At 39.9% G+C, this 72,089-nt stretch overlaps 1 long non-coding RNA gene across 3 annotated transcripts; it reads left to right on the top strand.

Annotated features, from left to right (window-relative positions):
• Positions 1–34,121: 34,121 nt before the first annotated feature.
• On the top strand, positions 34,122–51,682 carry LOC108266849 (uncharacterized). 3 transcript variants are annotated; one of them, XR_008396544.1, is made up of 3 exons: positions 34,122–34,734; positions 37,967–38,086; positions 50,795–51,682. It is a non-coding gene; the product is annotated as an uncharacterized LOC108266849 (long non-coding RNA). The 3 variants fall into 3 exon arrangements; XR_001812965.3 differs by lacking the exon at positions 50,795–51,682 and adding an exon at positions 38,687–39,329; XR_008396543.1 differs by lacking the exon at positions 37,967–38,086.
• Positions 51,683–72,089: the final 20,407 nt, after the last annotated feature.

Consider the following 72,089-nt stretch of genomic DNA (forward strand, 5'->3'; position numbering starts at 1 on the left):
TGCATGATAAGTACTTAATTAAGGGTAAGATTATCATATATATCATTCCAAGTTTGTTTACATGAAGCAGCCAGTTAAGTCAGTAGTATTGTTAGAATCAACTTAATTAGAAGTGATTTTGAGCACTTATGTTCCAACCTCTCACTACTGACATTTACATGCAGCTTAATAATCCATTAAAGTGCACCTATTATGGTTTTGAAATTCGCCTAATTTTGTTTTAGAGGTCTCATACAATGTAATTACATGCATCCAAGGTCAAAAAAACACTTTAATATTCTCATAATTTAAATTGCAGCATTACCTTTTTATCCAGTGTCAAAAATAACTCATTAAATGATCCTTTCTAAAGGATTCATTCTAAACTCCTCCTTTCCATACTCTGCTCTGATTGGTCAGATGTCCCAGTCTGTTGTGATTGGTCTACCAATGTCAGCGTGTGTCAAAACGGAAATACCCACTACCATAACGACTTTCAGCTCCGTCTGAAAAAATGAAGATGAGTGGGGTCTAACGAGGTGGGTAATCAGATAATGCATTAACTAGAAGAATAACAGCTTGATGTGATAAAGCTGCCTAGTAAAGAAACACAGTTCGGATTGTTCCGGATTACTTTAACCCCTGGTTATTTAAGCAATATCACACAAGCAAGAGTGTGAGTATACTGAATATCAGCATGTCTGTGATTCTACGTAGAGACAAAGCTATAGGCAGAGTGTTGTAGTTAATCACAGCCGTGCCGACATTCAGTATAACTGCACAATTGCGAGTGTGATATTGCTTTTATAAAGCCGTTCTATAAACAAGAAATCAAAATAGAGTAACTGACATTTCAGGCACAATATGTTCTGTTTATTTTTTGCTCTGCTCATAGAAATAGATCCCAGAGAAGCTACACTCACTTTATCACTTTATCACTCACTCGAGTGTTGTTCCGGCCCATGTGTTTGCCGGAACAAGCTAACCGGCTAATCTTAGTTATATGAGTAATACCATTAACATTGAGTGATAACCTTAACGTTGTAGATTACGTTGTTGGATGTTTATAAATCACTGGGACTGTTATTTATTTAGATAAAGTAGGCTATTTACATATTTTAAACAGTTTATGATCTCAGTATTATGCCAGTGCAGCCTACCAATAGCCCAAGCCTGTACTGCAGTGATTGGAGTTGGGGCTAATGCTAATTAGCAACAAGATGTCCCCCTTTTCCCAGGACAATTTCTCAAAACTTCCACCAAAAATTGCAGTGCTGGAAACCAAAATCCATCTGTTAGAAGTGAATGTGTAGGTGAATGGATTATGTGGGAACGACACTACTTTACCATGGACCCAAAATAGTGGATAAGAGCACGCTAATACACAGTTAATTAGCACTAACAAGACTACCAAGAACCAACAGACCTGTGTACCAAGTAATAAATCTAAAACTGTTAGTCCTCCCTGGAACTCTCTTGATGCTAAGCCTAAGAGAAAATTATTTCCCTGAGAAATGGGAGGCAGAACAGGCAGAGCCCAGCACCCTGAGATTTGTGATGTGACTGGCTGGCCTGCATTATCATCCAGGCAGAGTGCCTCTTTAACCCCTGTTCTTAGCAGGACACAGCCGTGGACAGCTGCAAAAGGGAGAGTTAGCAACAAACCTCCCCAACAACTGAGTGTGCAACTAGAGAACAGATTTGCACCACTGTTGCAGGACCCTGCATCTCCATCTGGATGACCTGGATAACATCCCATCCTCACAAAGCAGGGTAAGAACTGAGAATAAATCAGAAAGTAACAGGCTACAGGGAAACAGGAAGCAGACAAGTAAATTTCCAAATTAGCAAATGTAGCATCAATTCCTTGTCAGCAAGTCTGTTGCAAAAAAATGGGCCAGATAATCTTTTTAAGCTTTATTAATGTTAGGTCTTTAGCATGAAAAACATTTTTAATCTTTTTTTTTTAATCATGCAAAATCTTAATTTTATGTTTTCAACTGAAACTTGGTTAGACCAAGATATCAGTGCAGCTGTTCTTATTGAGTCTACCCCTCCAAACTTCAGTTTTATGAGTGAAGCTAGAGTGCATAAGAAAGGAGGTGGAGTTGCCATTTTGTTTTATGACTCCTTCCAATGCAAGAAGTTGTTTTATGGAAATGTTGCTTCTTTTGAATATGTGGCTCTTTAGTCGAATTCCTCTTCTCAAGTTATATTTCTAAATATCTACAGACCAGTTAAATACTGTGCAACCTTTTTTGATGACTTTACTGAGCTGCTGTCTATGGTGTGTATTGACTTTAACTATGCAGTTATTGTTGGTAATATTAGCATCGATATTGTCAACCCCAGGACAAAGGGACTAAAGAATTGTGTGGTGTTCTTGATAGCTATGGACTCACTCAGCATGTGACAGAGCCCACACACAATAAGGGGCACACTCTGGACTTAGTCATCTCCAAGGTTCTGAACATTTCCAAGGTTGTAATGACTGATATTGTTCTCTCTGATTATTCCTGTGTTTTCTTTGAGAGTTCTATCTCCGTGCACACAAATTTTGAAACAGAAATAATCGCAAAGCAGCATATCACTGACAACACCAGCGAAACATTTATTCAGGCTTTCTCTTCCATACCTACCCTCTCATGGGTCTCAGTTAATGAGCTTGTAGATAATTTCAATTATAAAATTACGAATGTTATTGATGCCATTGCACCCACTAAGGTAAAGGTGGTCTCTTGTAAGAAAAGATTTCAATGGAGAAATGCCATGCTGTTAAGAATATAAAAAAAGAGCGCGTCGAAAATCTGACTGGAAGTGGTGAAAAACAAATCTCCAGGTAAATTATGACCATCTATAAAGAGAGGCTTCACATTTTTAATTCAGAATTGATAAATGCAAGGTGGTCCTTCTTCTCTGACATCATCACCAAAAATAATAGGAATGTGGACGTACTTTGTTTGCTACTGTCGACAGGCTAACTAACCTGAGTCAGTAGTCTCTGAACTTCTATCCACTAGGGCCTGCATTGAATTTGCCTCCTTCTTCACTAACAAAATTATACAAATTAGACAAGCAATCAGTGCCTGCATATCAGGAACAGGATATGTGTTATCCCTGTATCCACTTAATATCAATTCAAATATTATGACACAATTTGATTCTCTCAGTCATAAAAACCTGGAGGACATTATACAACATCTGAAATCCACCTCCTGTTGCATTGATATTTTGCCTACAGGATTTTTCAAAAATGTTTCTAATTCCAACAAATTGCCAACATGTCTCTTCTCTCTGGTGTCTCCCCACAGGCCCTGAAAACTGCAGTCATCAAGCCACTCTTAAAAAAGAACAATCTAGCACGTCACTAATGAGTAATTATAGGCCCATATCTAACCCCCCGTTTTTAAGTGAAATCACTGAAAAAGCTGCTTTTCAACAGCTGAACAATTATTGTCACTTAATTATTTTGATGTCTTCCAGTCAGGATTTTGAACCTACCACTGCACTGAGACTGCTCTTGTTAAGGTCTTCAATGACATCCATTTAAACACAGACAATGGCAGAATTTCAGTCTTAATATTATTGGATATCAGTGCTGCAATCGACACGGTCGATCACAACATATTACTAGAACAACTGGAAAACTGGGTGGGACTTTCTGGCACAGTACTAAACTGGTTTGAATTCTACTTAAAGGACAGGGACTACTTTGTGTCTATAGGTAATTATACATCTGAGCTGACAAAAATGACCTGTGGAGTTCCCCAAGGTTCCCTTCTGGGGCCTCTTCTGTTAACATCTACATGCTTCCACTAGCTCAGATTATGAAAAACAACAAAATTTGTCACCATAATTATGCAGACAACAGACAGATTTATATAACCATATCACCAGTTAACTATAATCCCATAAATGCGCTGAGTAGCTGCATTGAACAAATCAATGATTAGCTGTGCCAGAATTTTCTTCAACTAAACAGAGATAAAACTGAAGTCATTGTTTTTGGAGCTAAAGAAGAAAGATTAAAAGTCAGCGCTCAGCTTCAATCGGTAATGTTAAAAACTATAAACCAAGCTTAAATTCTTGGTGTAGTCATGGACTCAAACCTGAATTTCCTCAGTCACATTAAGACGATTACAAAGTCAGCCTACTATCACCTGAAGAATATATCGAGGATTAAAGGACTTATGCCTCAGCAGGATCTGGACACTTGTTCATGCATTTATCTGCAGTTGGCTTGACTACTGTAATGGTATCTTTACAGGTGTTCCTAAAAAATCGATCAGACAGCTGCATCTGATTCAGAACGATGCTGCTTGAGACCTCAGTAAGATCAAAAAAGTGGATTACATCACTGCAGTTCTTAGGTCTTTACCCTGGCTACCTGTCTGTCAGAGAATTGATTTTAAAATACTGTTGATGGTTTATAAAGCACTGAAATGGTTTAGGGCCAAAATACATTTCTGATCTTTTGCTACGTTATGAACCATCTAGACCTCTCAGGTCATGTCACATATCGGGAAGCTCTGGACTCCACTTCCCTTCAGCCACTGCACTGCACTAGTTGTCACATGACCACCTGCACCTGATTCACGTTTTGGTTAATGAGCACTCATGTGTATATATAGTCCGTGTCTGCACTGTTTGCTTGTCTTTCGTTGTCTTAGACCGCTGCGTTCTATGTTTCGTGATCTTGTTAGTTTATGTTTCGTGTTGCCACAGTAGTATGCCAAGTAGTCCTAGATTCATGTTGTTTATGATTCAGTGTTTTGTTTCATGCCACAGTGTTTTTTCAAGTTGTCTTAGAGTCTTTGTTTCTTAGTACGTTGCTTCAATAAAAGTCATTATCTGCACCTGCTTCTGGCTTGACCACGACTTGTGACAGAACGAAAGACCAACAATCAGAAGCAGCAGATCGCCTCCACGATGGAAGCAGCAGGAGAACGGAGGAGACGCAGAACCCGGAAGTCGACGCCAACCGTCCCCGATATAGACTCCGTCGACTTCCCACAATGGACATTTATGGAGCTTCCGGACCCATTTGACGGATTTTTCGGTGCCCCAGAGTATTTCCTGGTAGACTGTCAATACTATTTCGCCAGCCTGTTAGACCCTAAGCCAGAGGAGAAGCAATGGCTCTGATTTATGTGGTCCCGGTTCTTTAGACCGGCCCGTCAATGGGTGCAGCTCAAACTGGAGAAGCACTGTAGGAACCTGGACGGTGTAGAACAGTTTGTGGGGGATTTCATGTTGCGATTCAGGAGTCCGGAGGCGAAGGAGGAGCTAGAACAACTTCTCAGGGGGGTAAGTCTGGAAGGCGAACCTGCCCTGCCGTTTACCCACTACTACAGGCAACGTCATACAGAGCTCAACCCTGAGATCCAAGCCAAGCCTCCAGTCAGGAAAGTCCAAGTTCCAGTCAAGTCTCATGTCCCTGAGGTCCAAGTCCAAGTCAAGTCTCAAGTCCCTAAGGTCCAAGTCAAGTCTCACGTCCCTGAGATCCAAGCCAAGCCTCCAGTCCCTGAGCTCCAGGTCAAGCCTCCAGTCCCTGAGCTCCAGGTCCAGCCTCCAGTCCCTGAGCTCCAGGTCCAGCCTCCAGTCCCTGAGCTCCAGGTCCAGCCTCCAGTCCCTGAGCTCCAGGTCCAGCCTCCAGTCCCTGAGCTCCAGGTCCAGCCTCCAGTCAGGAAGGTCCAAGCCAAGCCTCGCGTCCCTGAGGTCCAAATCAAGTCTCACGTCCCTGAGTTCACATTCAGGCCTACTGACCCAAATGACCAAATGCTGCTCACACCCAAGTCTACCGACCCGGTCGCCCAAGTTCAGTCCACGCCCAGGTCTACCGACCCGGTCGCCTAAGTTCAGTCCACGCCCAGGTCTACCAACCCGGTCGCCCAAGTTCCGCCCACGCCCAGCCAAGTTCCGCCCACGCCCAGCCAAGTTCCACCCACGCCCAGCCAAGTTCCGCCCACGCCCAGCCAAGCTCCGCTCACGCCACAGTCTGCCGACACGCACCGCCAAGCTCCGCTCATGCCACAGTCTGCCGACACGCACCGCCAAGCTCCGCTCACGCCACAGTCTGCCGACACACACCGCCAAGCTCCGCTCACGCCACAGTCTGCCGACACGCACCGCCAAGCTCCGCTCACGCCCCCGTCTGCCGAAACGCACCGCCAAGCTCCGCTCACGCCCCCGTCTGCCGACACGCCCAGCCAAGTTCTGCTCACGCCACAGTCTGCCGACATGCACCGCCAAGCTCTGCTCACGCCACAGTCTGCCGACACGCACAGCCAAGCTCTGCTCACGCCACAGTCCGCCGACACGGCCAACCAAGCTCCGCCCATGCCCAAGGTTCACCTGGTGACCTCAGAGCCTCAGCCTCCCTGCTCAGCTGTGGACGTCGCCCAGCCTCCCTGCTCAGCTGTGGACGTCGCCCAGCCTCCCTGCTCAGCTGTGGACGTCGCCCAGCCTCCCTGCTCAGCTGTGGACGTCGCCCAGCCTTCCTGCTCCATGGCAGATAGCGTTCCCCTCTTCTGCTTCGAGGAGACCCACGCTCCTCTCCCTGGCCGCACGGAGACCCATGCTCCTCCCCCTGGCCTTACAGGGGACTTCGCTCTGCCTTCGAGTTCAGCTGGGGACGTCACTCCGCTTTCATGTTCCGACGAGGACGTCGCCCTGTTTCCCTGCTCCGCCGAGTACAGTGCACTGTTTCCCTGCTCGGCCGAGGTTGTCGCTCTTCTTTCCTGCTCAGCTGAGGACACCGCCCTGCTTTCAGGCGCCGACGAGGACGTCGCCCTGCTTCCCTGCTCTGCCGAGTACAGCGCTCTGTTTCCCTGCTCCGCCGAGGACATCGCTCTGCCTTCATGCTCCGCCGAGGATGTCGCCCTGCCTTCAGGCGCCGACGAGGACGTCGCCCTGCTTCCCTGCTCCGCCGAGGACGTCGCTCTGCCTTCATGCTCCGCCGAGGACGTCGCTCTGCCTTCATGCTCCGCCGAGGACGTCGCTCCGCCTTCATGCTCCGCCGAGGACGTCGCTCTGTTTCCCTGCTTCGCCGAGGACGTCGCTCTGCCTTCATGCTCCGCCGAGGACGTCACTCTGCCTTCATGCTCCGCCGAGGACGTCGCTCTGACTTCATGCTCCGCCGAGGTCGTCGCTCTGCCTTCCTGATCTGCTGAGGTCGTCGCTCTGCCTTCCTGCTCCGCTGAGGATGTCGCTCTGCCTCCATGTTCCGCTAAAGACGTCGCTCCTTTTCTTCGCTTCTCTCAGTGTGTCGCTCCCCCTTCCTGCTCCACGGAGGACATCGTTCCTCCTTCCTGCTCCACGGAGGACATTGCTCCTCTCCCGGGCCTCGCGGAGAACCTCGCTCCTCTCCCGGGCCTCGCGGAGAACCTCGTTCCTCTCCCTGGCCTCGCGGAGAACCTCGCTCCCCTCTCCTGTCCCGTGGAGGACATCGCCCCGCTTTCACGTTCAGCTGAGGTCGTCGCTCAGACTCCCCGTTCAGCTGAGGTCGTCGCTCGGCCCGCCTGTTCAGCTGAGGTCGTCGCTCGGCCCGCCTGTTCAGCTGGGGACGTCGCTCGGCCTTCCAGTTCAGCTGGGGACGTCGCCCCGCTTTCATGCTCTGCCGAGGAAATATCTCAGCCTCCCTGTGCCATTGTAGAAGCCGCCCGGCCTCCTGGTTTTGCGGGGGACATTTTCTCCAGGGGGCCAGGACCACCAGATGGAGGACGTATAATTTTGGGCGCTCTGCGAGTAGCGCCCTTGGGGGAGGGTTCTGTCACATATCGGGAAGCTCTGGACTCCACTTCCCATCAGCCACTGCACCGCACTAGTTGTCACATGACCACCTGCACCTGATTCACGTTTTGGTTAATGAGCACTCATGTGTGTATATATAGTCCGTGTCTGCAATGTTTGCTTGTCTTTCGTTGTCTTAGACCGCTGCGTTCTATGTTTCGTGATCTTGTTAGTTTATGTTTAGTGCTGCCACAGTAGTATGCCAAGTAGTCCTAGAGTCATGTTGTTTATGACTCAGTGTTTTGTTTCATGCCACAGTGTTTTTTCAAGTTGTCTTAGAGTCTTTGTTTCTTAGTACGTTGCTTCAATAAAAGTCATTATCTGCACCTGCTTCTAGCTCGACCACGACTTGTGACACTGTCCCCAGAGTCAAAACAAAACATGGAGATCAAACATGTAACAGATATAGGAAATAAAATGTATTGTTTTTTATTAAATTTTTTATTTATTTATTTTTTTTTTTCATGGCATGTGTTGCACTGTAAGATGTATTAATTTCGCCAAAATCCTTCGCGGTTATTTAATAGTTTGCTGTTCTTGGTGTTGGGAGTACTTTATTTGTGTAATAGCGCTCTTTGTTGATATTAGCAGACGTATCGCGTCATTTCCGGTTTCTCGTCAGTCGGCGTTGAGTTTGACTGCGAGAGATATGTACTTAAGCCAGCGCGATTATAAAGTTAGAATTTTAAGCTTTAAAAGTCGTTTCAAGTGCACAACCCTGTTTAATTATATATAGTATTTATATATATATATATATATATATATATAGTATTATTAGGATAGACGGACTGTGTCGTTTTTGCTGTGTATATTACTTGTAAAATGAGTTTGTGAAAGGTGAGCACGTTTTTGTCGCGTGTGTGCTAGCTGTCGCCATTTTATCTTCTTATCGAGGTACACGCTTATGTTATTTTCTCATATTAGGTTTGTTGAGAAGATAAATCCTGTATGATGACGTTTTGCTCTCTTTGAACTCTGGGTATGTGCATGTGTTTTGTACTCCCATTACCATGTTCAGTAAGTGTATTGTTTTAGTCAAGTTCATTGTATTAGGCTATTGTGGTACAGTGTATTTGTAATTGTGGTGTTTGTGTATTCTTTTTTTTAATGGAATGTATATATAAATAATTGTTATTAATAATATAATTGTATGCCATAGAACACAATGTAATGATTTTTTTTTTTATTTGTATCTTTTTTTATGTTGTTAACATGTTTTGAGTTAATCTCACGTTGACAGTGAGTTGGCATTGAGTTTGACTGCGAGAGGTTTGTTGGGAAGATAAATCCTGTATGACGACATTTTGCTCTCTTTGAACTCTGAATAGATGTTGAGCTTGTCTGCAGGACGAATAAACCTGAGTTCAACAAGATACACCGATGTCCAGTGTCTATTGTGCACCAGAACACAACGCAGTTTAGCCGGGCTAGGCAGAACGGACCGGTTACATTGGTGCCATGGCCCGGATTTCTCCGTTTCAGATCATCACCAGTGTGATCGCCGGTGTTGCTGTAACAAGTACTAAAACACCTCAGAGATATTAACGTAACAAGTACAAAAACTGTATATACTGTAAATATTGAGTGCTGTTAATATTTTTATTGTTTGTTTTTTTTGTTTTGTTTTGTTTTGCGAGTGTAAAGTATCCATTTACCTACTTATTAGTTTTAGTTAAGAGGTAACAAAAGGAATGAAGATGACTGATGGTAAAGGTGTAAGGTTATCATTTGGCCTTGATGGGGGTGCAGTAAGTTTTGGATGGGGTAGGTTTTTGGGAGAGGTAGATTCAACTCCAGTTAAGGGGGCTAGTACAGTAGGCCAGCCTGTGTTCTCTTCCACTCACATGTACACTGAGGTACCTCCACCTAGACCAGAAGTGAGTTCCCCAAATATAGAGAACCTTATAACTCAGTTAACCCACCAGATTGCAAGCCAGATGCAGAAAACTGTAGGTAACCAAATGGACCAAACTACTCCTACACCTAGTTTGAACATTGGCCAGGGTAACTCTGCATTAAACATGACTGGGCTAAAGTTAGTGATGCAGACAGACATCAAAGAGCCACCACACTCCAGAGGTGATGGAACTGACAAACATACAGTACATGAATGGGAGGAAATCATGGATGGCTACCTGAAGAACAGGGGTATACCACCTCAAGAGCACTCTCAAGAAATTATGTCAAGGTTGATGGGAAAGGCTAGAGATGTCGTCAGAATCACCTTGCGTAGCATTCCATCTTTAAAGTCTGCTGAAGACCCCAAGCTTGTTTATGATATACTGAAACAATATTTCATTGAGCTAACATATTCCACGATGCCTCTGGCTGATTTTTACAAAACCCTCCCTCAGGTAGGAGAAAGCCCGATGGACTATTGGATCCTCTTGAATAAAGCTGTGGATATGGCAGATGAGTGTCTGAGGAGGCAGGAGGCAGGTGAGATCCCTCTCACGAGGTTACGATGATGATCGTGAAACATTGCCCTGACCCCGCACTTTCAAGTGTCCTGAAGTTTAAAACGGCAGAGATTGAGAGCAATTGATATTCAGGAACATCTCAGAGAGAGGCCAGGATAAAGCCACAAGGTAAAACGAGTCGACTACTACAGACAAAACAGGTTGGTGCATACGCCCAGACCTCAGCCATGGAGGAAGTAGCTGCTGATAATTCAAGGGAGCTTGCTTGTAATCAGAATGAAAAGGTGCTGTCATCCTTCTCAGGTAGAGAGTGCATGTTTTCAGTCCCTCATTAGCTTGCTGGACCGTGTGCTGGAGCAGAAAGTTCACTCAGCGACAGTTACTCCACCAGGCAGGGAGCGAATGAACTTTCCACAAAGGAGATGCAGGGTATGCCAGTCTGCAGATCATTCAATAACTATGCACTGCAGAGAGGAAAACCTTTGCATGAGCTGTTTCAAGCTTGGCCATTGGAGAAGAGAATGTCGACAACGTAACTCAAGAAATGACATAATGCCACCACCCGCCCAAATACAGCCCAGATATGAGCAAAGTGGAGCAGGTTTAAACTAGGCAGCTCACATTCAGAGAGGGGAAGTGTGGGCGTTAAGGGACCAACCCTCAAAGGAAATGAAGACTTAAAGGAGGTGTATGTGAAGGTTTGCAAAGCAATGCCAGCGGACTGCTCCGTAATTATTCAGAATATCCACAAAGTTGAGCCGTTTGGTGAATTATTTCATGCATCAGTGACCATCAATGGTTCTGTTCAGTTGCAAGGATTGCTTGATACAGGATCCATGGCCTGTACAATAAGTGAAGAGGCAGAGCAGAGACTTTTAATAGAGAACATTGTGACAGAACGGCAAGAGCAGACACAGCACATTATACTTGTAGGCTGTGGAGGACAACGGGTGAGCACCAAGTGCATGTATGACATGGAATTGGAATTGTATGGGGTAAGGTGCACGGTCCCAGTCCTGGTGGTCGCTGTTTAGAACGATGACATCATCATAGGAACCAACATGCTGAAATATGTGTTGAGTCAACTGAAGAATGATGTCAACTATTGGAAACTTCTCTCATGCAATGCACAGGAGTCTTCTGAATGCGGGTGGTTTGTGGAGATGATAGCTGGGCTCACAAGGTGGATGGGAGCAGATGTACTAGATAAAGTGGGTACAGTTAAGTTAACTCAAGCAGTGACTCTCCTCCCCAAGCAGGAACACCTGTTTTGGAGCAGGTTGCCATGTAATGTACCTCTGTCACCCGGGAGCATGATGGTGGTGGAGTGTACCTCCTCCAGGTGCAGTCCTCGCGGTATCATGGTCGGCAGAGTGGTCACGCCTTTGTGGGGGGATGGCTGGATTCCCATGAAAGTCACCAACTTCACAGAAAAGCCTTTGACCTTGAAACGGAATTGCAAACTGGCGGACGTCTCCCCTTGCATTGCGGTTGAAGACTTCACTCTGACCCAAGGCTCTTGTCAGAAAGTGAATGACACAGATAAAGTGACTCATGATGAGCACGTTGACAATACTGACCTGAATCAGAGTCTACAGATGCTGGTCTGGGGGATGTCAACATCGATCGCTGTGAAGTAAGCCCGTCTACCAAGATCCAACTGGTGAGAATGCTGGAACAATACCAGGACGTGTTCTCAAAACACCACCTAAATTGTGTAGAAGCCAAGGGTTTTGTGCATAGAATCCGGCTTACCAATGGCCGTCCTTTCCGGCTTCCGTATCACAGAGTGCCTCCAGCCCACTACCAAAAGCTACGCCAGGTCCTCACTGAGATGGAGGAGCAAGGAATCATTCTGAAGTCTGTGAATGAATTTGCCTCCCCACTCGTGATGGTGTGGAAAAAGAATGGTGACCTCAGGATATGCACAGACTTCAGGTGGCTATATGCAATGACCATCAAAGATGCTCATCCCCTGCCTCATCAGTCAGACTGTTTAGCAGCCCTTGGCGGAAACATTCTCTTCAGCACCCTGGACCTAACATCAGGTTTTTATAACCTCCCCATGCACGAGGAAGACGAGAGATTTACTGCCTTCACAACACCACTGGGCCTGCATGAATATAACAGAATGCCACAGGGCCTTTGTAACAGTCCGGCATCTTTCATGAGGATGATGCTAAGTGTCTTTGGTGACCTAAACTTCAGTAGTTTGCTATGCTATCTCGATGACCTCCTGGTGTTTGCCCCATCCGAGAAAGAGGCCCTCAGTAGACTGGAGGTCGTTTTTCAGAGGCTGAGAGAGCACAACCTGATGTTGAGCCAAAAAAAAATGCCATCTGTTGCTGTGTTCTGTGAAATTCCTCGGACACATTATTTATGGTGACGGGGTAGCGGTTGATCCAGAGAAAGTAGAAGTTATTGTGAAAATGTCAAAGAGGGATTTAATGGAGGATGACTGCTGCACACCTTCAGTTTGGAGGGTAAAATCATTTTTGGGGATGGTGTATGGTATCAGCACTACATACCCAACTGTTCCTCCATAGCAAAGCCTCTTTTTGCCCTACAGCTGATCAAAAACGGAGGGGGAAGGTGGGAAAGTTCAGTGAGAAACCCGGTGTCTTCAGAAAGCTCAAGCGCACAGACTGGACTGATGACTGTGACTCTGCTTTCCTCACCCTCAAGGAGAAGCTTCTGAACTGTGCAGTCCTGACTCACCCGGACTTCTCCAAACCCCTTATCCTATCTATCGACGCTGCTCTTTATGGCCTTGGAGCAGTTTTGTCCCAGATACCGGAAGGTGAATCCAAAGCACATCCGATTGCCTTTGCGAGTAAGACCCTCACTGGCTCACAAAAGAGGTCTCCAGCTCATTGTCTAGAATTCCTAGTGCTCAGGTGGAGTGTTTGTGAAAAATTTAGTCATTGGTTGAAGGGACACGCATTCACGGTGTGGAGCGACAATGACCCACCAACATATATAATAATAAAACCAAAACTGGACGCTTGTGAACAGTGGTGGGTGGCCAAGCTGTCCCCCTACACATTCAGTATCAGTATCAGAAGTCTTCCTTCATCATGCAACAAGTTTTAATATGCAAATGATCATTATGATTCAATGAATATTCAAATTAGTCAATGACATCATCTGTTGACTTCTAGCAACTTTTTTGAGCATGCATTAACTACTTTCCCCTGAAAAGACCTGACAGCATGGAATGAAAACTCATTTTAAAAATAAATAAATAAACTGGTGCTGTTTCTATAATGTAAGTCTTCTCCACCTCTTAAATCCCAATTGTGCTGTCTGATCCTTTAATAGCTTGAGGTTTAGATCAGATTCTGCCTTAGTTGTAAGTTGATTTTTAATGAAGGCACTAAATGAATAAATGTAAATAGATTTTTTTCCTGCCTCTCTCCTCCATGTTTTTGTAGAAGGTCCTTTTGTCCTTGGCATTTCTCTTTTCACATTGGCATTTCCTTTTAAAGCTGAAAGCATTTCTGGTCCTTCAATTCTCCTCACTTTTCCTCCAGTGCATCTGCTTCTTGACCACAGAGTTCAATTAACAGAGACAGTCTTTTTCACAATCACTCACCAGTGACTCATAATGACTCTGAGGGCAGAGTAGCAATCAATAAGTCATGTACACCTCACTCTGAGCAGCTTGGAATAGAAAGGATCAGAAAAGCGAATGACACTCTGTAAAGCTCAGTGAAGAACCTCTGTAGAGTATTACTGAGTCAAAAAAATAAATAAATAAAGTACTGGTAATGCTTCATTTGCGTCTGAATATAAGGACCAGTTATGTCACATTCTCGAAAATTCTCCATAGAGATTTCTGAAGGCTTAAATTTACCACTCAAAATGTAACACTTGCTTTGTTTACTGCCTGCTGCTCTCTACATAAGCATTCATAAAACTTTGAATATGACTTACTGTACAAGCAAGTGTTGTTTAAGCTTTACGTACTGTTTACATGATACTTGTTTCATCCCTGAATCATAACATTGACTTAACCATCTTTTTGTTTTAATGCCATAACAGCCTATGACATATGTATGCTTAATGTTTTATGACAGATATGATACGTGATTTTTGAAAACTGCCTTAATGTACAATATTTTAAAAAACAGCATTGCTGAATTCTCAAATGTGATTGGTCAGAAGGTGTGGAGTAATCTTCTATAAAAGCATCTCTAAATGTAATGGCAACATTAAGGCAAATCACATATTTACATTAATGCACTAAAAACATGTGTGAGGACATGTTTACTTCATATTTTTTTAAATAGTTTCCAGTGTTAGCACTTTGTAATAGTCACATGTAAAGCTGTTCCTTTCATGGGAAAATCTGCAGGACAGAGGGCTTTGTGGTTTCCCAGTAGCATGACAAGCTGCAAACTTTTGTTTCATTAACTTCAAGAGACCAATAGAGAAAAAAGGAAGCTTAAAAGATGTTAACTGTTTATAGCGGCGATAAAGTAATTGATAAAAGGAAAGCATATTGCAGGAATGATCCCTAACATGAAAAGTAACTAAACGGACAAAAAGTATGATGAGTCATTCTTTAATAAATAAAAAAAAATGTTGGTGTTGCCAAATTCCCGTGGTATAAGAATATAGCACCTCTGGGTTTGGGGGGTTCAAAACCCACCTCCAAATTGTGTGCGGGGAGTTTGCATGTTCTCCATGTGTTTCATGGGTTTCCTCCAGGTACTCCGATTTCCTCTCCCAGTCCAAAGACATGCGTTAGGTTGGCATTTCCAAATTGTCCATAGTGTGTGAATATGTCTGCGATTGTGCCCTGCAATGGGTTGGCACCCCATCAGTGTCCCCCGCCTTGTACCCTGAGTCCCCTGGTATAGGCTCCAGGCTCCCCCACAACCCTGTTTAGGATAAGCAGTATAGAAAATGGATTGATTTCTCACCTAAAATCCTACTGTCCTATTGGATAATATTGAAATTGTGCATTTCTGATCAATAGGAAGCAAAAACTTCTAATAAAACTATGAGTATGAGACTGGTTTGCCTGGGGAACACAATTAGCTGGGACATTGAATTGAGAACTGACTATTCATCAGTTGTGCACATCTGTTACTGTGAACGTTCCTAAAACCTTCACGTCTAGAGTCTAGAGGACTCGAAAGTCTTCCCATTTACCAACAGATAACAGATGTAAGGGTTCTCAGTGTGCTGTGTTTGGAGACAAATGAGATGTCGGTTTACGCACACACACACACACACACACACACACACACACACACACACACACACACACACACACACACACACACACTATTCTCAAACTCTTGCTATGCTGAGACTCATAAGGTCATATGTGTCAATCAAAGTCTGTTATCCCAACTGCTAGGGTATCAGTTTCATGTGCAAAGCATATGTTTAGAGTATTGTAGCAATTAGAGCTTCATGTAACAGCATGACTCTGGTGCTTATGGGACTGTAATTACATATATTTCTCTCTCCATATACAAGCTCTGAAATGCAATGTAAACATTTTAAATGTATTATTATTATTATTATTATTATTATTATTATTATTATTATTATTATTGTTTTGTTGTTGTATAAGATGTGACCTCATTCAAAGATTGCAAGATTTACAAGATGTACAGTATCAGGCTTTACAATTCTGTCCTACCACCACATATTGGTAACACCAGTGTTTATTTATGGACTTTATTATGAATATAATTTCATCCTCATACTGTGTTTATAAAATGTCCATAGCCTATATAAAAGGCCCATACAAATATTTAGGTAAACAAACACTTTAGGTGTAGACACCCAGAGATGGTGTTATTCCTGCGATTTTCACATAAGCTATCATAAATATAGTTGTATATATATGATTTATGAATATGCTATGAACAGTATGATAAAAAAAAGACTACTAACAATTGTTTTGTTTCATTGTTTAGGGAAACTAATACCATTGTGTCAAGTTATGTCTCTTAAAACAGACTCCTTTTTTCCTCATTAATGCAAGTTGCTATTTGAATGAAATCTTTGACATCACAACAATGGAGTAAATGGGGTCTGAACAGATATATTACAATTTCATTTGTGGACATTCAACTCAAAACACTAGAAAATTACTTTGTCACAAAGTTGAAATCAACTGAGAAATCTTTTATTAGCTTTTAATAATGGACGAAATAAAACCAGGTCTTGGTGACAAACTGCTTGGCTTATTGAAGCATGCTGAATGTATGAGGCCACACATTGTCTCTGATATTGGTTGACATGGCTGTCGTCTTCCCTCTTTAGCTGTGTTTTCTGACCTCCCCTTATTTCCCACAATGATATGATGGACAGGCGGTCAGCAGAGGCCTGCAGCAGCTTAAGATTAAAAATTGGATAAGCGCTTACTGATGCTTGAATGGAGATCAGTCAAAATCCATTTAGACTGGAAGACATGTCGAGTGACAGGATGTGAAAACTACACTATGTGCAGCCTGACATAGAAACATTTTAAGCACGCATGATTTTACTGCTGGTGATTCACATGTCATAATTTTCATGTTTTTTTTTTTTTGGCTTGCTAATAGTGATTCAACTGTAGTTAAAAAGAAAAAAGAAACAGAGAATATGGAGGTGTGAATCATTTATGTTGATCTTCTACCTCCCAGTACACACAATGTGTGACAGTCTGGGAATCAAATTTCCTACTATGTGTAGTCAAAGTGCGTTATAGTCTAGTTAATCCTAAAAATGAAAATGTTTGAACTGCTGATACTTCAGTCTCATATCAGTGACTTTGTGATTATTGTTTTATTATATTTTCAAATTGTTGCTGGAACTTTGGTTTGCCCCCAAACTGAAATAAAAATCAGCATCTCTTCTCTACTTCAGTGCCTTTTCAATCGTTTGGATGCCATATTGTGAAAGGAGTGTGATGATAATGCTGTGTGACACAAACATCTGGATTCATAGAAAATACAATCCACTAGAAATTTGTTCCTCCTGTGGTCATTTTATTGTTGTCCAGATGTGAGATTTTTATCACTGAGGAGACCCCAAAACACCCCAAATTTTTATATAGCTTAAGTCGCTCAGATCCTTATCCTTATCCTTAAACCTATTTTTCCTGCTTTCAACACATCAACTTCACAAACTGAATGTTTACTTGCTGCCTAATATGTCCCACCCCTTGATAGATGCCATTGTAACAAGATAGGCAATTTTATTCACGTCACCTGTTAGTGGTTTTAATGTTATGGCTGATCCTTTAATACTGTTTAAAAAGCATCTTAGGGTGATTCCTCAAGAAATTGGTTGAGAAAATGGCAAGATTTCTGGAAACTCTAGGCAAAAAGGGTGTCTACTTTGAAGATGCTAAAATACTAAATTATTTGGATTTTTTTATCACAACATAATTACCATAGTTCCATTTGTGTTATTCCAGAGTTTTGATGACCTTATTATTATTCTAAAATGTGGGGGGGGGGGGGGGGGGTAAAAGTAAAGAATGAGTGTGTCTAAACTTTTGATTGGTAGTGTATTTGGAGAACGTCTACAGAAGATTCATTAGAAATTTTAAGATAGTTTACATAATTCTTCTCCCAGTTTCAGCTCTATTGCACAACTTTTGATTATTGCTCCATTTTGACCTCTCAAAAGGTACTCTTCAAACAAAACTAGGTCTAAACAGGAGAAAGAAAGTCTAGAGATCTTAAGTTCAAAAGCTCAAAAGGTGCCCTCGCATCATTGCTGAGGCGGCTCAACCCTTGCTCTGTAATTAACTTCTTGAGGTCACCCTGCTTGCAGTGACTTGTATGAGCAGCTCCCCGAATCTCTGGATGAATCCGGCAATATGTGCAAAACATGTGTACCTTCCCCCAGGCTAAACAACAAGCTGTTAATAAATTCTGTGCTTGTGCATAGAATATGAATTTGGTGTTTTCCAGCCTCAGGCTTCAAGTCACCTTAGGAGAAACCCTGGTCTGATCAGGTGCTGGCCTGGATGGCTAAAAAAAGAGACCAGATGCTAGTGTGTCAGTGGTAGATTCTTGTTTTTAACCACATTTCTTATTCCCAGATATGTGAAGGAATATTAAGTGATTTCTCAATTCTTGTTTCCAGTTGTTATTTTCCTCACTGGATTCATGTTTAACCTTGTTGAAGCAATTTGTGTTTTTTTTCCTCATTTATGTGAAATAGCGATTCAAGGTAAGGTTCAAGGAAAATATAAAAGGTTAAAGAAGGCCAGGGTGGATGTCTTGTGAATGTAAGATTAGCAGCATATTCTGCAAGCTGCAGTATTAGATAAAAAGATGTGATAAAAAGCTCGAGCTCAGTTTGAGGTCATCTTCCATCTCAGAGGGTCTTTGTTTATTCAAATTGGTCTGTTTAATTTCTGTCTTATTCTTGACAGTATTTTGAGGATATAATATAATTTCAGACAAAATACTTTTGTTCAGTGATCTAGGCCCCTTGAAACCGTTCATTTTTGTTAGGAGTAGGAGCCCACATGCCTTCTACTCTATCCAATCAGCACCCAGCATCCTAGATTCACTGACCATGAACTTGTCACAATCACCTCATTAGCTGTTAATGATTCAATATGAAATCAGACATAACTATTTGTCATGACTTTGCAAGACCTTTTATTATTCTATCAGTTTACTCCATGTTTTGAACCTTGCCTCTTTATATCATTGCTGTTTTTCTGAATTTGCCTGTTAACCCATGTGCACACCCTGATCAGTATTTTGTTAAGCATTTCCAGCACATGCCAATAGCTGGCACAGAGGGCACAAGTTCACTGAAACTGGACAGTTGAAGATGAACATTGATGCAAATATTGACTGAAGCTCTTGACTTGTATCTGCATGATTTTATGCATTGCACTGTCAGATTTAGTCAGTTTGTCTTACATTGCACCACTGCCGTTGTAGATTTATGTCAACATTAAAAGCAACAGACTAAACCATTTGTCATTTTCATTATTTTTTTTATGGATGATCTTCACATGTAAGCCAAGTTTGGGAATAGCCAATGGTTTCCAGTTCTCTCCAGAGCCTGGTTAAGCATGAGAGGTTTTACTGTTGACTGTTTACATTTACTGTGCACTTTCCCTTTGAAAGATGGATATGGTAATGTAGATTCATCAAACACTTTAGGGCATCTCAAAAGCATAGGAATATGGGAATAGTGTAGCTGACTACCTAAGCACCCTTTAGCATGAAGAGGCTAAAGAAACATAAAAGGTAAGGCTTGTTTTGGTCTCCAATTTTAGGCTTTCACAAAATTAGATGGTTGGGAGGCCGGATCTTCCATCCATAAAGAATAGTGGAGGGCCTGTGAGGCCTCATATTCCCTTTCAAAGCCTCAAATGACTCAGTCAGACCTTTTAAATGGGAACATTACATGTCCACAAGTTTTCTGTCTCCCATATTAATGTTATTATTCCACCCTCATCATTGGTAATAACAATTATTAACAGAAAACTTTTGGGTGCCAAAAATCTGTTAAAACCTGTTATTCCAATTTATGTTTATATATCTATTCCCATCATTACAAAAAGTCCTAAAGCAGAATTCTCTTTTCTAGCATTTGTACTGCGGTGCGGGGTCCGCTGCTTGGCAAGTCATTCTCCACTTAATCCAGATCAGGTCATCCTCAGGGGCGGCATTGAATTGTTTCTTATCTTCTTTGATCCGATCCATCCACCTCTTCTTTGGGCATTCCACATGGTCGTCATCCATCGGGGCTTAAGTGCAGTGCTCTCCTCACAACTGATTCCTCACTGCTGCGGACTACATGGCCATACCAGTTATCTTCCTGGCTTTGTCTTCCCCAATACTTCAGTGGCGGCCTTTGGTCAATGATCTCACTCCAGCAGACCTCCACTAGTGTATTGGGGTCAATGCTAAGGGCACTTTCACCTCTTGACTCGCTCAAAGCCCATCTTCCATGTGTGTGGTTGTTTCTGTAGGTGGAGCCTTATGTCAAGGACAAGCGGCCGATGCTGGGGCTAATGCTGTCTGATGGAATGACCTTGGCATCTAGTGCCAGCTTCATGTCTCGGCGTCAGATCATCCAATGATCTATTTGGGTTGAACGTCCACCGCTGGTGTAGGTGGTCAGGTGTGTGGGCCTCTTCTTAAAGAAGGTGTAAGCTATGGCTAGATCGTGGGTATCGCCACAGTCCAGGATACGGCAGCCATCTTCATTGCTGTCACCAAGTCCTTGATCTCCATTACACTGTTCGTAACCATCTCTTGATGGTGTAAGTAACCCTACATGATTTTAAACATTTTTTAAATGCAATTCACATAAGGCATTAGTGTATATTTCTATTGATTTACAACCTGCTGCATTATTAGAAAGTCCAAGTATTCTCACAGGTTCGTGCATTTCAAGGATTTTATGGTGGCTTCGAACATGGCTGAGCAAATTTTTAGAACGGAAACTATTTTTTTTAGAATTTAGGTTTTGCAACCTACTCTCTGTCTCTAACAATTGCCACATTCAATAATTAAAAAATGTACTGAGAAAAGAACAGAACACTCATGTATTCCAAACTCACTTAAAACACAAAACTAAAAAAAAAAATGTAAAAAAAAAATGTTTAAAATGTTAAAATGCATGATTATATAACACATTTTTTTAAATAGGATTTTAACAAGCTCTTAAAATGAGACAGACACGAGAGAAAATCTTAACAAGGCTGTTTTTCTTTTTGTTTTGTTTTTTATGGAGCAACACTGGAACAATACAGTAAAAGTAATTCTGCTTACAGGGTTTTGTGGTATCCATATGGCAACAGGAGGAAACTGACTGCGGTGGAATTGCATAATTACAAACCATTGCCTCTAGCAAGACAGATTTAGAGCTTAATTTAGAAATACATGTGACTGAGGTATTCATGAAAACATTTTACAAAAATATGTTTCACATAAACATTTAATGACTGAGTTCAACAGCTGCCCTTAGACTTCCTTAACAAATTATTTGTGAGTAAATGTGTTTTCTGTTTTTTTTCCCTCAGTGCACAAAAACATAATGCGGTGGATAGAGATTAAGTTAAAAAAAAAAAAAAGAAGCACTGTCTTCAAAAAGAGTTTTTTTGAAAGGAACATATTTGAAAGAAACATATGGTGTACTGGGCCATCTTGAGGAAGACAGAGACTGCTCGGTTATTTTGCTAACATTAGCCTTCCATAATTTGCATCATTATACTTTTAACAAGGTAATGATAACATTTTATTGCACTATATAATAGTCTATTACCACAAAAGAACATCTGCCAGTGGTGTTATTACTCTCCAAATGGGATGTACTGTAATTCTATGGATGTCTGTTGGATGGGAAGAGTTGTCCTGTTAGTAAGAATAGGGATCTGTAGATTTTTAATGCATAGTAGTTTTTAAAGTTGAATCTGCTGATTTCACTGATCCAAAAAAGGTTGTGCTTGAGCCAGGATGTGTGACATTCTATGTGCTGTATATTCCAGAGCCAGGTGAAATATGGATAAAATGATTGAAGCTCTTTGAGCTTGCAGATAAAAATCCCAAAGTTGTCATCTGTGCATCTAAGAAACAGTATGGTCCAATAAATTACCCAGAAGTACTTTCTTTCTCCTCAGCAAATCCCAAAAGTCAATTTTTAATAATATTCTAAACAATAATTTCCATTAAGACGCCACTTCGAATTACCTCACACTCCCTAAATCCTTTGCAACTCTCTTTTGGGGAGTGAGCTTGAACGGTTCCAGCTGTGGTGCGAACACCCTCATGCCACCAAACATCTGGAGGACTGTATCCCTTTTCACAGAAACATCTGGCTGAATGTTCATTGGGCGAAAAAGTTTCAATAGAGACCTAAGTTGTGAGCAAAGTGTTGTCATCAAGGGATGTTATGTGTTCTTTAAACTGTTATAAAAGCTTTGTTGTCAATAAAAGTCTTATATGAATATAAATGAATATAAACTCTGCACATAACCCTTGAACAGGAGTGGAAAAAAATCACATTATGATCACCGTACAAGCCAATATTATGGTGTTCAACATATCAATTTACACTTTTTTTCCAGAGCTATTTTTTTCTTGCCTATTGTTCAGAATTCAGTAGGGCATCTTGTAGGCGTTCTACTTTTAACAAATATCAGATGTGTGAATTGCTTTGCAAGTGGTAAAATTGTTTGCACATGCAGTTTAATTGTAGGCAATGCCATTGGAAATGTGATAAACATCTTTAATGGGGTCACAGGTCACAATGAACCATTTGAAATGTGCTAAAATGCTTTGGTTGGTTGAACATTTGATATCTCGTCTCTAAATTGCCTGTATACTATGTTAAGGCATCCTTATAAATTGGCGCTTAATGTAGTTAGAGCTTAGAGAAATCCATGAGGCTCTATATCATGCTCCTGCACTATAACCTTGGATGGAGATGCAAAGGGAAGAATAAGCAATGCCATTTCCTATGCTGATTAAATATTTGTCATTGGGAGACTGTGAGAGCAAATACAGTATCTAGCTAATAACTGAAAATAGAGGTGAGAGTCAAGGGAAATGTTAAAAAAAAAAAAAAGTCACATACCTTTACCTTCCCTACTTTGTGTGAGTGCTCCATCTATCCAGCACATCAAGATGCATGGATGTGAATGTCACGCTCTGAGCACGGAAATGTCAAAGAGGACGAGGGTGAGGTATAAAGCGTGGTCTCCAGAAAGCAAATGGATGTAGAGGATCTTATTACTGAGAGTTATTATGTAAAGCAGAAATAGCTTTCTAATATCACCCTTGCAATGGCAGGAAAAAAAGAAAAGTCTCTGACTTGTATTTACATAGAACCTTTTATACATGGTGTGCAAATCATGAAATGTCTTACACAGTATTAAAATACTGTAAGATAACACTATTAATCATTTAAAAATCAAAATGTGAAAGATGGCTTTAGGTAAGTAATATCTGAGTGAGTTGGTATACTAGGCATTGCCTCAGAGATAATCTCTCTTATCTGCACATTTCTGGCAGCACACACAGATGGTTAGCATTGCAGCTGGCATTGCAAGCCCTCTGAGATACAAGAATAATGATTCTCATGAGCACAGTAGACAACGTGAGTCCTGATGTGTCCAGTTGGAGACACCAGCGCCTGATCCACAGACAAAAGGGGATATCTAATGCCACAGAGACAGCTTAAAGATAGCTTACTCTGGTTCAGTAGTCAATCATCATCTTTTCTCAACGGAAAGGGTTTTTATAAAATTTAAAAAATAATAGCCAAAAGAATATTTAAAAGCGCAATAGTCATTTTTTTTTATTCCTTGTTTGTACAAATAAACTGGAAGATATGTAGAACAAGACATTAACAAAAAAAAAAAAAACAATGGATTAAGCCATTAGACTAGTAAAAGTTTATTAAATCTGTGGATAAAATCTATTTGGAAAACTGACCTCTGGTACAGAATGCTTGTTTGTGTTTGGATGCACCTCCTATCAGTCAATTTATAGACACTATACTCTATGGGACAGCTAAGAACCTTGGGTTTAGGAATGGGGGAAGTGCACTCAAGGAGTAAAAAAAAAACCCAAACAAAAATAACATTCAAATTATGGTTACAGATGCACGTTGGGGAGCGAAGGTTAGCCCATCTGGTCTGATCCCCCAGAAGAGCTACTGTAGCACAAATTGCTGAAAAATTTAATGCTGCCTATGACAGTAAGGTGTCAGAACACACGGTGCATCACAGCTGTGCCGCAGACCAGTCAGAGTACCCATGCTGAACCCTGTCCACCACCGAAAGCACCTACAATGGACACGTGAGCATCAGAACTGGACTATGGAACAATGGAAGAAGGTGGCCTGGTCTGATGAATCACATTTTCTTTTACATCATGTGGGCGGCCGGGTGTGTGTGCGCGTCGCTTACCTGGGGAAGAGATGGCACCAGGATGCACTATGGGAAGAAGGCAAGCCAGTGGAGGAAGTTTGATGCTCTGGGTTAATGTTCTGCAGGGAAACTTTGGGTCCTGGCATACATGTGGATGTTACTTGACACGCAAGACCTACCTAAACATTGTTGCAGACCAAGAACACCCCTTCATGGCAACAGTATTCCCTAATGGCAGTGCCTTCAAATGAATACATAACAAATGAAATTATATAAAGTAACATTTCTTGCACTATTTAAGAGATGGTGAGAAAAAAAATATGTACTGTGAAGATTTTTTTTTTTCATTTTTATAGAAATACAAAATTGCAGTGTGCATTTTCCAGATCCTTGGGATAAAATGCAGACCTGTGTCAGTAGAGAAAAGTGATCATACCACTACAGCTGGAATAAAACTGAATTAATTTGCTCTGACTTTCTTTTCCTGGTAAGGACTCAGACTGCTGCATTCTGAAATAGATGGAGCATTCTTAATGAGACATCATGGTGCCCAGACAGCAACACATTACTATAGTCCAATCTAGAGGTTATTAGAGCATGCACTAGTTTCCCAGAATCATCCCATTCATTAAAATCTCATGCAGGAAACACACAGAGCCAATCTCTTATTTGGAGCAATATTGAATTACCAAGACAGAAAATGAAATATCATATCAGAAATGGCTACAAGTCAGTGCTTATGGCTTTTTGTTTCAAGCACCTGTCGATATCAACCATGTGCTGCTTTTGACATTTGTAAACAGACAGGAAACCTGCAAATTGATTTTTCAGCTCTTTATGTCCAACTGCCAACCTCTGGTGAAGGGTGCATCATCAGTGGTGTTCCACGAGTGCTTCTCAGGCCTCGATCAATCCCACTTGTGCTCTTTGACCGTTTCTATTAAGGGAGACCGAGGTGCAGAAACAGTGCTTCTGTGAAATAGGTGAAAGCCCAGAGCTGGGAAATTTCACTTCACAGCATGTGGATGTCCTGTTTGATCTCTGTGTCAACACATTCCCTCTTGAGTCTGCAAGGCCGTGTGTGAGAGTGAGCGTTAGTCCATGGCAAATGGTGCATTACCAGAAATGTCTGCACCCAGAGGAGATGGAGAGATGAACAATGAATGACATTCAAGCATGGTTATGCGTGAGAAAGGCGTCAACACGGCAAAATCTATAGACATAATTTAGCCTTACATTAAGACTCTGGGATGAATATCTGCAATTCATTCACCCAGCTTTTTATTATTTAGCAGTCTGTTAATTAAAATTACCTTTGACCCAAATCTCACATAAAAGTGATAACTGACTTTTATAGCTGATACCTGCTGTTATTGGCAACAACCCTAATATAACTCATTTTGTTAGTACACTTAAGTATTATTTACTTTTTGTATTTATACTGAACTTGTGTATTATTGAAATTAAATACTTGTACTCTTACTTACTTATATTTCAAAGAAACAAGAAATGTCATTTTAACTTCTTACATTTTTATACAGACCTTCAAAGTAGTTGTTACAAAAAAAATCTTGAATGTCTCTATTTCTGTCATCAAGCCATTCACTGTATGCTATATATCACTCACTTTAGCATCCAATCAAGTTCATCCATGGAGAGAAAAAAAATTCTGCTTTGACCTTCTCATGCTACACAATGTAGTTAGTGCTATAACTATACATGCGTGTTTGAAGATAGATAATCCACTGGACTGGAGTGTTGAAACTGAGGATGAGTTCCTTTAGACCTACCTCAATCAAATATTTCAGTATACTAGAGTAAGCAAAGACTTTTATAAAATGAGTTATATCCTTTGAATTTTAAAAAGCATGTTGAGGTATGTTTAACTAATTTGATAATATTAATAGGCTATACTGAATTTAACTATGTTAACCTGTTTTATTTGATAATGGTGGATTACTAGCTAACATAATTTGGCTATGCAGCAAGTCAAATTCTAGCTAACTGTAAATATTACAACTTACAGAGATGATCTATGTTTTCAGGCCAAATGTGTAGTTGCTTTTAAACAAGCATAGCTAGCATTCTGCAAAGATCATGCTAAGTAGTACATACTCATAATGCTCATAATGAATCAATAATAACTTTCAGGTCAGTTTCACTGTGAGCAAATGTTTAAACACGCCACATGAATGAAGAAAACATTGAATCCAGCTTTTGTATCTCAGAATCTATTTGAATTCCTATGTGGAAAATGGCTGACTTGAAACTCCTAGATCCTCTCTCTCTCTCTCTCTCTCTCTCTCTCTCTCTCTCTCTCTCTCTCTCTCTCTCTCTCTCTCTCTCTCCTCTGTCTCTCTAAAACATGATGTTTTTTTATTGCAACTCACTTGCTGTGTTTAGCTTGTTGGGTCAAGTAGTTGGGTCAATGTGATCCAAAATTAGTTTATAATGGGGAATTCAGCATGCTGGGTCAATAACGCAGACCTGCAAAGAAACTGTAACATTGTTTTAAAATTAATTTCTGGAATAACTAGACATTATGTAGGCAAAAACCTTTTTAGCATGTAATTTGGCTTGATAGCATGGCAAATTAGCTTGTTCACAAAAATTATGCCTGCTAACATAATTATGCTAGCTAATTTGATGGGAAAATATAGCCGTTTTGCTGGAAGGTTAGATTAAATTAGTACATCATTCGTATATTTACAATTAACGTTAAGTTATATAACTATTAATGTTAATTCTAGCTACAGAAAAAAATACCTTGTGTTTCCTCTGTAACATTGTAACTTAATCCTAGACAATATTACAGAGAAAATGTAAGGTCATTTTTAACTAGCTAGAAGTAATGTTAAGACTTACATACAATATTTAGCAAACTAAACACTTTCATTAGTATATAATTAAAAATTACTTCACATTTTCTCTGTAACATTATCTTAGATTATCAGCTAGCACCAGAGTCTTAATTCTAATCCTGTATTCAATATCCATCATTCATTATTTCAAATATTTACAAGGATATGATATCGAGTTATCATGTTTTAGTCAAGTAAGGCTGCTTTCACTCTAGGGTGTCTACAGTCCAGTAACAGTCATCTTCCCCTCAAGGTGGGTTGAAAAAAGAATCAACCCAGCAAGCTGAGACAACATCCTAAACCTTTCTGGGTTAAAGGGAACCTATTTCACTTTTACATTGTGTTTGAACATAAATGTGTGTCGGCAGTGTGTGTACACAACCTCCCTACATTGGTAAAAATCCACCCACTCCTTTTTTAATATTCCCCATAAATAATAAACAGTATCTCAAAATGAGTTGTTTTTGTTTTCTCTCCAACGTGACGTCACATTGGAACAGGCCCCACCCACGACTGGTGACAGAATCTGCCCTATTAGCATAACTCCTCCTCTGAGTGAGCTGCACACAGTCTGCCATTTTATGGGAGCAGCTATAGTGATAAGAAGAATGTCTCAGCTTTATAAGCTTTCTAAGTGTTGTGTTGCTGGCTGTAAAAATGAACATAAGAGTCATCATGTACTCCCGGCATGAAAGCCACTGAAGACGCAGTGCAGAAGTTTTATTTTTGAAGGAAATGTGCCCCAGAAAATAGCTAAATTCGTTTATGTTTGTGTGAATTATTTTACACCAGACTGCTTTGTGAATGAGGATCAATACAAAGCAGGATTTGCTGAGAAGTTTATTATCAAGCATGGCTCAATACCAACTGTTTGTGATCCAGCTTTATATCCAGAAGACAAAAGAATTGCACTTTATATTTTGTGAATGTTTGCAAATCGCTTTTCCAAATGTGCTTGTTAGCAGATTCCACAGCTAATGCGACTAAAGTTACCATTGTCTCTGATTGTATTCACGGAGACCAGAGCTATGTCATAATTTTTATTTTGAACCCGAAAATGCTTACTGTCTGTATAATTCATAACTGCACCTTTTATTATGCACAATACAATAAGATAATTGTCTTTTTTGAAAACTGTGTACATTTTGTCCGAATCATTTTACACCAGACTGCTTTGTGAATGAGCTTGTTAGCAGATTCCATGACTAATGTTGGTTGCCCTAGTATCTGAAGCACACACTGTTCTCTTCCAAAAATAGGGCGGGGGAAGCAGCTCATTTGCATTTAAAGAGACACACACACAAACAGCCTATTCTGGGTTAGTCTTATTTGAACCCCAAAAATTGGGTTTCCAAACTAGCCCAAATTGGGTTATTTTTTAACTGAATTTAACCCAATGGATTTTAAATTTGTATTTTAAAATGTATTATACATGTGTGTTTTGAAGGCTAAAAACTGTTTTTAACTAGTTCTTGTATGATATCCATTTTGGCTATTGGCCCCAGTGTTTCTGAACCATGGTTTGAACTGTGCAAGAGTAAGCTAATTTTTGTTTTCCCTGGCAACCTGGTAAATGAGAAGACAACCTCTTGGTATATCTTTTTTCCTGCCCATGTTGTTGCCTTTTGCAGTCTGTATTTCCTACCTATATGATTCCAGTCCATTTCACTCCATGGAAAACTGAAACCTTCATTCATCTGAGCCTTAATTACATATTAGAGAAACCGTGAAGTCTATCCTCTATTGTAGGAGGAAGAACGACTTATTCAGACAGTCAAATGGTGGGTGGTTAGAAAAAAGCAAGAGATTGGAAGTAAATTGCAGACAGAACAGAAAAAGGAGACACAGCAGATGTAATGTCAGCTATCCCTTGACAACATCTGCCAAGTGCTGAAATTAAAGCTAGAAGACATCAAGGTGTGCTGGTAAATCGAGCAGGGATGCTTTTACACAGAACCTCGATTAAGGGGGAAATCGGGAATAAATAACTTTTCTACTAAAAGAGATGTATGTTTTGTTGTTTCTTTCATGACAGTAGTGAGGGCCATACTGTCAATTCCAGCTGTTTATATCTGATCCTCTGTCATGCAGCTGAAAGCAGGGATTTAAATGCTGGGAAAAGGCACTCAAGTGCAAGACAAGATCACCAAACTCTTAAGAAACTCCATTAGTACAGCATTGCCTTATAAACAAAGCACAGTTTTAGTAATTTTCACTGACCTTTTTCGTTGAAACAGGGTAAGTTTTATATAAACTAGGGTCTGAGAGCACTGGTGAAAATGCTTCTATATTGCATTCTTTCCTAATTGAATACAACAATTTTCATTACAATTTATAATATTGACAACAGCTTGAGTGAAAAGTAGAATCGTTGAAGTATTTACATGAGTATTTGGTACGTCTCTTTTTTGCTTTTAATGATCGTGTGCATTTGAGCTAGCATGGACTCCACAAGTTTGTGTAAAACCTTATGATCCACTTTAGACAAAATCCATCCAGAGTCATTTGAAAATGTGCTTCAGTAGAATCAGGAAAATCTGACCTTTTATACAAAGCAGTGAACATGCTCAATATCACACATTTGCTTACATTTAAAAAGGGAGTTGGAAATAGTGCAGAATCTTGAATATAAAATATTCAACATATTGAACATTTACTTTCTTCATTTTAGATAATTCTGATTTCTAAAGCAAAATTATAATTTCCTGGTTTAAATGAAAAAATAAAAATCCCATATTTTCAAATGTGTTCAAAGACTTTTGGACTTGACTGTTTCATTCAGGGCCTTCTGTTGTATTCATTATTAAAAAACATTCTCAATGTACTTCTTCTAAAATGAACCATGTTGGCACTTTTACCATACCCTATTATTAAAATATTGAAACAGAACTTCAGAAATAGTGGCACACGCACAAAAATGATCAATTATTGTTGCAATAAGCTATTTATTTCTGCTATGTATAGAAGCTCATACCTCTCTCTTGCTTGGGTAACTGTAAAAACACATTTTGATTCAATAAGAATGAGGTGTGACTATTGGGAGTGCTATTCAATCATCGTCGCATAAGTCCTGAGGCTGGTTTGTCACACCAATTCAACGAGATGGATCATGCCTCATGGGCGCTGTGCATTTTTTGAATGAAGGAGTGAGCTGACACATCTCAAAGCCAACTCTCAATGGTGACTCCAGTCAGCCTGAGGGCCGATGATGATGTGTTGACCCCCTGTGGTGTGAATTTATGACATGGGAGAAAAAGCCTGACCTGACTATTGATACCTGTATTCCCAGCTTTCTTTTGTTTGTCTCTACATTTTTTTTTTATTTTCCAAGGTAAGCTTTTCTCTTATCTGGCATTTATACTGCAGTACACAAGATTTTTAGCATTGGGGGATTTGGAGATTCCTGTGGTAGAATTGTTATTTCCAAAATGTGTGGAAGAACATTTTATAACATTGATGGTATCAAGCAGTATTTAAGGACATTGCTTGAAACTGTATTGATGTACTGTATGTCTGAAAAACCCAAACCATAGCATTGCTGAATTCATGAATATGATTAGTCAGATGTTGTGGATTCATTTTCTATAACAGTACTGCCAGCTGTACTTCATATGTTTTTATATTAATGTGCTCATTTTAATGTTATCATTTCAACAGTAAAAACTAATTCACAGGGACACAGCGAATACAGTAATTTTTTTTTTTAAATTATGCTGTTTAAAAAAGAAAACTGTATAGTTGTTGATATGGTGAAGTGTCCTGTAAGGAGATGCTTAACATTTATGGAAGTTGTTATTGCTTTTTAGAGAAATAGTTGCTAAATGTAAGCAATAACAGGGCCTGACTTATCTCGGGAACATTCATTAACATTCATTCAAGTCATTCATTAACAAATAAAATAGAATCAAAGAAATGAAAAACTAAAATAAGTACTTAACCCTTTTTGACGGTACACTGCCAGCAATGGAGTGGAAATCGACGTATCAAACATTTTCAGTCAGCATAAACATATGACTGGGATGGCCACGGCAGGACCTTGATTTTGTGATCTGTAAACCATTTTTTTGTGTTGATTTTGATGTACGTTTTGGATCATTGTCCTGTTGGAAGATCCAACCACTGTCCATTTTCAGTTTTCTGGCAGAGGCAGTCAGGTTTTCATATAATATCTGTTGATATTTTATAGAGTTCATGATGCCATGTATCCTAACAAAATGTCCAGGTCCTCTAGCAGAAAAACAGCCCCAAAACATTCAAGAGCCACCACCATATTTAACCACGGCAATGACGTACTTTTCCATATGGCTACCTCTCTGTGTGCGCCTAAACCACCTCTGGTGTTTATTGCCAAAAAGCTCTATTTTGGTTTCACCTGACCATAGAACCTGATCCCATTTGAAGTTCCAGTAGTGTCTGGCAAACTGAAGACGTTTGAGTTTGTTTTTGGATGAGAATAGAGGATTTTTTTCATGAAACCCTTCAGAACAGCTTGTGGTGATGTAGGTGAATTCGGATTATAGTTTTGGAGACTTTCTGACCCAACTAACACATCTAACTTCTGCAATTCTCCAGCTGTGATCCTTGGAGATTTTTTGGCCAGTCGAACCATCCTCTTCACAGTGCGTTGAGACAATATCAATATAGACACATGTCCAATTCCAGGTTTATTCATAACATTTCCAGTTGACTGGAACTTCTTAATTATTGCCCTGATGCCACTTCCCATTTTCCCACTTCCCATTTCCCAGGGATAAATTCACACATTTAAAATCTATATCCTGAATTTATATATTTCTGTAAAGCTTCTTTGGTACAATATTGTTAAGTGCTATTCAAATAAAACTGAATTGAATTGAACTTTGGGAAGCTCAACAACCTTATGCTGCACATCACAGCTATATTCCTTGGTTTTACCCATTGTGATGAATGACTAAGGGAATTTGGCCTACATGTTACCTCATATTTATACCCCTGTGAAACAAGAAGTCATGGTTGAACAATTTCCTGTTCCTAGTCACCCAGGTGTACTAAAAAAAATTTAAATATCAATGGGTATATTCTTCAAATATATTTTTCTCATATGAATTCATAGAGGTGCCAATAATTGTTGCACACCTATATTTAACAGTTTTTTTTTGATAAACCTGTGTTGTGTTTGTGATTGTTTGATATGCATGAGTGCAGATAATTTTTGTTATTTGATTTAACAAAAGATTTTTCATTTAACAAAATTTTTCACAGCCTTTTTTGCTCATATTTCCCAAGGGTGCCAATATTAGTGGAGGGCACTGTATATTGTGTATGTAATGGTTACTTTTAGCTAACATAAACTAAACCTTTACTTAGGCTAAATATGGTAAGCTATTAAATAACACCCCTGTGATAGTTGCATGATAAATCTCATTCAACTTTCCTTAAGAATTGTTTTGTCTGAAATCACTCATTTTGTGTAAGATTAGGTTACTTGCTTACAACAGTGCACACTGTTATTTTAATTACACTTTGCATTAAAATCATGCCAAAAATGCACTCCATATATGTATGCACACATGCCATACTGTGTATAATTTTCATCATAATAATAAGGGTGCACAATCTAATACTGGCCATCCTCTGTGCAGATTGTGTCCTGATTACTTTTAAAACAAAACTTGTTGAAGAAAAGTGACAATAATAAGCTAGCTGATAAAAAAAAAAAACCTGATTTGCATTATGAAAGTGAATTAGACTGTCTGATAGTCAATTACTGTCAGCTAAAGAGGTTGTTGTGTCACAGAGAAGATAGGAAGATGGTGAGGACTACGTGCTGTTCTTTAATCACACTGGATGAGTCTGGTATTTCAGGCAAACTATTATGGCAGATTTCAGAGACTGAAGAAAATAATATTTCCCAAACATATGATATGCATCAGTGTGATCACCTAGTTTGTCTTTTATTCAGTGGTGCAAATTTGTACCCACAATGTGCAAATTTGTACCCACAATGTGCAATTTGCACATTTTCATAAGTAGGATCATTCGGTAGGCCATGATCCCACACACTTATCTGATATGAAGAACCAAAGTGTTATTAATGTTTGTCTTTAAAATAGAGCCTTCAATAAATAAATATGGATAAACATCCAGTTGCCAGTTTATTAGTTACACCTGCCGTGTATATTGTGTATATATAGGTTATTGGCCATTTTAAAAGTACTACATATACTGCTGTGCAAAAGTTCATAGGCACCATAAATGGTGTCAACCCAAAAGAAACATTCATTTTCATAAATAAATAGATAGAAAGATAAATAAACAAACACATAAATAAATAAATAAATGTTACAGAGAAATATTTCTATGTCCTTCAGGAAAAAAAAAAAAAAATTGTATCCTAAGCCATTTTGCAAATAAATTCGTAATGGAAGCTATTTAGTTTTACCTGCACAAACAGAAACAGTGGGCCTCAATTATCAAACTGTATATGAGCAGTTTTATCCATAAATCGTTCTTATTGGTGTTTACAAAATATATTTATTATTCAAGAAAGTCCCATAAATTCAGACAAATGTTTGTATCCTACTCATGCTCCTGAGTGTGTATAAGGGTGTTTTCACACTTGGTCCTTTTCAGGGGTCTGAGCACGGTTTGCTGGATTTATGGCATATATGTGAATGCTCCAAATGATCTCCGACCCTTTTAAAGCAAACCAAACCGAGCCCATCTTGGGAGGTGGTCTGAGTACGATTCACTTTCAGCTAACAGAGCGGTTTGCTAAAAACATGCATTGTGAACACAAATAGCTCTGGGGTCAGTTGAATTTTCCATTCACGAATTCTCGTACAATTAAATTCAATATATATATATATATATATATATATATATATATATATATATATATATATATATATATATATATATATATTAATGTATGAATTTGTCCATACTGAGTAAAATCTCCCTGAGATGCTATGAGGAAGATTACTGGAACCCTGTAGAAAATACACGGTTAAGTTTCCTTTTTGTTTTGTACGAATTTAAATACACAGACACTGTATTTTTGGAATTTTGTATTTCCATGTTGAATAATTGTATGTACAAATGCATGTGGAAAGGACTGCTACTTTGTTCTACGAAAATGATAGAAAATATGAAAGATATAAAATTATTTGTTTCTAGGTTAAAATGTTAGCCAATCAATGGGAAAGGTGAGAGGTCAGGGGCGGGGGCAAATCCTGCGTAAGGAAAAGTCACGCTCTCTTTCGGCTGCAGGCGATATACGGAGAAGATCACACTGGAGAACTGTAAAGTGGTTAATGCTACTTTTCGTGTTTAAGTAATACTTAATGGTTGTCAGACCGATAACCTATCCGTTACTTTGCATGCGGAAGAAGTCGGTATCACATAGAGACATTTTCAAAACGAATTAGTCAGAATAGCTCAGCTAATAGTATAGCCTGAAAAGTTAGCAACTCGGTAGCTGGGACTATGTTAGGCTAACTGACTTCGTCAACAATGAGTTGCCTCTGAGGAACAAGACTGCGAGACTAACCGGAGGAAGACAGCTTGCTGTTTGAACTGATACGCGAACTACAGCGTCGCGTGAGCAACTGCGCCACCGAGAGCGCGTGAGCAGGGCTGCAGTGACGGTGCATGGACCCTCTCTGGGCACGGACATCCCCATCAACCTCGTGAGTGAATTGGTTTGGTTTTGTTGCGCGATTCGCATGAAGCGGCCAATACAGTTTTAAGGCCTCAACGTCCCCAAGCTACGATTCAGGCCTGCATCAGGAACAGTGGTGTGTGTGGGGTTTATAGAAATTCTGGTGTGCCGGCTTAGGTAGGCTATTATTTTGGGCCCATAGGTTAAAGGGTATAACTGAAAACTGCTTGTTTTATGCATGTACATGGGGTTATATGTAACCTGTTGATTTGGTAATGGTATTGATTTAAAAACCTCAGAAAAAGGTATAACATTGAGTTAAAGTTTTGAATATGTTTTATTTCTAAGTTGATATACATGCAAAGAATTGTGTTTTAATACATATACTTAAACTTTACCTGGTTGTTGGGAATTCATTATTGCTATACGGGGTGTGGAGGGTTGATGTGTCAGATTAAGATTTATATTCATTTAATATAGAATAGAGTGTATGCATTAGAAAAGGTGTTTGACTACACTTAGTATTACCTCAGTTAACAAGCTTACACATTATACCATATAAAAAACATTCATCTAGTTAGTGACAGTTTATGACATTAAAACACATGCAAGGGGAATTGCAACCATAGATATTGAAGTTGAATAGGGTAAGAGAACCCAGGGCGTCTTTTGCCGCACTAATTATATAGGCAAAAGTCCGCTAAATTACCTTGAGAGGGCCCAGACTCAAAAGGGGACCCATCCTCATCTGGGTGACACCAGATAGTGCGACTATAAATAAATCCTTTCTATAAATGTGATAATACAACCCCAATTCCAAAAAAGTTGGGTTGCAGTGTAAAATGTAAATAAAAACAGAATGCAATGATTTGCAAATCTCATAAACCCATATGTTATTCACAATAGAACATAGAAAACGTATCAAATGTTTAAATTGAGGAAATGTACCATTTTACGGAAAAATAAGATTGGGATGGGGGCAACAAAAGGCTGGAAAAGTAGGTGTTACTAAAAAAACAGCTTTAGGAACATTTTGCAACTAATTAGGTTAATTGGTAACAGGGCAGTAACATGCTTGGTATAAAAAGAGTATTTTAGAGAGGCAGAGTCTCTAAGAAATATAGATGGTATGGAATCTGGATGGAAGCATATGTTGCTCTAAAACCTGTATATAGCTTACAGCACTGATGATCCCTTTCCAGATGTACAAGCTGCCCATTCCATAGGCATTAATGCACCCCCATACCATCAGAGATGCAGGCTTTTGAACTGAGCACTTATAAAAAGCCGGATGGTCTGTCTCCTCTTTAGTCCTCTTTATTTTAGAGGATGCAGCATCCAGGGTTTCCAAAAAGAATTTCAAATTTCGATTCGTCTGACCACAGAACAGTTTTTAATGCAGTGCCGCCTGAGGGCCCGAAGATCACGAGCATGCGATATTGATTTTCTCCCTTGTGCAGAGATTTCTCCAGATTCTTGGAATCTTTTGATGATATTATGTACTGTAGATGAGATATTCATATCCGTTGAGTCTTTGTAATTTTACATTAAGGAACAGGAATCTGAAATTGTTCCACAAATTGTAGATGCAGTTTTATGCAGATTGCTGAATCTCTGCCCATCTTTACGTCTGAAAGACTCTGCCTCTCTAAGATACTCTTTTTATACCCAGCCATGTTACTGACCTGTTGCCAATTAACCTCCAACTGTTTCTTTTTAGTAACACTTTTCCAGCCTTTTGCTGCCCATCCCAACTTTTTTGAGATGTGTTGTGGCCATCAAATTCAAAATTACTTTATTTTTTCTTAAAATGGTACATTTCCTCAGTTTAACCATTTGATATGTTTTCTATGTTCTATTGTGAATAACATATGGGTTTATGAGATTTGAAAATCATTGCATTCTGTTTTTATTTGCATTTTACAAAGCGTCACAACTTTTTTGGAATTGTGGTTATACTACATGGTCAAATACTGCAGTTGTGTAACCAGGAAAATTCATTACAGTTTTTACTTGGAGTCTGTTTTGTTGAACTTCTCCACTGTTCACTGATGGAGACTTGAGTGCAAAACTGTTTGTGGTAATTGCAGTGCTAAGGCTATAATAGTAATTGTAGTCCTAATCATAGCATAACTGTTCATATGAATTGAGGTCCAAAGCCATCTTTATGGTTTTTAAGTGGTACCATCCTCAGCAATCTCACTGATAATACAGGCATCTGTACAAATTGTGCTATTCAACATGGCTGCTTCTGCTGGAAGAGGGATGTTATAGACATATGAGGAAATGCTTGCACTTCTCCACATTTTGGAAGGAGGACTATATTAAGAAACAACTATCAACCACCCACCGAAATTCTAAAGTGTTTCTTCACTTTTCAGCAAAACTGTAAAATGGATTTTAAGCAGATTGCCTTGCAGTGCCGGTTATAGTTAAAAAATTACTCCAGAAATATGTGGCAACACTAGATAAGTGGACAGTCCAGTGGACAGTCAGCCGATGTCAAGTAGCCTCTTTATGATTTTTTTTAGACAAAATTCTTGGTACAAGCCCCTGCACAAACCCAATGGATGTCATAGAAGATGATCATGGTATGCTCACTGCAAACTTGCTTTACCTATTTAATTTACCTGCACAATATTGGTGTACCCACAACAATGCACAGCAGTGCAAGAGGACTCGGACCCAAAAAGCAGCAGTACAAAGAGGTCTGAGACCCCATTACTGCTTAAGTGGACCAAAAAATTATGAGTCATCTTGCAGGGACAGGGTGAAGGTGAAGAGAACTGGATCCTTTTTCACTTGGTTGGCTTCAAGGGGTCTGAGTTCAGTTCTTTTAAAGAGGACTCAAGTGTGAAAACACCCTAAATTTACTCATAAGATGAATAACTGATGTAAACCTTGACTGATTGGCTTTGAATCTTATAATTTGTGATGAGTTAAAGCATTTTTATTATTTTACAGATTATGCTGTGACTCCACTGGATACACTGCTGAACAATATATTTTTGAATTCTTGTAGACACAAGTCAAAAGTATCTCAACTTCTGCCTCAGAGAAATCCTTTTTTTGGCCGTTTTGTGCTTTTCACTCTGTGAACTTGTCCTTTTATGGAGTTTTGTAGTGTCAACAAAAACAAATCATCTGTGGCATCTAATTTACAGATGATTACCATTTGTGTGTACACTATACACACATGAATATGAAGAAAATCAATGTTTACAATGTTAAACTTTAGTAAATCTTTATTTCCATTTGGCTTACGCAAACATTTACACACAGCTTTACTCAAAGATCAATGAAGGCGGCCCAATGTGTGTGACAACCAACACCTCCTAGCAGAATTATGGTACATTTAAACAGATTCATTCATTCATTCACCTTCAGTAACCACTTTATTCTGGTCAAGGTTGCCGTGGATTCAGAGCCTATGCTGGGAACACTCGGTGTGAGGCAGAGACACATGCTGAATGGGACACCTCGGGGCAATTTATAGAGGCCAGTCCAGCTACTGGCATGTTCCTGGGAGGTGAGAGGAAACCAGAGAACCCACAGGAAAATATAAAATGTCCCACAGAAAGATCTCCAAGCTCAGGACCCAGGAGCTGTATGGTACCTTACTAGATTGCTGGTTTTCCAAGAGAAGCAACCTTTCTTGTAAAAGTGCATTACAATATAAAAATACACTACAGCTAAAGATGATTTAATAAGTTTAGAAGGTCAAAGGGGAAGTAGTTCAAATCCCCATGTGGTGTAATGAGATAATAAAGCTGTCAGGAAAACCTCTCTTTTAGCATATTGCTCTGTAGTGATGGTTATAACAAATTTACTCTTGTATTTGAACTGATGTGATGTAGAACCATTTATTGATAAATCATAATATCAGATACTCAATGAGAATGATTATAATGGAACTAATTATAATGATTATAATGGAATTATAATAATAATAATAATAATATATTATTATTATTATTATACACTCTCACAAATATAATTGTAAGTTTATTCTTTATGAAATATCCAGAAGACAGTCATCTTTTACAGTGCTGTCTGTGTCCTAGTCTGCCAATTAAGATCATACTCAGTCACATGGAAATAATTTCCTTTTCTTTGTTTTTGGTTCTAGAAAGAAAGTCAAAAAAAAAAAAAAAGATTTCAACACCACCAAAAGAAGCGAAGACAAGATTAAGTCACCTGTCATGCCCTGTGAATCCCATTTCCACTGTCGCTCTGATAACAGAAATGATATAAACATTTTTTTTTCTATTTTTCAATCCACCTTCATGAATGTCATTTGTCTTGGAATTTGGCACAGAGCCATTGATAGGAAGGTCTCTATTTAATTCAAATGGTGGAAATCATTAGCTGTATTCACATGGTCTGGTGAGCAAAGCCAATCACCTCGCCACCGTTAATTTAGCTCCTCATAGTTTAACATGGTCTTTGTCCATTTTGCACTGACAGCCCGAGTGATACCAAGCTCAAAAAATGGGGAGAATAAGAGGAGGATAAAAATGAACACATTTAGTGGCCTCTGGGTCAGTTAATATCAAGGTCCACTATTGAGTTGTTCCAGGCTATTGTGTTGGTGCGAAAAGAGCCCTACAATATGAACCTGCCATTCTGTAGGTCCTCGCTTTGTTTCACCTCTGAATGGATGTCAGAAAATGGAGGAACTGCTTCATTTTAACATTCTCAGTGACCTGGTAAATGTTCAGAAGTAGTATTTGGTGGGTGTGTGTGTGTGTGTATATATATATATATATATATATATATATATATATATATATATATATATATATATATATATATATATATATATATATATATATATATATATATGCATTGTTGTTTATGAAATGTGTGTTAATCAGAGATTAAAAACACTGAGATAGCAGCGGTTAAAAACAAAGAGAGAGAATTTTTGGACCCAACCAGTATTGTACTACTGTTTGTGTGTGTGTATGTGTGTATATATATATATATATATATATATATATATATATATATATATATATATATATATATATATATATATATATAACCCTACAGCTTTACTGCAAATTTTGCTGTTTGACCAATTAAGCTAAGAAACTACAGGTGAATAAGGTAATTTAAGTCAAACAATTGATATCACAATTTTTTTAATAAATTTCATGAAACTAAGGAGTCATCTTATTAAATATGACAAAACAAAAAAAATCTAGTTTTTGAATGATGCTAGAATTAAAATTGTGTAGGCAGTCTTCAGAGAAGACTTTTACAGAACAGTTGTTGGAATTTATTTTTTAATTATTATTATTGTTGTTGTTGTTGTTTACATAACAAAATACTACGTGTTGTTACCAAAATAAATATATGCCATTTTTAGTACAGAATCTAATGTGAATCCAGAAATAATCAACAAGTTGAGAAATTCCTCTCTAATATCTTTCTAAATAGGGACAGGAATGAGCATGAACATGCAGGTTGATAAACCATAAACTGTGATTTTTGAGTTTGAACATAGAAAAATTTGCTAATTTTGAGAAAATACTATAAATGTGAATCCACACTAGTAAATGTGGTTTATAAAGTAAAGTTGACGTGCATGTCACATGACACATGATTCAACATATATCTGGAAAACAAAGCCGTTTCTCAAAATGCATACTTATACGATCTTGCATCCGAGGTTCAAATCCAATACTCAAGAATGCAAGTATCGGGGACACATAAATTGACCCAGATCTGTTAGTGAACTATGAAACAGTGTGCTGCACCCTCTTAACAGAGCATGATCAGTTTGCAGTAGAAGCTTGAGAGAGTTCTTGGAAGCGACCTTGGGTTTACAGCCCATTAAAGCCCGGCTCTGCTCTGCCATTCCACTCGCCAACAGGACCAACTGGACAAATTTGCAAGAGTAACTGCAATCCATTACATTGGTTTTGTTTTCCAAACCCAATTTCCAGTCCCCACATTAAAGTTAGCCATATGAATCTAGTAGTCATGTATTCATGTGCACAGTACAGAGTCACTGTTGCCCAGCACGGAAAATACATTATAGAACAAACTGCAAATTTTAGTAGCATAAAATTTTGAAGACATATCAATATTAGTCAGATGGATGAATTGTTTGTTGTATTTTGTGTATTTGCTCCTAGAGTCGGGGTGATGCTACTGATGAGATACTGCCATCAACACTGCAAAATATTGGAATGTGTTGTGATCTTTTTTTTTCCTTCCTAGTTTACTGCTAGTATACAGACATGCATCAGCATAACCTAGAAAACTGATGTCTGAAAAATAGATTTATTTTCTATAAAATAGCAGCAAACTTCTGATGTGTTCAATATGGACAGCTTTTTAAAACATCCTGTCAAAATCGGCACAGGAAGAGAAATCTTCTCGGCTGTAGGTATGTCACTTTTTGAAAAGTTGGAAAAATAAAATGTGAATCCTTTTGGGATTTTCATCAGTTGCTGAATATTCTGAAGAGAAAGCAACACATGACATGATGAAAAGATCCAAACATGCATACAATGGTGAGACAATACACTCACTGCCATCATTTATTGCAAAAATCTGTTTCAATTATAATTTATCACATCATCTCTTTATCAATGTGCCAACATTTCGTTCTCTGGCTAGTTTCTTGGTTTTTTCCAAAAAACTTTTGTTGCAAATCCTTTGCTTTCAACCCCAAGTGTCAGCCAAAACATTTCTGTATGCCATACACAGTAGTATATTGTTTTGTCTGGTTTGATGTGTGCTTTTTTGGTCACCACTGTGTCTGGCTGCAGTTGATTGGATAATTGGCAGCTTATTTTGGCTCGACTACCATCATTGGCTGATGAAAGCAGGAGGATCTTGGCAGCACTCTTTATTACACAACCTAGTTCCAACATGGTCTTATGATTGAAAATTTATAACACTGTATATGGGCCAACTCATATGAAAAGTTAAGGTGCATGGTTAAAGTTAGATCAAGGGGCAGGGTTACTTCATTTTTATGACTTCATAATAAAAAATCCATCTAAATTGCTCTCAGTCATTAGAAATTATCCATGATTTCAAGTTGACTGGTGAAACCTGTCCCAGAATACAAGCTCTGACTTTATCATACACTACATCCTGGCTAGCTGTCCATCATTGTTTTGCCCACTAGTGTTTTCTCCATGAATCAGATTGGGTTTATTTTCCTGGCTCAGGTTTTCAGCAGACACATTCACTATGTTAAAACAGTTCCAGTTTGGTATGGAGAACTTTATTGTTTGATGTTTATTTCATGCACCACCTCTCAATTGTCGTGTCAGCATAAAGAAATTCAGAACTGACAGTCTCAGACTGGTTCCATATGCAACAATCGACATGAACAGAATAAAATTAAGTTCCTTTTGAAACAGATATTTTTTGTTTCAATACTTTATTCCTTTTTGAAATCACTCCACAGCCCTGTTTCTTCCTGGTCACTCAAAATGATGTAAGAACAATAAAAGTGAACTGAGGTGTAAGAATGCTCATATGTTAATGCTTATATTCAGGTCAGAAATCATCATCGTTGTCGTCATCGGCAGTTACTCGAGTCAAGTATGACTGTCTTCCATGGGGTTAGAAGTTGGTGGATCTGCAGATGGCAGGAGAGGCCAATCTGTAACCTGAATATTGGATTCCTTGTGGAAATCTATAACATTGACCATACTAATTACTGTTTTGTGAAGGTAATCATCAGCATTAGTGTTATGATTCATTTTAGCTGGTTAGCTTTTTCCTAATAGCTAGTTGTCTGCTGACTAGCTTGTTGCTGAGCTACTCACTCTTGTCCACTGTTGTTGCTGTACTGCAATTTAAGTCCAAAATTTTGCATTTTCACTAGAGTAGAACAGTAGCAGTAGTCAATCAGGCCAGTAACTGTAAAAGTATGGTTAAAGTAGCTTACGTGCTCTTTATGGCGGATGGAAATGGTTGGACACTGCTCCACTCCACTATAAAGGAGCCGCCACTGCAAACACCACCTGGCAGGCCACCATGCACCGTAAAGTTCCCTTTCAAAGGGAACTTTGATGTTGCGTTTAGCATAATACTATGGGAGCGCCTCTCGCACGCAACTGGCATCTGAAGCTTGTGTAAAATCATGCCTATTTATAGGCCTGCCATGATCAGGTGACGTGGCAATTAAGCGCGTTGTGTGATACAAATATGACACCTGTGAACCGTGCCATCAGCCTTTATTATCTTCAGCGAAAGACTGCATGTCAGTTGTTTGTATAAAGAAACAAAAAGATGTTTCATTTCCTCGCTATCTTTTCTCAAAATCTCAGAACTTTTCTATTCCTTTAAAAAAAAAAAGAGAAGAAAAAAAATCTGAGTGAGAGATTTCAGAAAGTGTGTTACGACTTGCTCCCGTTTCATTATGGAGAATAGTGCACACTTTGTGGGTGACGTGTCGAGGGTTGGAGCATGCAATGGCAGCCTCGAGAGGCTGCGCATGGTAATGCCTACCTTAAGCAGATCCGCTCACGACTCGCGCTCTTCTTGGAAGGTGAAGTGAGTTGGGTTTCAGAGCCTCGCGGATCTGGGCCGGCCGCTGCCGAGGCAGCTAGCCCTCTCAGGTTCGGGGGATCTCTTATGGATCCGGAAGAGAGGCTGGAGACGAGCGCTGCTCTATCTCTTGCTCTGTCTTCCGGGTTCGGCTCTGCGCTGGATTTTGGACCTCGCGTCCCGACGACTCCTTCCACTATGGAAAGCCAAAAGGGGAAGAAAAACACACACACACACACACACACACACACACACACACACACACACACACAAATAATAGTAATAATTCCTCTCTGACTCTGAGGAGCCAGAAGGATGTGCTAAAAACAGAGCAGCATGAGCTGCTTGAAGTGATTACTAAGGCTGGATAAGCCTTTGTCTCCTCAGTGAAACTAAATCCCTCACACTGCAGAAACTCCCCTTTCCTCCAGAAGTGCATGACAAAATATCAGGCTTCTGGGGGAAAACCATGCATAAAGCCATATTTATAACCCGACGATGTTGGATTATTCGGCCATTGTGGGGAATGAATGGCATGGCTATTTAGCTATGCTGAAGGTGGAGGAGGCACTTGCGAGCTACCTCTCTCCATCAACGGAAGGTAATTAGGGGGAAAGCCACCGGTGGGCAAGGCTTATGAGGTAGTAGTCTTGTTTGTGGGTCACTGCAGACAATGACAGTGTTGCAGGCCTACCAAGCAGACCTGCTGAGTGAGCTTGACATATTGCGGCATTCAGCCAGTTCCTTCCCTGTTGTCTCGAGTTCACGTGGAGCCCAGGCCAGCACTAGTGCAAAGGATACCCAGAAGGCGAGTATGGCAGCCCGCCAACCCCCGCAGACAGCCAGGGGAACCAGGCGGCCATAGTCGCGGCCTGATCTGAGAATGGTCATAAAGGCCTAGCAGGCAAAGAAGAGCCGTCCTGAGGGGCCGTGGAGGGAAGTATCATGACATGAGGGACATGAGGTTGTTAGGGCAGTTAGCCCCCAGTGCTACTGTAGGGCCTCCCTAGCCAAGTCGGTCCCAAGTTTCCAGTGTTCTCTGGTCACCGAGCTGTCACAGGGCAACGAAAATCTGATGCTTTCCCTCCAATAGAATGTGGAATAGTTAACGTCACTAAAAGGCCATCTGGCAGTATGGAAACTACTGTCAAATGTGTCTCCATTGGTTCTGTCTACCGTAGAAAAGGGTTACTGGGTCCAGTTTATAGCTCAACCCCCCCGGTTCAGAGGTGTGCTCACCACAGTAGTCAGCACAGACCAGAGCCCGACGTTAGATCATTAGTAAGATCCCTCTTGGACAAAGGAGCCATAGAACATGTACCCTGCTCCCTGAGGGAGGGAGGTTTTTACAGCTGTTATTTCCTGGTCTGTAAAAAATAGGAGTATGTGGCCAATTTTAGATCTGCGTCATCTGAACTGTACTCTTCGGACATACAGGTTCAAGATGCTGACGCCCAAACTTATCATTCCACAGATTCAGTTTGAGGACTGGTTTGGGACGATAGATCTAAAAGGTGCATATTTCCACATAGAAATATCGCTAGCTTTATCCCCTCGAACCTTCACAAAGTGCATGGATGTCACTCCTGCTCCACTGTAACTCCAGGGCATCTGTGTATTAAACTACCTGGATGACTGGTTAATTCTACCACAATCCAGGGAACTGGCGGTTCAACATCGAGATGTTGTTCTCGCCCACATCAAGATCTTGGGGCTCAGGTTAAAACTCAGAAAAGTATGCTTTCCCCAGTGCAGTGGACAACTTTTCTAGGGGTTATAAGGATTCTAGTGATGAGGATGTTTCTATCCCCAACATGCGTAGGGTCAATCCTATCAACACTGAGCAAGATAAACCTGGATCTTGGGAGACTATTGGCTCTTATGGGCCTATTGCACAGGAAACCGTTCAGTGGTGGCTGAGAAGTTGTGGGTTTCGTCCAAGTACAAAACCTCTGAGAATAATCAGTCTCACGTGGTGATGCCTACGTGCTCTGAGAATGGGTGTCCCCTGTTTCTATCCTTGGGTCACACTCTAGGGGTGTCTCCTTAGGGCAAGATGGTAATGACAGACACCTCCCTCACGGGCTGGAGTGCAGTCTTAGACAGCTGTAGGAGATCTACAACCTCTCTCTGTTGCCCCTTCCTGCCTTGACTTTGCCTCTGGATTAGCCAAGGCCTTCCTGTACCCTAGGCCGGATTATATTCCTAAAGTGCCTACATCGGCTGCCCACCCTGTGGTGTTGCAGGCTTTCTGCTCTCCTCCACACTGGAATAAGAGAGAATGCACCTGCTGTGTCCGGCCAGTGGCGTAAGTTGGAGCAGCTTTGGCGGCGACAGTAGAGGTGATGCTGTGTCAAAGCAGCGCCTTTCTAATTGGATAGTGGAAGCAATCTCTATTGCTTATGAGGAACGCGGTCTCGCTACGCCTCTGGGCATAAGGGCTCATTCCACTAGGGCGGTGGCCTCCGCGAAGGCTTTGTCCAAAGGGGTATCCTTACAGGATGTGTGCGCTGCTGAAGGGTGGTCTACGCCACACACATTCATTTGTTATTACAGGCTGGATATTCCACCCCGGGCTCAAGTGTCTTGCAGTGACCCTCAGGCTTGAGTCTTTTTGAACAGGCCGTACCCTCGGTATGATGGAGTGGGTATTCTCATTCCCATAGTGTTCTGCTAAACACAACGTCGAAGTTCCCTTTGAAAGGGAACGTCTGGGTTTCACATGTAACCCTGTTCCCTGAGAAGGGAACGAGATGTTGCATAGCTTTGTCATACCAGGGCAGGCCTGTGAATTGTGTCTTCGCTTCAGATAATAGAGGCTGATGGTGTGGTTCACAGGTGCCATATTTATATCACGCGGCACACTTAATTGCTACGTCACCTGATCATGGCAGGCCTATAAATAGGCATGATTTTACACAAGCTGCAGATGCTGGTCGTGTGCGAGAGGCGCTCCCATAGTGTTATGCTAAACGCATCGTCTCGTTCCCTTCTCAGGGAATAGGGTTACAAGCGTAACCCAAATGTTTTCTTGAATCAACTCACAGTTCTGAACCCTTAAAGTGAGTGAGGGTTTATAACATGGAAAAATTGCTTTCATATACTGAAACACACAGAAATTTGCCCTGAGATACACCAATGCTGATATAAAAAAACAGAGTCTCAGGAGACTTTCCTAAAAGACATGAGTTAATTGTCAGGTGTCAGCTGACCCTGTATTTATGTGTGCTACTCCCTGACCTGGTTATTGGCTTTATGCTCAACCTCAGCATTTCCAGAGCTGACAGATCTGCCAGGCAGCATTGTCCCCCATAGACACACTCATTTTTGCTGATTCATATTTCATTGATCTTGCACACTTAATGATATGCTCATTGACTCATAGTATAATGTTTAGATTTGAATAATAACATTAATATTCTTGCCATTCTAACAGGTGCTGCCAAGATGACAGACGGTACCTATATGTTAACTCCTTTTACACCTGCTGATGACCGGTTGGCTCCACAGGTTTAAGCAAACAAATTTTGTGCACCTCATTGTGTTAAGTAGTGTGAAAGGCTTAGTTTTCTTTTGACCCTACTATGTCAAAAGAATCAAATATTAATTTGATTTGGGATATATTAATTGTAATTTCTTGAATTTCAGATAACCTCATTTACCTGAATGTACAGTCACCATGCACTTTAATAGGAACACCTGTACACCTGCACATTTATGCAGTTATCCAGTCAGCCAGTCATGTGGCAGCAGGTTCATGTGCCAGTGTCATGTGACAAGAGCTTCAGTTAATGTTCACATGAAACATCAGAATGAAGAAAAAAAAAATGATGTTTGTGATTTTGATCATGGCATTATTGTTGCTACCAGATGGGCTGGTTTGAGTATTTCACATACTGCTGATCTCCTGGGAATTCACACACAACAGCCTCATGAGTTTACACTGAATGGTTGTAAAAATTAAAAAAAATTAAAAAAAAAACATTAAGTGAGTGGCAGTTCTGTAGGTGGAAATGCCTTGTTGATGAGCAAGATTAGAGGAGAATGACCAGAATAAACTGACAGGAAGTCTATAGTAACTGAAATAATCACTCTTTATAACAATTATGAGCAGAAAAAAACGTATCAGAACACACAACACATCAAACCTTTAGGTGGAGTGGCTATACCAGCAGAAGACCACATCAGGTTCCACTTCTGTCAGTCAGGATTATGAATCTGAGGCTATCATGGGTGGACTTGCCCAAACTGGACGATTGAGGATTAGAAAAAAAAATCCCAGTCTTGAGTGTATATCAAGAAAAAAATCAAGAGGATGCAAGTGGATGCCGACCACCCTGCAACTCTGAAAAACAAATCTCCATGCTAATAGGCAACCAATATGCAGTGATAGGTATTCGGTTTGTTTTTGTTGATAAACTTGTGGTCACATCCATTAAAGTACATAGATTATGGAGTAACTAATCTGAAATGTAAGTAAAAGTCAAATAAAAACTCTTGAGACAGTTGAAACAAATGATTTGCATACAGAAAGCAATTATACGACACTTTAAAATTATGCTTAAATTTTTATACTAGTTGGTGCAAATTCCTAAGAATATACAATGAGATTATTCTAGTTAAAAACCCTCTTGGAATCCACCTTGAATTAAATGGTGGGTACACATTCTCTACAATAAATCTGCCCTAGAAGACTGATGATATAATAGGGAACCATGATGAACTTTAAAATAATGTGATAGTATTTCTCTAACTGAAAAACAAGTGAAAAGGAAGAGTATGTGGCATCCGTGTGTGTGTGCATGTACAGGGCATTGACTGGGAGCAGGCTGTTTGTTCCATCTGAATCACAAAACAACAAGGAACCTGACAGAAATCAAGTATTCTGTGTCTGCAGTTCTACTGCTTCCCTAGGAGACCCGATAGCTAGCGGAAGTGCTGCAGGCAGATTTCCAGGTATTAATAAAGATGTGTACAGTTCCTGCTGTGGCATGAGTATGCTTGGGGAAAAAAGGCAAATAACAACAATGATTTTGCAAGCAAACCTCACAAGAAGAGCTTAAAGGATCGGTTTTATAGACCGTGTGCGTTTGCAAAGTGAGTTGAGAAATAGCTAGCTTGCAAGTAATCAAATAAATATGAAAATACTTGTACTCTGACTGTGCTAGCATACTAATATATGACAGTGTATGGAGGCAGAAGCTTGGGGCTTCACTTTTGTGTGGTTGTCAAAATGAATGAAGTTAATCCTATGAGCAACTTGAGATGCCGCAGTTGCTACAGTCGATATTAAACTTATAAGGAGAGACATAATTTCAGGCTACTACTGAGTAGGAATATATGCATTCATTCATTCATCTTCAGTAACCTGTGAATCTGGAGACCTTCCCAGGAACACTGGGTGCATGGTATAAGTAGAAACATGTTGGTTTAAAACATTAATAACATTTGAAAAAAACATCAATACCTGACTTTATTAATACTAGTTTGCAATGTTGAAAAGTGATGTCTTGACCAGATTCCATCACACAAACATTTTTGTTAAGCCAAATCAGGGCTAAGTCTGCCTAGTCTGTGGGATCAGCAATATCTTCAAGTTGTAGACTTTCTGCCTAAGGTTCTTATGATATATTTATCAGATTAGGGCAGATATAAAGTATATTTAATGTTTCTAGTACAACATTGCCCATCAGTGCTGTCTGTCATTCAGAGAACAGCAGAGAAGGTCTCGTGATTGTAAATTCATAACAATTCACATCAATCAAACAGTAGTTTGAGAAAAAAAAGTCATCATTCAGAGCAGTGGTGCCTGGTGGTTTTTTAAAATAGGGGAAGGGAACTGCCTGTCAGCAGACAAAGCCAGCAGTACATGTGCTTTTTCACAGCAATTTTACTGTACCAAGAAAGATCAAAGGATCTGCTTTTTGCTTTCTGACCTCAACTAAATCAACTTTGGATGTTTATCTGCCCTCTAACATTAGCAGTGTCTGCCATGTCATGCTAAAAAGCAGGTAGCTAAATTCCCTGAAGAGCTAGTGACAGTTATGAGGTACTGTCCCTTTGAGAGGTCTCCCAATCATTGTGTGTAGAAGCCAGGCATCCGAGCAGGATAATCCTGCATTCATGAACAGCGTACTGTCCAATTAATCTTGAGATTTGTTTTTTTCTTATACAAAAAACATCCATGATACAATTGTTGACTCCCAGCATAAACAGCACCCTCAGGTGGACTGGAGGAACAATTTTATACTATCTATAAAAGTGCATTTATGATCACTGTTGCCAGCATGATTTTGTCGCTAGATTTTTAGATACCTTTTGAAACTTTCAGTCAGGTTCACTCAACTCTCCACCAGTATGTAAATCCTAAATTGCACAAGCTGATGTTTCTAATGACGAAATCACTGATTAACATTGTAATGACCAGTCACTGATAAGCTTGTTTCACAATGACCAATCACTGATCAACTTTTTTCACAATGACCAATCACAGATCATCAAGTAATAGAAGTGAGTTATTCTATTCATTTTGCCATTTTCTTCATGTCTCTTTTCTGAGTACTTGCTACCACTGCTTCATTTTGTCTCAATTATTATTTAAAAAAGTATAATATTTTGTATATATGTAGTTAGATTCTATTTAGTAAATATGTAGATAAGTTTGTAAGGCCATGACAAAAGATTTCTTCTTTCTTTAAGGAATAACATATAATTAATATTCTCTTTTCTAAAGTCTTCAAAAATTCTTCCCTCTTCATATAACATATCTTGATATGCAAATTATCACACCATTGCATGATCAATTAATATGCAAATTAGTCCAATTGACACCATCTTAACTTCTAACTTATTTTTGAACATGCTACTTTCCTCTGAAAAGAGTTGGCAACACTGTTTATGATTATAGTTTTTAGCTCACACTCTACTGAGACAGCTTCAAGATCTATGGCCATTGAAATAATTTGTCACAGCACAATAACAAGACAGGCTTTTATCACAGCTTTCAAATCTGTATGCATGTCACAATGCTCTGTTTTCTGCTAAGCTCTCTCGCCTGATCCTAATTTATCAGAATTGTCAATCGGGTTCTTTATGTTTCTTTTGTTCTCTGAACTGTTCAAATTGTGCAGAAGTCGCTTCTTTCATAATATCCCCAGTGGCCTATATCCTATCTCCAGATTCTGATGACGAGGGGTATTAAAATTTTGCAAGCATTTAATTGGAACAAAGTAACTGTATGAACACATTACTCCAATTGTATCATCTCTACACTGGTTACCTGTTAAGCTCTGTATTGATTATACAACTGCTACTCACCTATAAAGCCCTAAACATCCAAGCTCCTTTATATTTAACCCATCACATTACAATCCTTCACACTCTTTAATGTCGTAAAACTTGTGATAATACAAAGGATATCAAAGTCTACCAAAGGAGGTAGAGTGTTTTCACATTTAGCTCCTAAACTCCGGAATAGCCTTCCTGATAATGTTCGTGGTTCAGACACACTCTCTCAGTTTAAATCTAGATTAAAAACAAAATTGCTATGATTGTAAATTTCTTTAACATAGCAATCACATAACACATCTCATAACCTTGCACTACAATCATCAGTGATAAAACAAAAACAATTGCACATGGTTATCTCTGCCTGAAATTCAATGAACTGCAGCCACGCTAATCCTTCTCCATTTGTTTCCTGTTCCTACCTCAGGATGCCCATCCTGAGGTAATCATTGAATGTGCTAGCTCCAGCTCAGAAGCAGCCTCTACAAAGATTCCAGATGACATCAACGCCTGCAAAGACTTTGGATGATACCAACACTCTACAATAGATAGCAATGGGATAGCAGTGGGCCTGAACTGTTCTGCTCTCCGGGCCGGCCTGGACTGTCCTGGTGACCTGCTTCTGGTGTTCTCGTCGCTTGGAGGCCAGTCACTGTTGCTGAGGATGGCCCCATATGGACAGCCTATCGACACTTGGAAGCCGTGGAGATGGCATTGGACTGCAACTGATGTGAGCAGTTTTGGTGTGGTGTGTTTTTGGGCCCAGGTCTCAAAAGTAAATGTAAAACTAACTCTCTAAAATATGTACTGTGTAATGACCAGAATTTCTAAATGTGAGTATAATGTGTGCTGCTATATTGCTTATTTGATTGTAAGACCTACAATCTGAAAAGTTTTGTCATTTCAAGCCTGTCATGTCAGACCAAATCAGCAACTCCATTCCCCAGAATGCACCACCAACTACAAACATGGTAGAAGAGGACTACACTTCCCATACACATACATGTTCACCTTCTCCGAAGTTCTAATCAGAGACGCCTGTTCCCATTTATACTCACAATCACACTACACATAAAAGAGACTGTTTGAACACTCTTTTTTTAATTTATTTATTTATTTATTTATTTATTTATTTATTTATTTATTTTACTTTTACGTTTATGAATTAGACTCTTCGCCCTGCCCTGTTTATGCTGTTTGCCTGATTGCCTGACCTCTACCTGTTCATGATTATTGTCTTCTGCCTTATCCTTTGGACTTGTTGTTATTGTTGTTGTTGTTGTTGTTGTTGTTGTATTAAACTGCCATACCTGTATTTGCTTCTGTCTGTGCCTCCATTACGTGACAAAACCTCATACCAGGCTACTGGTGCTGTGTTTATATATTCTTCCTCCCTGATGTAAGATGTTAATTCTTACCCAACACAAATGGGATTAATCAGGATGAATACATTGGAGTAGGGTCATGCAGTTATTCCAAATCCAAACTCACATTTAAATTTTTAAAGAGGACACTTTAAATATTTAAATAAATAAATAAATAAAAATAAAATAAAATAAAATAAACTTGGATTCATCCTATACAGGGTGAACATAAAATCCCACTAAAATGACAGAATTACTGGTAATCTGTGGGTGTGTGAGATGTGTCTTGTGAGTGACAGGTTTTGTTTTTTTAAATAATAGCCTTATCAAATATAGCAGTTAATGATATACTGGCTGCCTGGCTTCATATTTCTGTCTGTACTCCATCTAAAATGTATTTTATAACCCAGACACATTGGTATAAATTAATTACAAGCACATGGAAATTGCTTTTAAATTGAGTTTTAGCTGCTTCAATATGAGCCCTTGCATTTCCATTCGTTTGAACATTGCAATCATAGAACACAAATGTTAAAATAGACTGAGTGATTGAGGGCTGCTGAAATCCACAGCTAAGACAAAAAAAAAGCATATTTACAAAAAGAAAGTCTGACACATTATAAATTCTTCATTCTGCAAAAAAATATAAAATATCTGTTTGTGATCTTCAATAAAGGTTACACAGTGACATGAGCCTTATTACTGGCATGAAAAATCCATGAAAATCTGTTTTTTCTTTAGACATGTGAAAGTAGAATAGTTTTGTAAAACATAAACATATAAAGGTTATTTCTCGTATTTTTCCAACAGCAAATACAGATTTTTTGTAATATATATCTACAATGGTGTTTGCAAGTTTGTGAACCCTGTAAACTTTTTTACATTTCTACATAAATATGAACTAAAACATCATCAGACTTTCACAAAAGTCCTAAAAGTAGAGAAGTAGAACCCAATTAAACAATGAGTCAAAAATACTATACTTGTACATTTATTTATTGAGGAAAATGGTCTAGTATTACATATCTGTGAGTGGCAAAAGTATGTGACCCTTTGCTTTCAGTATCTGGAGTGACCCCCTTGTGCAGCAATAACTGCAACTAAACGTTTCCAGTAACCGTTGATCAGTCCTGCACATCGGCTTGGAGGAGTTTTAGCCCATTCCTCTGTACAGAACAACTTAAACTCTGGGATGTTGATGGGTTTCCTCACACGAATGAATCGTTTGCCTTGGGTCCTTCCACAACATTTCTATTGGATTAAGGTCAAGACTTTGACTTGGCCATTGCAAAACATTAATGTTATTATTTTTTAACGATTCTTTGGTAGAATGACTTGTGTGCTTAGGTTCATTGTCTTGTCGCATGACCCACTTTCTCTTGAGATTCAGTTCACAGACTGATGTTCTGACCTTTTCCTCTAAAATTTGCTGGTATACTTCAGAATTTATTTTTCTTTCAATGATGCCAAGCCGTCCAGGACCATATACAGCAAAACAGGCCCAAAACATGATACTACCACCACCATGTTTCACATATGGGATAAGGTTCTTATGTTGGAATGCAGTGTTTTCCTTTCTCCAAACTTAATGCTTCTCATTTACAACAAAAAGTTATATTTTGGTTTCATCCATTTACACACAACATTTTTCCAGAAGCCTTCTGGCTTGTCTATGTGATCTTTAGCAAACTGCAGAGGGGAAGCAATTATCTTTTTGGAGAGCAGTGGCTTTCTCCTTGCACCCCTGCCATGCACACCATTGTTGTTCAGTGTTTTCCTAACGGTGGACTCATGAACATTAACATGTGAGAGAGGTCTTTAGTTGTTTAGAAGTTACCATGGGTTCCTTTCTGACCTCACAGACAGTTACACATCTTGCTCTTGGAGTGATCTTTGTTTACCCTCCTGGAGAGGTTAACAATGGTCTTGAATTTCCTCAATTTGTACACAATCTGTCTGACTGTGGATTGTTGGGGTCCAAACGGAAAAAGACTTTTCCTCTCTTATGTTTAAAAAAAAAAAAAGAAAGAAAAATCTCTTTACTTTTCTGTTACTTTAAAAAAGAGAAAAGTATGAGTGAGAGTGAATTCTAGAAGTGTGTTATGCCTTGCTCCCATTTCATCATGGGGACAGACGGACACACTTTCTGTGTGAAGTGTCTAGGGCTGGACCACGCCAGGGCAGCCTCAAGAGGTCTGACTGTGACCACTGTGAATGCTTGCAGCTCGCTCTCTTCATGGCCGAAGGGAGTTGTGTTTCAGAGTCTTACGTAACTGGGCCTGGGGAGCTCATATGGATCTGGAAGAGGAGCCGGAGACAAACGTTGCTCTATCTCTTGCTCTGTGTTCCTGGTCCAGCTCTCAGCTGGATTTTGGAGCTTGTGTCACGACTCCTCCTTGCACTATGGAAAGCCAAAAATAAAAAATTCCTCTCTGAGTCTGATGAGCCAGAAGGGTGTGCCAAAAATGGAGAGCAGCTCTCAACCATATAAAAAGCTGCTTGAAGTGATTATTGATACTTTACTTTAGTGAAAATAATTCTCCCTCACACTGCAGAAAACTCCCCTTTTTTTCCCAGAAGTGCATGACAAAATATCATGCTTCTGTGGAAAACCACAGGACGTATTTATAAACCCACAATGTCAGATTATTCGGCCATCATGGGGAATGAACGGCATGGCTATTTAGGTATGCCGAAGGTGACGGGGCCCCTAGTGAGCTACCTCTCTCCATCGACAGCAGGTAATTTAGGAGGGCCAGCTTTGCCATCCAAGCCATGGAAGGCCACTTTGGTGTTGGTGGGAAAGGCCTATGTGTTAGTTGTTCTTGCTTGTGGATCACTGCATACAATGGCAGTGTTACTTGCCTACCAAGCAGACCTGCTGAGTGAGCTCGACATACAGCGGTGTTCAGCCAGTTCCTTCCCCGTTGTGTTGAGTTCACCCAGGCATCCACGAGTGGAGCATCCCTCGCGGATAGCCAGAGGAACCGGGTGGCCACAGGCGCAGCCTGCTAATAGGCCTGATCTGAGAGTGGTCATAAAGGCCGAGCAGACAAAGAATGAGTAGTCCTGAGGGGCGGAATAGTGATGTATCAGGGGACATGATGTTGTTAGGGCAGTTAGCCCCCAGTACTACGGTAGGGCCTCCCATAGGCAAGGCTGTCCCAAGTTTTCAGTGTTCTCTGGTCAGCGAGCTGTCACAGATCAAATGAAAAGCTGATGCTTTCCCTCCAACAGAATGTGGAAAAGTTAAAATCACTAAAAGTTCATCTGGCAGTATGAAAACTACTGACAAATGTGTCTCTATGGGTTCTGTCTACCATAGAAAAGGGTTACCAGTTCCAGTTAAGAGCTCGACTCCCCCGTTTCAGAGGTGTGCTCACCACAGAAGTCAGCACAGAGCAGAGCCCGATGTTAATGCAGGAAGTAAGATCCCTCTTGGACAAAGGGGCCATAGAACATGTACCCTGTTCCCAGGAAGGTCACAGCTGTTATTTCCTGGTCTGCAAAAAAGATGGGAGTATGTGGCCAATTTAAGATCTGCATCACCTGAACCACACTCTTCAGACATACAGGTTCAAGATGATGATGCTCAAACTTATCGCTCCACAGATTCAGTTTGAGGAATGGATTGTGATGATAGATCTAAAAGATACATATTTCCACATAGAAATATTGCCCAGTTACAGGAAGTTCCTGAGGTTTGTGTTTGGAGGCAATGCATACCAATATCAGGTTCTTCCCTTCATGCTAGCTTTATGCCCTCGCACCTTCACAAAGAGCATGGATGTCATTCTGGCTCCATTGCGACTCCATGGCATCTGTGTACTAAACTAACTGGATGACTGGTTAATTATAGCATGATCCAGGGAACTGGTGAGACAACATCAAGATGTTCTTCTCATCCACATGAAAAGCTTGGGGCTCGCGGTCTTAGATGGCTGTCCAGCTCATGGTTTCTGGAGCAGCCCTCACCTAGAGTGTCATATAAATCGCCCAGAAATGCGGGCCATATTTCTAACACTGAAATTCTTTCTTCCTCAATTGAGAGGTCAAAATGTGTAAGTTGGGACAGATAACACAGCAGTGGTCCCATATATCAAGTACCAGGGTGGATTCTGTTTGTGCTCCCTGTTCAGGCAGGTGCAACTAATTCTTCTCTGGGCAGAGGGAAAGTTCATGCCAGTGAGTGCAATGTACATTGTGGGCAACTGGAATGTAGGGGCAGACATCCTGTTGAGGCAGGGGCTGAGGCCCAGAGATTGGAGGCTCCATCCACAAATGGTGGAGCCCATACAGTGGAGATTTGGCCAAACAGAAGTGAATGTGTTTGCCTCTGAGGAGACAACACTCTGCCCGCTGTGGTTCGCCCTCACTCCTCCCACACCATCAGGGCTGGACGCCATGGTGCATATGTGGCCAAGGTCCCATTTGTACTTTTTTCCTGTGATTACTCTGCTTCCACAAGTTCTAGCCAGAGTTCGCAAAGACTTTCCATGTCTGCTGCTAGTAGCACCTTATTGGTCAGCTCGAATATAGTTCTCAGAGATAATATCCCTGCTGGATGGCACACCTTGGGAGATTTGCGTCCACAGGGATGTACTGTCTCAAGCCAGAAGGCTGATTTATCACCCTCTGCTGGAACTATGGAAAGTGTGGGTCTGGCCCCTGAGGGGAACCAGCTCATAGATTCTGGTCTCGCAACTGAGGTTGCAGAGACCACGTTGAACGCTAGAGCACCATCCATGTGGAAATTGTATGCGCTTAAGTGGCGATTTTTTGTCTCGTGGTGTGAGTAACATCAGCTAGACCCAGTGAACTGCGCAATAGCTACAGTCCTGCAGTTCCTATGAGGATGTTTCTCAGCAGGGTTGGCTCCTTTTACAATCAGGGTCTATGTGGCCACCATTTTGGTCAGCCATGCCCCTCTTGATGGAGCCTCTGTAGGGCAACATTCTCTAACTTCGAGGTTTATGCATGGTGTCAGGCAGCTGAGGCCCATCTGCAGACCATGCATACCTTCCTGAGACCTTTCTGTGGTCGTGGAAGGTCTGTCAGGTGCCCCATTTGAGCCATTAGAGTCAGCCTCTGAGAAGCTTCTGACTCTAAAGGTAGCTCTTCGCTGGCCCTGACATCTCTCAAGCATGTAGGAGATCTACAAGCTCTCTCTGTTGCCCCTTCCTGCATTGACTTTGCCCCTGGATTAGCCAAGGCCTTTCCATATCCTAGGCTGGATTATATTCCAAAAGTGCCTATGTCGGTTGTCCAGCCAGTAGTGTTGCAGGCTTTCTGCCCTCCTTCGTACTTCACACTGGAACACGAGAAATTGCACCTACTGTGTCCAGTAAGGGCTCTCTGTACTTATGTCCATCGCTACAGCCAGTGGCATAAATTGGAGCAGCTGCTGGTCTGCTTTGGTGGTGACAGTCTTGAACTGTCGACACATGCTGTGTCGAAGCAACGCATCTCTAATTGGATAGTGGAAGCAATCTCTATCGCTTATGAGACGTGTGGTCTCTAGGCATAAGGGCTCATTCCACTAGAGGTGTCGCCTCCTCAAAGGCTTTGTCCAAAGGGGTACCTTTACAGGATGTGTGTGCTGTAGCTGGGTGGTCTATGTCACACATATTCATTCGATATTACAGCCTGGATATTCATTCCACCTCAGGCTCGAGTGTCTTGCAGTGCGCCTTGAGCTCAGATCTTTTTGTACAGGCTATACCGTCAGTATGACAGAGTGGGTATTGTCATTCCAACAGCGTGGAGCTCATGCATCGTTGAGTTGTCTGGGAATGTCTGGGTTATGCATGTAACCCTGTTCCCTGAGAAGTGAACGAGATGTTGCGTAGCTTTGTCATACTGGGGCATGCTTGTGAATTGTGTCTTTGCTTCAGATAATAGAGGCTGACGGCACGGTTCACAGGTGCTATTTTTATATCATGCGATGCTCTTAATTGTCACATCACCTGATCACGGCAGGCCTATAAATAAGCATGATGTTACACAAGCATCATATACCGGTCACATGCGAGGACACTTCCCACAGCATGGAGCTCACGCAACGTCTCGTTCCGTTCTCATGGAACAGGATGTTCTCTTTGTCTACATTTACGACTTGTATGAAAATGTTATGAAGTTTTAGGCCATATCTATGCAGATATATAGAAAATTCTTAAACTTCACGAACTTTGTAAGTGCATCTTGAGTTGAGTTGTAAACATTTACATTTACATTTATTCATTTAGCAGGCACTTTTATCCAAAGTGACATACAAATGAGGAAGTACAAACAAAGCGATATATCAAGCGGAAAATCTTCAAGGAACTTGGGTGTAAATGCACCCAAGAGAGATTTAATCGAGAATTAAATCTGATTGTTTGAACCCTTTCAGACGTCTGAGACATATGCTGTGTCTGAAATCATTCACTTACACTTTGTCATTATTTACAATACACTAAATTGCTCAGTATAAACCAGTAAAATTTTTGCTTGTATTTTTCTCATTTGTTAGTCACTTTGGATAAAAGCATCTGCTAAGTGAATAAATGTAAATGGAAATAGGGGACAGCTGTAAAGAGGTTGGGCTGAATTCAGACAACCCTTACTAGTGAGCACTCCTTGTGACATGTGTTTATGTAAACAATTTATACATTAAAAATATCTAGCAAACTGAAACTACAAAAATACCCAAGTATTAAAAAACACAAAAGAACTAGAAGCTGGCTTTATTGTATGTTAATCTTTTTTTAAATTTACATTTATATATGAAGTTGGCCACTTTCTGGACATTTATTGCTAATTTGAAGATTTTCTTATTCTATTGTCATATAATTTTGCTTCTTTCTAGAAATAAATGCTTAAAATGAGCATTTTGAGCAAAATTAGTTTACTTGAAAGTAGTAAAAAAAATTATAGAAATAAGTTTCAAATACTCATATATAGTTTTTGGTTTATAATTGGAAATACTAGATAAATTTGACTGCATTCAACATATTTTCACTTGCTAAGTGAAGCATTAAATTCAAATTCAAATTTTTATTTAGCAGACATCTTCTGCATACATTGTCTGAAATCAAGGCACTACGCAGAAGATGGTGATTGAAAGTATTAAGCAAAATTGCATATTAGCACTTGGTATAGCAATCTGATTTCAATCTGGCTAAGCATAGATGAATTTGATTACTAGTGTAAATGTGTGTGGTTGATATCTGAAGGGAAATCCAGATACAGAGTGCTTGAAAAGATCAGGTGTGATTGAGGTCAGTAAAAAGATGAATCCAATAGCTTAGAATAACTGAAGTTTGTAATATTTTTATTTATTATTATTTTTTTTTAATTATGACCAGGTTAAAGTCATTTTGCTATTGTTACTTTAAATTTGTGGAAAAACTTAGATTAAAGCAGGAAAATTCCATAGAATTATTATTATTATTTGAAATGATATCTGCATATGTGGGGGAATATGCAGTATTTGTGTTACATCCACAAGGAAGTATTCATTTCACATAATATCATTACCAGTATGCAGCTCTGTACAATGGTGCCATGAGCTGTCTTCAGTATGCTGCACAAGTTTTCACCCCCCTTGAAATTTGATGTTTTGTAGTGTTACAAACTGGAATTGAAATGGATTAACAGTCATTTGGATTATACAGTATGTCATGAATGCAACCAGTTACTATCAGAAATTACATAATTAGTTAAATGGTTTTGACCTGATGCCTAAATATAAGCACTTCACGTTTTTGTATTGAGCTGGTTTGGAGGTGATACTGGGCTGCTTTTGGCAGAACTGGTCACAAAATGTGAAACCAAATGGACACTGAAGCCACAGTTGAGATATATTTCAAGCAAATATCTTTTAAGCAATCCGAAACAAGGCCGGAGTCTTGCATGATGAAACTCTGACAGTGGAAAAATGTGGCTGTTAACTTTGATCATAATAATAAAGTGAATTGTTTCCAAATATTGCTGTTTGCACTGTTCCACTCAGACTAATCCTAGAGCATGGATGCCAAGCTGAACTGCCACGATTCTCAAATTAGCTTTATATTAATTTAAAAAAAAGCAGGAAAATTACTCTGGTAATTACCAAGCTAAATAGCAAGTATTAAACCAAATGTTTGCTTGCTGTGCTGATGCAGGGTTTCTGCTTGCATCTGTTAGGATTTGTGATTTTCAGGTTATGATTCTTACAAAAAGATGGGGCCCTCGCCCCGCTTCACACTTTCCCGCAACATACGCTTGAGAGAGTTGCCAAATGACACACAGACAAATGCAGAGTATATGTACCATGCTTGACACATAACAGAGATAATGGGTTGATTGGAATACAAGCTATTGATTGGATTACAAGTAAATGGTGAAGGGCTTTACCTGTCTATACCTGGTTGAAACTGGTAGTGAAATAGTTATCAAAGAAAACAAAGAGTAAAAAGTGTTAGCAAAGGAACAGAGAGGGAAAAGTGTTAACAAGGGAACAGAGGGAAGAGTGTTCAACGTAAACTTATCAGTGCCCTCTTAGGTCCCAATGGGACCTGTACACACACTTCCCATGAGTGGCAAGGAACGCCCATGGATCCATGATCCTATGACAGCTCCCACCACTCACATGCTCCCTCCAGACAGGGCATGAGTCATTGCATGTTACTTGTGTGTGTTCTCAAGACTAATAATACAAGAAAATCTATGTGTATGTGTAAATGCAAGAAAATCTATATGTGTATGTGTTAAGGTGAGATGAGAAGAGGCCCCCGAAAGGGCCGCTTGATTGTGAATTTTCTCCTTCTTGAGTGAGCTGTTTCTGGTCAGGTTCCGTTTCCATCTACTGGCGTGAATCCATGGGGTTGAGAGTCAGTGAGTACGGCCATGCGAGCGATGGTTATCACCGTTGTGCGAGGTCCAAAGGCGGCTTCTCCTGGAGTTGAGGCTTTTCACCAGTACTGTATCGCCTGGGAGAAAGGGGAGTAGGTTTATCTGCAGGTAAAGGGAGAGAAGCAGAGACATTACTATGCACACCAAGTGCTTGGGAGAGTTGACGAATGCCACACAGACACAAAATTCAAATGACAAGATCTCTGATTTATTCAAATAAAGGCAGCGTATATGTATAATGCTTGACACACAACAGAGACAATGGGTTAACTATTGATTGGCTTGGCAGAAGTGCATATTTGCATAAGACAGGTGGCATATTAGCGTAAGAGAGGCAACTCCATATATGGTATTCAGGAAGTCATAGGAATGGGAGCAAATGGTGAGGGGCTTTATCTGTCTGTACCTGGTTGAAACTGTGGTGGAAGAGTAAACCAGCGGTGGGCAGAGCACAGACACACAGGAGGCTGCTTAGGTGTCACACATGGTGAAATTTATTTAAAAGTCCGTGAGGGTGTCTGTGTGCAAAAGTGAGGCTGTGAGGTGAAGTGATCAGTTGTCTGCGGAGCTGCTGTAGCCGTGCTGGGGTTTTCCCAAGTGGTGGGGATCCCTTTCTGCCATCAGATCACGCTGCGGGTGCAGCCAGAGGGGCAAAGTCTTCAGTCGCATCGGCGCCTTCTGCAAGAAACACACAACAGATTAGTGCACATGCCTTGAGAACCTTCTCTCCCTTTGCGAGCAGAGGATCACCCTTTTATACTCTCCCGTTGGCTGCTGGATGGTGGAGAATTGCCGCGCTTCTTATCATCCACCAGCCGTGTGTGTGTCGGCGGCCCTGCCCAGCCACTAGTGTTATTTACTTTTAATTTACTTTAAGACTATCTGTTCCTATACTTTTGCTCACCTAAAAATTGGGTGCTTTTTCATCAAAGGTGCCATGTTTTAAATTGTTTAACACATCTAGATGAGATGTAACTATGAGGAAATGAAAGCTTAAATTCTGGTCTGTTTTCTCACATTCATCTTTTGAACACAAACCAAAATGTCATCAATGTAAAGCAAAACCAATAGAATTGGCCTTGCTGTTCCAATTTCAGAGCAGACTGTATAATACTTCTATATTCATCCTTAAAAAAATAATACTAATGTTCACCTAACAAAGTTTTAATTTCCCCAAATCCTCTATTCCTCCCAAACAATGCTGCTAGCCCTTCAAAGCTCTGATAACATTCATTAGAAGTGATAGAAAGTTCCTCTTGGAGTGTGAATCTCATGGCTTCCTCTGCAGACTTCCTCTTTAATGATGATTTCACACTTCAGTTCTTTATCTCAGCCTGCAGACTTCTTTTGGTTGCACATAGGGCAACATAGGAAAATGACAATGCATATGTTAATTAGCACATTGTTATTCTACTGCTACTCTTCTACCAGTTTTCAGGATGCTGCACCATCGCAGCACAGAGATATGTATTAGTAATTATTCATTTTGCACTTGTAAATATAATTCCAACTATGAAAAACAAGGAGTTCATGCCAAGGTCGAAAACAAAGAAGTTTTACAGTATGTCAGATGAAATCAGATACCATGAAGAGGTTCTATAATGTCAGTAACTGTATGTACAATACACATCATTATGAAATCTGTCTATCCCAGATTATAGATTAATTCATTCATTTCTGCTTGCTCGCAACTTCTCCTTGCCTTCTGCACCTTTTAAAGCAATATACTATATATGAAAACATATACAACTGTTAGTTCTGAAAAGCGTTCTAGCCATGCTGTCAGATAACAGGTTTTGTTAAGATTTTATAATAACTTTGATTAATACAGAAGTAATAGATAAGAACAAATCATTATCTAGTCAGAATAAGACAATTAAAATGACAAGTCATCTCATTGTTATGTTGTTGGATGATTCACATGAATTACTGATTTAATTCTGATAAGATTTGAACTGTTTATAAGTCAAATTATTTCATGTCTTTTGTTTGTTTTTTATTATGGAGACTGAACCATTTTTGTACCCATGTACCAAGCATGTTAGCTTAAACATAAGATCAGATTAAATGTAAGCATTAGGCCTACTGAACGGAGATAGGAAAATTGTGGCTTCTGTTGCTTGGGCCTTGGTCATACTTTTAGAGATACACAAGCAGCAACAGCGAAACATTACATAAATTAACAGGAGGGTGACAAAGAACATCAGGAAACCCAATAGAATTTCCCGGCCATATCGCCACCAGGCCTAGCCAGGCACCTAACCAATCACTGTTAACTTGATCAATAGCATTAACACGACTACATAACTCACCTAGTTCATTAATGTATTGCGTCAAATTTAGAGTAGGGTCAGACACATCCGTATAGCACTCAGGACACCTTGTTGTGCTAAGATATAAACTAAAGCAACCCGATTCTGCAAAACCATCATCCGATATGATTGCAATGTGTTAGATATGATGCCTAAGGATTGTGCGGTATGATTAGCCAATTTCTCAACTTTATGAGATAACATACAAATTGGATCAAGTTTAATTGTGAAATCTGCTCCAAAAAGTTTGACTACAGGTAAGAGACTCAACACAAGGACTTGGATCAGTTAACGATGACAGCAAGATACATAATGCCTTTCACCTACTGGGGTGACAAATGGAGTATCAGTGACACTAATAGGAGGGAAGTTTAAAATGTAAAAACCTCATTTTGTAGCCCTATTGTAAAGCATATTGTGTGTTTAAAAATAAAATTGCAAACAGAAGTTAACAGTTCATATGTACATTTTGTAGAAAAAAATATCATTTTGGTAAATGTAAAGCATTTCTCTCATGACCAATACTAAAACTAATTTCAGATCATATTTGTTGGTATTTGATTTATTTTAAGTTTCATGTTAAACTTCTGTACAAAGAATCAGAATAGCGCAATGAACAGGTTTCCTGAATGTCTGAATAATTAAACTATACATGTTCAGGAAATGATAACCATGTTTCAGTGATGAGACTGTTTATCCTATACAGTTTGTCAACATAACTTGTTACATTGTTATAACTTATTTCTGGTTTTTCAGTTATCTAATGTATATGACTAGAAAAGCCTAGTTCTGCTGTGGTCTGCCAATTTGACATTTAAGAAGTGATTAACATCATTACAGAAACTAATGATTCACTGCTAAGAAAATTATAGTGTAACGCTTTTGATTCAATAATATTTTGCTTCACTCACATAAAGGGCACATATACACACAAGGTTTATTTACAAATCATGTCTTTTTTTAATTTCTTCATTAATCTTTTTTATTTTATTTTCCTGTTATTCTGTTACAAATTAAGGATAGACAAGAAGCAATTGTTTTTGAGCTGAAAATTGCATAATGAACGTTTAAACTGAGATAAACTTATTACTGGTTTCTGTGCACATTTGGCTGTCAGATTCTTATAAAATCTGCTCAGCCTTTTTAACCAGTTGGACTGGCTGCAAGCCACAACATATTTGATGGACCATTATGTGATTCAGTGTCTATTTTCATTAGACGGAGCAGAAAAAAAACAAAACAAATGAAAGACTCTTGTTCTCACTCTTGATTATTTGACCAATTTTGTAAGAACAATATGTATAATTATTAAAGTCTTGTCTGAATTTTGAATGATTTACTCAAATTATCCTAAGTTCTGAGCAAAAATAACTGCTATTGAGTATAAAACTTTAATCATATCAGGGTGTAAAGAACACACTGTGTCCACTTAAAGCTAAAATGAAACCAGCAATAATGACAGCTGTTTAAATTATGGCAATGTTTCTCTTCTTATGCAGATAGCAACTCATAAGTCACTTGTGGGTGAAAATTGCTCTCTGTGTAATGCATCACTGGTGAGTTTTGAGCGAGACGGTACATGCAGCCATGACTCATTTGACCCTTTCAATTTTTTCTTACATTTACTCATCATTTGTTTAGTAACTAGGAATTTAACATTCAGTACATAATATTCTTTCTTCTGTAGACTTGCCACACTACATGTACATGCTGTACATGCAAGAGGTCATGTGGTAAAATGTCTATGGTCATTGGTCAAAGCAAATAAGGAGAAATATGCTCTGTTTAATGCTCTGTTTAATGCACTGGTTCCAGAGAGCAGATGCTACAGAATCAACACTGTTTATTTTTTTTAATCGAATTACATTGAGAGACTAATCAAGATCACAATTTAAATGTTATTTTTGTGTAGTTCTAGTTCACAATGGCAAACATAGTGTAAATGTATTAATTCAGTACATTGAAATTGCAGTACCTTTTTCCTGAGAACTCACTTGTAAGCTAGGGAAATATGACATGAAAATCTGTAAACCTGGCAACTCTAGGCATTCATCTAAGGTGCATTTCACAAATCCACCAACATGCATGAAGCTTGTGATTCACTGCTCTCTTTTTTTACGCTTCCAGTCAATGAGGAATGTTTTGTAAAAGGCCTTCACAAATATAGTTGCCATGGAGGCCTGCAAAAAAAAGAAAAAGTAACCTGAAAATTTCATTTTCACAGGCTGGTTAAATGGGCTCACTTTATATTCACTTATGACAAAGTAATAGTGCTAAATAAATCCATGAGTTAATGATGTGATCATGTCAGCACGCATTACACAAACAGGACTACCCAAAGGAAATTCAGTAGGCTCATGTTAATTAAGTAGGCTCATTTCTTGTTAAATACTTATGTATTTAACATTTAATGTATAATAACAACACCTCTAAACTTTATTGTTCACAATATGGTGTTATTCAATCTTTATGCAGCACGCACATATTTGCCCCAAGTCCATTAAAACTACCTTTTGCCCCATAAAATGTAAGATAAAAAACTGTGCAGTATTGAACACTGGTGGGTTATGTGATTCTATTATTAAATGTATTTGTGAAGAGGAATGTAATATTAATATAGTAATATAATATAATAATAATATAGAATGGGGTGCATAAATCAACACTCTTGCATGCTTCTCTATCTCAAATGCAGAAGGGAGAAAGTCAGATCCATTCTATCCCTACATTAGGGAGTCAAACATGACACCCTTTGAAGAAGGTAAGGATACTGAAAATTACTTACTGCATTTTGAGAGGCTTGCCAAGACTGAAAGAGAGTGGGTGTGTTGATTGGTTCTCTGGCTGACTGGAAAAGCATTGGGAAACCATGGATGAAGAGCTGGCAGACACCTACGCAAACCTGGAGGTGACTCTGTTGGCTAAATTCCATATCACAACAGAAATGTACCAAATGTAATTCTGGTAAATGACTACCCCACTCAGAGAGACGCAATGAGATCTACTATCAGTTGTAATAGGTTTTATAAAAACTTTTTAGATTTCACTTAAAATCTCCACTGTTGACTTTTTAAATTTAATTATACTATATTTCATTATATTCAATATAACGCAAAAAGTTTAAATAACCACTGAATATGAATACTATTGCAAATCTCTAACTTGATGATTTATATATTCTATATTTTGTATATTTGTGAATTTATTACTGCTAATGTATGAAAAGATTTGCTCTATTGCAGCTGCCTGTAAAGTGTCTGAGGCTAACCCTCCACCCTCTCACCTGTCTCTACTTTTCTGGGTGCATGCAGAGAGACTAGACGCAGGCAGACATGAGGCTTGGTGTAACTTTCTCGCTGGATTTCTGTTTTATTCATCCAGCTATGTTCTTATTAGGGAAGAATGTTCATGTTGTTTATCTGTTTTTATATTTGAAGGTGTTTATTTAAAAAGCTGGTAACAACAGACAACCAATTAAAATATCAAATATGTAATTAAACTGCATGGTCAAGAAGTCATAGTTTCATTTGTGCATGTGTATTTGTATATTTTAAAATACATTTGAACAATTTTTATATGCAGTGAAATACTGTATAATGAGTAATGATGTTCAAGTCTGTTAATTTGGTATGTAATGTAATCTTTTATGAACTGAAAAAAAAAACTTTCTTAAAGGAGAAAGATTATCCATATTGTACTTCATGGATTGTAACTGAATTTGAAATTTGTATAATTGAAAGCACTTCTACAGTAATTCATTAACTCACATAAAGAACGTCTGGTTTATGCATGTAACCCTGTTCCCTGAGAAGGGAACGAGACGTTGCGTGAGCTCAGTGCTGTGGGACGTGCCGATATCTGAAGCTTGTGTAACATCAAGCCTATTTATAGCCCTGCCGTGATCAGGTGACGTGGCAATTAAGTGCGGCGCATGATATATAAACAGCCATCAACCATGCCATCAGCCTTTATTATCTGAAGTGAAGACACAATTCACACACATGCCCCAGTATGACAAAGCTACCAATGTCTTGTTCCCTTCTCAGGGAACAGGGTTACATGCATAATACAGACGTTCCCTTTCAAAGGGAACTCTACGTTGCGTGAGCTCAAAGCTGTGGGAACAAGAATACCCACTCTGTCATATATAGGCTACAGCCTGTACAAAAAGGTCCAAGCCCGAGACTCACTGCAAGACACTCGAGCCCAGGGCAGAATGTATATCCAGGCTGTAAAATCGAATGAATGTGTGTTTGTTCATTCATTCACCCCTCTGCAGCACACACATCCTGTAAGGATACCTCTTTGGACAAAGCCTTCGAGATGGTGACCCCCCCTAGTGGAATGAGCCCTAATGCCCAGTGGTGTAGTGAGACCGTTAGAGATACGTTGCTTTGACACAGCATCACCTCTACTACCAAGCAGACCAGCAGCTTCTCCGACTTATGCCACTGGCCAGAGCAGTGGACGTAAGTACAGAGAGCCCTTACTGGACACAGTCGGTGCAATTTCTCTTGTTCTGGTGTGAGGAACGGAGGAGGGCAGAAATCCGGCAGCACTACTGGCTGGGCAGAAGATGTAGTCACTTTAGGAATATATTCCAGCCTAGGATACAGGAAGGCCTTGGCTAATCCAGGCAACAGAGAGAGCTTGTAGATTTCCTACTCGCTTGAGAGATGTCTCGGCCAGCAGAAGAGCAACCTTTAGAGTCAGAAGCTTCTCAGAGGCTGACTCTAATGGCTCAAATGGGGCACCTGACAGACCTTCCAGGACTACCGAAAGGTTCCAGGAAGGTATGCGTGGTCTGCAGATGGGCCTCAGCCGCCTGACTCCACTCATAAACCTCGAAGTTCGAGGATGTTGCCCTACAGAGGCTCCATCGATAGGGGTGTGGTTGGCTGAAATGGTGGCCATGTAGACCCTGATTGCAGGAGGATCCAACCCCACTGAGAAACATCCTTGTAAGACCTCCATGACTATTGCGCAGTTAACTGGGTCTAGCTGACGTTCCTCAAACCACGAGACAAGAAGTTGCCACATTCTTTCTGGATGGTGCTCTAGCATTCAACATGGTCTTTACAACCTCAGTTGTGAGATCAGAATCTATGAGCTGGTGCCCCTCAGGGGCCAGACCCACAGTTTCCATTGTTCCGGCTGAGGGTGATAAATCAGTCCTCCGACATGAGACAGTAGACCCCTGTGGATGGGAATCTAAGAGTGCCGGCTTGCAGGTATATTATGTATGAGAACCATTTTTGAGCTGGCCAATAAGGCGGTACTATCAGCAGACATGAACGGTCTTGGCAAACTCTCGCTAGAATTTGTGGGAGCAGAGCGATCGGGGAAAATCATATAGATGTGACCTCGGCCACATGTGCACCGTGGCATCCGGCCCTAATGGCGTGGGAAGATTGAGGGTGAACCACAGCAGGCAGTGTGTTGTCTCCTCGGAAGTGAACACATCCACTTCTGCGTGGCCAAACCTCTGCCATGTGGACTCCACCACTTGTGGATGGAGCCACCAATCCTTGGGCCTCAGCCCCTGCCCCGAAAGGATGTCTGTCCCCACATTCCAATTGCCCAGAATGTACATTGCATTCACTGACAAAAACTTTCCCTCTGCCCAGAGAATAATTATTTGTACCTGCCTGAACAGGGGGAGCGAACATAATCCTCCCTGGTGGTAGATACATAGGACCACCGCTGTGTCTGTCACAACTAACACATGGTGACCTCTCAATAGAGGAAGAAAGAATTTCAGTGCTAGAAATACGGCACGCATTTCTGGGCGATTTATATGACACTCTGTGACATATAAATAGAAACCGTGAGCTGGACAGTGGTCTAAAAGCCTGTGATGGAGGTGTCTGTCATTACAATATTGCGATAAGGAGACACCCCTAGTGTGACCCAAGGCTAGAAACCGGGGACACCTCCAAATTCTCAGAACACATAGGCATTGCCATGTGACACCAACTTTCTAGCCACCACTGAAACGATAGGTCTCCTTTGCAATAGGCCCAATGGTATGATATTGGCTGCTGCTGCCATAAGCCCCAAAAGTCTCTTATAGAGACTGGAGGGGATGCCCAGATCCAGCTTTATCTTGCTCAATGTTGATAGGATTGACCCTACGCATGTTGGAGATAGAAATACCGTCATCGCAGTAGAATCCTTATAAACTCTAGAAATGTTGTCCTCTGCACTGGAGAAAGCATGCTTTTCTGAGGTTCATCCTGAACCACAAGCTCTTCATGTGGGCAAGAATAACAGCTCATTGTTGAATCGCCAGTTCTCTGGATCATGCTAGAATTAACCAGTCATCCAGGTAGTTCTTTCGAGCTCTTAACTGGACCCGGTAACCCTTTTTTACAGTAGACAGATCCCATGGAGACACATTTGTCAGTAGTTTCCATGCTGCAAGATGGTATTTTTGTGACATTAACTTTTCCACATTCTATTGGGGGGAAACGTAAGATTTTCGTTGCCCTGTGACAGCTCGCTGACCAGAGAACACTGAAAACTTGCGACTGCCTTTGCTAGGGAAAGCACTACCGTAGTACTGGGGGATAACTGCCCTAACAACTTCACGTTCCCTGATACGTCCCCCCATAGCCCCTCAGGACCACTCCTCCTTTGTCTGCTTGGCCTTTATGACCATTCTCAGATCAGGCCTAGTATCAGGCTAAACTGACAACAAAGTCTGACTTGGTTGCTGCCATGAATAAAGAGAGAAAAGATAAGTATTACTTGCTTAGTAGTACTTAGATACCTAAGTAAAAAACTCTTGCCTAGAGATACTCTGTATTCCACAATAGAAAATGAGTTTCTGTCCCTAAAGTGGGCACTTGATAGTTTGTGTTTCTTCTACTACTGCTAGACAGAGAGTTTAATGAGGAGACAGACCATCGGGCCTTGACATCAAGCCAAGTCATGAAGGATCATAATTCCAGATATTACATTTTTATATTCCAGATGCCACCGTCCTGGAGAAAGGAATGTGGTCACTGACTATCTGTCAAAATTGCCTATCTGGAAGAGAGGAAGGGTAATGTGACTAATGACTCTATAAACCAATTGACTTATGATATATGGTACCTGGTAGGATAGTTAAGCACAGGTTACCTTTATGCTAGCATCTGTGGCATGTGTGTGATGCATTGACCTCTTTGTATTTGTGCATAGGGGTTTAGATGCAGCTTATTTTTAGTTCACCATAACTTTACTTTATTCAGTTTATACAGTATCACTCAATGTTGTACTTGTGCTAGTTACTAGGTATAATAATATAAAATAAATAATATTTTGGGTACACAAATACACATATCAGGTTTATCATGTGCTTAAAAAGCTGTACTTCCTAGATTTCATAGTGCAAATAGATGCACACAAGCTTGATTGTAGCACTTAATATTCGCAGTTTATTTTACTTAACATTTACAAGTTATTTTACCCAGTTGGTCTTCTGGGGTGCTGTTTGTTCTCTGCAACGCCTGTGTTTGTCAGTGACTTGTATGATTCTGTGTTGTATGATTCTGTGTTCAAGTTGAAAAATAACACATAGCATAACACACACATTTTACAATATCTGCCATGTCTATAAAAGGCTATGCAGTATTGAATACTGGATGGTAATATGAATGTTATTAAATGTATTTTGTGTAGTGGAATGCAATTAAAAATGCCTTTTGATATTTGACATAATCTTTTGTATCTTCCATGATATCAGGCTGCATATGTGCAAGCTCTATATTGATTAACCCTTTGAATGGCTCTAAAAACCACATGACATTATAGCATGAAGACAGTGTGTTTTCAATATGTTGCTTTTCGAGGTATATTTCTGACTCTTGATGCTTGACTGCGTTTAAGCCATTACGAACGGTTATCAGCAGTGTGAAGTGTTTTCATTGCACAAAAGATTTGCCAGCAGCTTCAGTGACCTGCACGTAATTTCACTTGTCACACTGATGACTTAATGCACACTTGGGGGGAGAAGCCTCTTTATGTCTGCCATCGCTGACACTTTAGCTGCAGTAGATCTGTGCAGGCAGCTGCCTCCTCTAAAAATAAGCAGTGGTTGCCTGTGAATATGAATACAGGATTTCCATATCTCTGCAACTCGCCTTTACAATGCATCAATCACATCTGACTTGAGTTTTAACCATGCTTCCCTGTAGAATCAGGATCCTTGAATGAACAAGTAGGGAATTTCCAGCTCAAATACAGGTGAGGGTAATGATGCTTTGCAAGAAAATGTGTGTGTGTGTGTGTGTGTGTGTGTGTGTGTGTGTGTGTGTGTGTGTGTGTGTTTATAGATTCACACCTGCTGCTATGTTGAACGTGCATTTACTGGATCTTCCCGTACCTATAAAGACAACATAAAAGTGATTGACTGGATATTTATTTAGAGGAACAGGTTATGCTTCTCAGCAGTACATCACTGAACACACTGCCTTTATGAATTTTATATCTCACAGTCTGACTCTTAGTGTTGCTGTATTAGCATATTGAGGTGCTTGAGAGGGCTGCATCTCATTACACTTCTAATTCTTGCTTTGGCCTGATCACTTTATCTAGGGAGAGAGTCCCGAAGGACCCAGTTCACATCAAGTTCACCTGAAGTTAAAGTTGATCTGCATTAGCGTCTAACTATATATGCACTTATGCAAATTTATATTCAATTCAAGTGCACCTAATTGAACTTGATCACATAACCAAATAGATGTGGACAGTAGAAATACACTATATGGTCAACAGTTTCTGGAGACCTGACCATCAAACCTACATGTGTTCCTTACCCAAACTGTTGCCACAAAGCTGGAAGCACACAATTGTATAGGATGTCTTTGTATACTGTAGCATTACAGCATTTCCCTTCCCTGGAACTAAGAGAACAATGCCCCTGTGCACAAAGCGAGTTCCATGAAGACATGGATTGCCAAGATTGGAGTAAGAACTGTAGTGGCCTGCACTGACCTGAATTGACCTCAACCTCACTCAACACCTCTGGAATGAAGAGGAATGGTAAGTGAGCTCCAGACATCCTCAGCCAACATCAGTGCCTGACCTCACTAATGCTGTTGTAGCTTAATGGACACAAATTCCCACAGCCAGTTTCCAATCTCTAATGGAAAGCCTTCCCAGAAGAGTTACTTACATACTCAATCCT

Source organism: Ictalurus punctatus, chromosome 6 (assembly GCF_001660625.3).
Source record: "Ictalurus punctatus breed USDA103 chromosome 6, Coco_2.0, whole genome shotgun sequence".
Taxonomy (NCBI): domain Eukaryota; kingdom Metazoa; phylum Chordata; class Actinopteri; order Siluriformes; family Ictaluridae; genus Ictalurus; species Ictalurus punctatus.